Source organism: Bombina bombina, chromosome 1 (genome assembly GCF_027579735.1).
Source record: "Bombina bombina isolate aBomBom1 chromosome 1, aBomBom1.pri, whole genome shotgun sequence".
Taxonomy (NCBI): domain Eukaryota; kingdom Metazoa; phylum Chordata; class Amphibia; order Anura; family Bombinatoridae; genus Bombina; species Bombina bombina.
In genome coordinates, this window is record NC_069499.1 from 23165449 (window position 1) to 23237537 (window position 72089).

Sequence of the window (72089 nt, forward strand, 5' to 3'; positions counted from 1 at the left end):
TTTTACAGAGTAATTCCAGTGAAGTACCATCCCCAGAATACTGAAGTGTAGAGTATACATACATGTCATTATAACGGTATGGCAGGATTTTCTCATCAATTCCATTCAGAAAATAAAAACTGCTACATACCTCAATGCAGATTCATCTGCCCGCTGTCCCCTGATCTGAAGCTTTTACCTCCCTCAGATGGCCGAGAAACAGCAATATGATCTTAACTACTCCGGTTAAAATCATAGTAAAAACTCTGGTAGATTCTTCTTCAAACTCTGCCAGAGAGGCAATAACACGCTCCGGTGCTATTGTAAAATAACAAACTTTTGATTGAAGTTATAAAAACTAAGTATAATCACCATAGTCCTCTCACACATCCTATCTAGTCGTTGGGTGCAAGAGAATGACTGGGAGTGACGTAGAGGGGAGGAGCTATATGCAGCTCTGCTGGGTGAATCCTCTTGCATTTCCTGTTGGGGAGGAGTTATATCCCAGAAGTAATGATGACCCGTGGACTGATCACACATAACAGAAGAAACAGTTATTAGTAGAGGTAATGGTAAATTGAGACCCCCATTAGAGAAATCATCGTATTCAATAGGTGATACTCCCTTCACGTCCCTCTGACATTCGCTGTACTCTGAGAGGAATTGGGCTTCAACAATGCTGAGAAGCGCATATCAACGTAGAAATCTTAGCACAAACTTACTTCACCACCTCCATAGGAGGCAAAGTTTGTAAAACTGAATTGTGGGTGTGGTGAGGGGTGTATTTATAGGCATTTTGAGGTTTGGGAAACTTTGCCCCTCCTGGTAGGATTGTATATCCCATATGTCACTAGCTCATGGACTCTTGCCAATTACATGAAAGAAATACAGATACAGTACAAATACAGAATCTCGTGTGTGATATTTGGGTAAAAGGTTTTTAGAGACTTTTCAACTTAATTTTACATTATTTAGATTTATATTACTGGAAAAAGCTGCAAAATGAATAATAAAAGTATATGAAGCAGCCTCCATTTATATGGTGCCCATTTGTGAAAGGGACAGATAGGTCAATTGTATACAGGTCAATTTCAATTTAGAATAGCATTTTTGTAATATGTTTCTTGTAAAAGTTATTAGTGTTTTCCAGCGACATACGCACATATGCTGTAAGGGCCTGTGCTCCAGCACAGTTTATATACTTCTAAAAGAAATATTGTCATAATTTCTCATCATTCATTCACAGTTGTTAAGTGCAAGTGCTTAATCCAGTGACATTATGCCGTGTATCATATTTCAAATTTTACCTTTATGCCTCTTAAAAGGGAACATTCTAATGAAAGCCGTTCAAGCGCTTATTCATCACAGCAATTATCATAAGTGACCCTAGCTTACGGGTCAAAGGGATTAAGTCCCACTTACGAGCCACAAGCCTTGTAGCCTCTATACAGAGCACAGAAACTGGCACTATGTGACCACCGCTCCTGATGATCTGACCAGCCCTGCCCTGCTAAGGCCCTGTAAAGCTTGTGGCTTCTGAGTGGGACTTTACCTATGTGTTAAACATATAGTTGTAAGGGCTCCCTAACAAAAATAGTTTTAACAATTCAGCACATCATTGTAATATTAGAACATTCCCTTACAGAAGAGCAATTAATACTCAAGTGAAGCCACCTCTGGTTGTACAAGCATAGAACATTCCCTTACAGAAGAGCAATTAATACTCAAGTGAAGCCACCACTGGTTGTACAAGCATAGAACATTCCCTTACAGAATAGAGTTAATACGCTAGTGAAGCCACCTCTGGTTGTACAAGCATAGAACATTCTCTTACAGAAGAGAGTTAATACGCAAGTGAAGCCACCGCTGATTACAGAAGAGAGTTAATACGTAAGTGAAGCCACCTATGGTTGTACAAGCAAAGAACATTCCCTTACAAAAACATAATTTATGCTTACCTGATAAATTCCTTTCTTCTGTAGTGTGATCAGTCCACGGGTCATCATTACTTCTGGGATATTACTCCTCCCCAACAGGAAGTGCAAGAGGATTCACCCAGCAGAGCTGCATATAGCTCCTCCCCTCTACGTCACTCCCAGTCATTCGACCAAGGACCAACGAGAAAGGAAAAGCCAAGGGTGAAGTGGTGACTGGAGTATAAATTAAAAATTTTTTACCTGCCTTAAAAACAGGGCGGGCCGTGGACTGATCACACTACAGAAGAAAGGAATTTATCAGGTAAGCATAAATTATGTTTTCTTCTGTTAAGTGTGATCAGTCCACGGGTCATCATTACTTCTGGGATACCAATACCAAAGCAAAAGTACACGGATGACGGGAGGGATAGGCAGGCTCTTTATACAGAAGGAACCACTGCCTGAAGAACCTTTCTCCCAAAAATAGCCTCCGATGAAGCAAAAGTGTCAAATTTGTAAAATTTGGAAAAAGTATGAAGCGAAGACCAAGTTGCAGCCTTGCAAATCTGTTCAACAGAGGCCTCATTCTTGAAGGCCCAAGTGGAGGCCACAGCTCTAGTAGAATGAGCTGTAATTCTTTCAGGAGGCTGCTGTCCAGCAGTCTCATAAGCTAAACGAATTATGCTACGAAGCCAAAAAGAAAGAGAGGTAGCGGAAGCTTTTTGACCTCTCCTCTGCCCAGAGTAAATGACAAACAGAGAAGACGTTTGTCGAAATTCCTTAGTTGCCTGTAAGTAAAATTTTAGAGCACGGACTACATCCAGGTTGTGCAGTAGACGTTCCTTCTTTGAAGAAGGATTTGGGCATAAAGAAGGAACAACAATCTCTTGATTGATATTCCTGTTAGTAACTACCTTAGGTAAGAACCCAGGTTTAGTACGCAGGACTACCTTATCCGAATGAAAAATCAAATAAGGAGAATCACAATGTAAGGCTGATAATTCAGAGACTCTTCGAGCAGAGGAAATAGCCATTAAAAATAGAACTTTCCAAGATAACAACTTTATATCAATGGAATGAAGGGGTTCAAACGGAACGCCCTGTAAAACATTAAGAACAAGGTTTAAACTCCATGGTGGAGCAACAGTTTTAAACACAGGCTTAATCCTGGTCAAAGCCTGACAAAAAGCCTGGACGTCAGGAACTTCTGACAGACGTTTGTGTAACAGAATGGACAGAGCTGAGATCTGTCCCTTTAATGAACTAGCAGATAAACCCTTTTCTAAACCTTCTTGTAGAAAAGACAATATCCTAGGAATCCTAACCTTACTCCAAGAGTAACCTTTGGATTCACACCAATATAGGTATTTACGCCATATCTTATGGTAAATCTTTCTGGTAACAGGTTTCCTAGCCTGTATTAAGGTATCAATAACTGACTCAGAAAACCCACGTCTTGATAAAATCAAGCGTTCAATTTCCAAGCAGTCAGCTTCAGAGAAGTTAGATTTTGATGTTTGAAGGGACCCTGTATCAGAAGGTCCTGCTTCAGAGGTAGAGACCAAGGTGGACAGGATGACATGTCCACCAGGTCTGCATACCAAGTCCTGCGTGGCCACGCAGGTGCTATTAGAATCACTGATGCTCTCTCTTGTTTGATTCTGGCAATCAATCGAGGAAGCAACGGGAAGGGTGGAAACACGTAAGCCATCCTGAAGTCCCAAGGTGCTGTCAGAGCATCTATCAGGACTGCTCCTGGATCCCTGGATCTGGACCCGTAACGAGGAAGCTTGGCGTTCTGTCGAGACGCCATGAGATCTATCTCTGGTTTGCCCCAACGTCGCAGTATTTGGGCAAAGACCTCCGGATGAAGTTCCCACTCCCCCGGATGAAAAGTCTGACGACTTAAGAAATCCGCCTCCCAGTTCTCCACTCCCGGGATGTGGATTGCTGACAGGTGGCAAGAGTGAGACTCTGCCCAGAGAATTATCTTTGATACTTCCATCATAGCTAGGGAGCTTCTTGTCCCTCCCTGATGGTTGATGTAAGCAACAGTCGTGATGTTGTCCGACTGAAACCTGATGAACCCCCGAGTTGTCAACTGGGGCCAAGCCAGGAGGGCATTGAGAACTGCTCTCAATTCCAGAATGTTTATTGGCAGGAGACTCTCCTCCTGACTCCATTGTCCCTGAGCCTTCAGAGAATTCCAGACGGCACCCCAACCTAGAAGGCTGGCGTCTGTTGTTACAATTGTCCAGTCTGGTCTGCTGAACGGCATCCCCCTGGACAGATGTGGCCGAGAAAGCCACCATAGAAGAGAATTTCTGGTCTCTTGATCCAGATTCAGAGAAGGGGATAAGTCTGAGTAATCCCCATTCCACTGACTTAGCATGCACAGTTGCAGTGGTCTGAGGTGTAAGCGTGCAAAGGGTACTATGTCCATTGCCGCTACCATTAAGCCGATTACCTCCATGCATTGAGCCACTGACGGGTGTTGAATGGAATGTAGGGTGCGGCAAGCACTTTGAAGTCTTGTTAGCCTGTCCTCTGTCAGGTAAATCTTCATTTCTACAGAATCTATAAGAGTCCCCAGGAAGGGAACTCTTGTGAGTGGAACGAGTGAACTCTTCTTTTCGTTCACCTTCCATCCATGTGACCTTAGAAATGCCAGCACTAACTCTGTATGAGACTTGGCAGTTTGAAAGCTTGAAGCTTGTATCAGAATGTCGTCTAGGTATGGAGCTACCGAGATTCCCCGCGGTCTTAGTACCGCCAGAAGAGCACCCAGAACCTTTGTGAAGATTCTTGGAGCTGTAGCCAATCCGAATGGAAGAGCCACAAACTGGTAATGCCTGTCTAGGAAGGCAAACCTTAGGTACCGATAATGATCTTTGTGAATCGGTATGTGAAGGTAAGCATCTTTTAAATCTACAGTGGTCATGTACTGACCCTCTTGGATCATAGGTAAAATTGTCCGAATAGTCTCCATCTTGAACGATGGAACTCTTAGGAATTTGTTTAGGATCTTTAAGTCCAGGATTGGTCTGAAAGTTCCCTCTTTTTTGGGAACCACAAACAGATTTGAGTAAAACCCCTGTCCCTGTTCCGATCGTGGAACTGGATGGATTACTCCCATTAACAAGAGCTCTTGTACGCAGCGTAGAAACGCCTCTTTCTTTGTCTGGATTGTTGACAATCTTGACAGATGAAATCTCTCTCTTGGAGGAGAGTATTTGAAGTCCAGAAGGTATCCCTGAGATATTATCTCTAGCGCCCAGGGATCCTGGACATCTCTTGCCCAAGCCTGGGCGAAGAGAGAAAGTCTGCCCCCCACTAGATCCGATCCCGGATCGGGGGCCCTCAATTCATGCTGTTTTAGGGGCAGCAGCAGGTTTCCTGGCCTGCTTGCCCTTGTTCCAGGACTGGTTAGGTTTCCAGCCTTGTCTGTAACGAGCAACAGCTCCTTCCTGTTTTGGTGCAGAGGAAGTTGATGCTGCTCCTGCTTTGAAATTACGAAAGGAACGAAAATTAGACTGTCTAGCCTTAACTTTGGCTTTGTCCTGAGGCAGGGCATGGCCTTTACCTCCTGTAATGTCAACGATAATCTCTTTCAACCCGGGCCCGAATAAGGTCTGCCCTTTGAAAGGTATATTAAGCAATTTAGACTTAGAAGTAACATCAGCTGACCAGGATTTTAGCCACAGCGCCCTGCGTGCCTGAATGGCGAATCCTGAATTCTTCGCCGTAAGTTTAGTAAGATGTACTACGGCCTCCGAAATGAATGAATTAGCTAGTTTAAGGACTCTAAGCCTGTCCGTAATGTCGTCCAGAGTAGCTGAACCAATGTTCTCTTCCAGAGACTCAATCCAGAATGCAGCTGCAGCCGTGATCGGCGCAATGCATGCAAGGGGTTGCAATATAAAACCTTGTTGAACAAACATTTTCTTAAGGTAACCCTCTAACTTTTTATCCATTGGATCTGAAAAAGCACAGCTATCCTCCACCGGGATAGTGGTACGCTTAGCTAAGGTAGAAACTGCTCCCTCCACCTTAGGGACCGTTTGCCATAAGTCCCTTGTGGTGGCGTCTATTGGAAACATTTTTCTAAATATCGGAGGGGGTGAGAACGGCACACCGGGTCTATCCCACTCCTTAGTAACAATTTCAGTAAGTCTCTTAGGTATAGGAAAAACCTCAGTACTCGTCGGTACCGCAAAATATTTATCCAACCTACACATTTTCTCTGGTATTGCAACTGTGTTACAATCATTCAGAGCCGCTAACACCTCCCCTAGTAATACAGAGGTTTTACAGTTTAAATTTAAAATTTGAAATATCTGAATCCAGTCTGTTTGGATCAGAACCGTCACCCACAGAATGAAGTTCTCCGTCCTCATGTTCTGCCACCTGTGACGCAGTGTCTGACATGGCCCTAATATTATCAGCGCACTCTGTTCTCACCCCAGAGAGATCACGCTTACCTCTTAGTTCTGGTAATTTAGCCAAAACCTCAGTCATAACAGTAGCCATATCCTGTAATGTGATTTGTAATGGCCGCCCAGATGTACTCGGCGCTACAATATCACGCACCTCCCTCTGAGCGGGAGATGTAGGTACTGACACGTGAGGCGAGTTAGTCGGCATAACTCTCCCCTCGTTGTTTGGTGAAATTTGTTCAATTTGTACAGATTGACTTTTATTTAAAGTAGCATCAATACAGTTAGTACATAAATTTCTATTGGGCTCCACTTTGGCATTGCAACAAATGACACAGGTATCATCCTCTGAATCAGACATGTTTAACACACTAGCAAATAAACTTGCAACTTGGAAATACAATTCAATTAGAATAATATTAAAACGTACTGTGCCTTTAAGAAGCACAGAAGATCTATGACAATTGAAAATTAATAAATTGAAACAGTTATAGCCTCAATCCTTGTAAACAACACAACTTTAGCAAAGGTTTAATCCCATTAGCAAAGATAACAAATTCTGAAAGCAGGAAACAAATTACAGAATAAACGTTTTTTATCTCAGTCAAACTACAATTCTCACAGCTCTGCTGAGAGAAATTACCTCCCTCAAAATAAGTTTTGAAGACCCCTGAGCTCTGTAGAGATGAACCGGATCATGCAGGGAATACAATGAGTTGCTGACTGAAATATTTGATGCGTAGTAAAAGCGCCAAAAAAAAAAACGGCCCCTCCCCCTCACACACAGCAGTGAGGGAGAACAGAAACTGTCAGAAAACAGATTAAGCAACTGCCAAGTGGAAAAATAGTGCCCAAACATTTATTCACTCAGTACCTCAGTAAATGAAAACGATTTTACATTCCAGCAAAAATGTTAAAAATAATCTCTAGTTATTAAACAGCTTTATGTATTTCTTACAGTGTAATTCTAGTGAAGTACCATTCCCTAGAATACTGAAGTGTAAAGTATACATACATGACATTATATCGGTATGGCAGGATTTTCTCATCAATTCCATTGTCAGAAAATAAAAGCTGCTACATACCTCTATGCAGATTCATCTGCCCGCTGTCCCCTGATCTGAAGTTTACCTCTCCTCAGATGGCCGAGAAACAGCAATATGATCTTAACTACTCCGGCTAAAATCATAGCAAAAACTCTGGTAGATTCTTCTTCAAACTCTGCCAGAGAGGTAATAACACACTCTGGTGCTATTTTAAAATAACAAACTTTTGATTGAAGATATAAAGCTAAGTATAATCACCATAGTCCTCTCACACATCCTATCTAGTCGTTGGGTGCAAGAGAATGACTGGGAGTGACGTAGAGGGGAGGAGCTATATGCAGCTCTGCTGGGTGAATCCTCTTGCACTTCCTGTTGGGGAGGAGTAATATCCCAGAAGTAATGCTGACCCGTGGACTGATCACACTTAACAGAAGAAAGAGAGTTAATACGCAAGTGAAGCCACCTCTGGTTGTACAAGCATAGAACATTCCCTTACAGAAGAGAGTTAATACGTAAGTGAAGCCACCACTGGTTGTACAAGCATAAAACATTCCCTTACAGAAGAGAGTAAATACCCAAGTGAAGCCACCTCTGGTTGTACAAGCATAGAACATTCCCTCACAGAAGAAAGTTAATACGCAAGTGAAGCCACCTCTGGTTGTATGAACATAGAACATTCCCTTACAGAAGAGAGTTAATACGCAAGTGAAGCCACCTCTGGTTGTATGAACATAGAACATTCTCTTACAGAAGAGAGTTAATAAGCAAGTGAAGCCACCGCTGATTACAGAAGAGAGTTAATACGTAAGTGAAGCCACCTCTGGTTGTACAAGCAAAGAACATTCCCTTACAAAAGAGAGTTAATACGCAAGTGAAGCCACCTCTGGTTGTACAAGCATAAAACATTCCCTTACAGAAGAGAGATAATATGCAAATGAAGCCACCTCTGGTTGTACAAGCATAGAACATTCCCTTACAGAAGAGAGTTAATACGCAAGTGAAGCCACCTCTGGTTGTATGAACATAGAACATTCCCTTACAGAAGAGAGTTATTATGCAAGTGAAGCCACCTCTGGTTGTATGAACATAGAACATTCCCTTACAGAAGAGAGATAATACGCAAGTGAAGCCACCTCTGGTTGTATGAACATAGAACATTCCCTTACAGAAGAGAGTTAAAATGCAAATGAAGCCACCTCTGGTTGTACAAGCATAGAACATTCCCTTACAGAAGAGAGTTAATATGCAAGTGAAGCCACCTCTGGTTGTACAAGCATAGAATTACTGCTCTAGTAGAATGAGCAGTAATTCTTTCAGGAGGCTGCTGGCCAGCAGTCTCATAAGCCAAACGGATGATGCTTTTCAGCCAAAAGGAAAGAGAGGTAGCCGTAGCCTTTTGACCTCTCCGTTTACCAGAATAAACAACAAGCAGAAGAGAGTTAATACGTAAGTGAAGCCACCACTGGTTGTACAAGCATAGAACATTCCCTTACAGAAGAGAGTTAATACGTAAGTGAAGCCACCACTGGTTGTACAAGCATAGAACATTCCCTTACAGAAGAGAGTAAATACCCAAGTGAAGCCACCTCTGGTTGTACAAGCATAGAACATTCCCTCACAGAAGAAAGTTAATACGCAAGTGAAGCCACCTCTGGTTGTATGAACATAGAACATTCCCTTACAGAAGAGAGTTAATACGCAAGTGAAGCCACCTCTGGTTGTATGAACATAGAACATTCCCTTACAGAAGAGAGTTAATATGCTAGTGAAGCCACCTCTGGTTGTACAAGCATAGAACATTCTCTTACAGAAGAGAGTTAATAAGCAAGTGAAGCCACCGCTGATTACAGAAGAGAGTTAATACGTAAGTGAAGCCACCTCTGGTTGTACAAGCAAAGAACATTCCCTTACAAAAGAGAGTTAATACGCAAGTGAAGCCACCTCTGGTTGCACAAGCATAGAACATTCCCTTACAGAAGAGAGTTAATACGTAAGTGAAGCCACCACTGGTTGTACAAGCATAGAACATTCCCTCACAGAAGAAAGTTAATACGCAAGTGAAGCCACCTCTGGTTGTATGAACATAGAACATTCCCTTACAGAAGAGAGTTAATATGCAAGTGAAGCCACCTCTGGTTGTATGAACATAGAACATTCCCCTCACAGAAGAGAGTTAATATGCTAGTGAAGCCACCTCTGGTTGTACAAGCATAGAACATTCTCTTACAGAAGAGAGTTAATACGCAAGTGAAGCCACCGCTGATTACAGAAGAGAGTTAATACGTAAGTGAAGCCACCTCTGGTTGTACAAGCAAAGAACATTCCCTTACAAAAGAGAGTTAATACGCAAGTGAAGCCACCTCTGGTTGCACAAGCATAGAACATTCCCTTACAGAAGAGAGTTAATACGTAAGTGAAGCCACCACTGGTTGTACAAGCATAGAACATTCCCTTACAGAAGAGAGTAAATACCCAAGTGAAGCCACCTCTGGTTGTACAAGCATAGAACATTCCCTCACAGAAGAAAGTTAATACGCAAGTGAAGCCACCTCTGGTTGTATGAACATAGAACATTCCCTTACAGAAGAGAGTTAATACGCAAGTGAAGCCACCTCTGGTTGTATGAACATAGAACATTCCCTTACAGAAGAGAGTTAATACGCAAGTGAAGCCACCTCTGGTTGTATGAACATAGAACATTCCCTTACAGAAGAGAGTTAATATGCAAGTGAAGCCACCTCTGGTTGTACAAGCATAAAACATTCCCTTACAGAAGAGAGATAATATGCAAATGAAGCCACCTCTGGTTGTACAAGCATAGAACATTCCCTTACAGAAGAGAGTTAATACGCAAGTGAAGCCACCTCTGGTTGTATGAACATAGAACATTCCCTTACAGAAGAGAGTTAAAATGCAAATGAAGCCACCTCTGGTTGTACAAGCATAGAACATTCCCTTACAGAAGAGAGTTAATATGCAAGTGAAGCCACCTCTGGTTGTACAAGCATAGAATTACTGCTCTAGTAGAATGAGCAGTAATTCTTTCAGGAGGCTGCTGGCCAGCAGTCTCATAAGCCAAACGGATGATGCTTTTCAGCCAAAAGGAAAGAGAGGTAGCCGTAGCCTTTTGACCTCTTCGTTTACCAGAATAAACAACAAGCAGAAGAGAGTTAATACGTAAGTGAAGCCACCACTGGTTGTACAAGCATAGAACATTCCCTTACAGAAGAGAGTTAATACGTAAGTGAAGCCACCACTGGTTGTACAAGCATAGAACATTCCCTTACAGAAGAGAGTAAATACCCAAGTGAAGCCACCTCTGGTTGTACAAGCATAGAACATTCCCTCACAGAAGAAAGTTAATACGCAAGTGAAGCCACCTCTGGTTGTATGAACATAGAACATTCCCTTACAGAAGAGAGTTAATACGCAAGTGAAGCCACCTCTGGTTGTATGAACATAGAACATTCCCTTACAGAAGAGAGTTAATATGCTAGTGAAGCCACCTCTGGTTGTACAAGCATAGAACATTCTCTTACAGAAGAGAGTTAATAAGCAAGTGAAGCCACCGCTGATTACAGAAGAGAGTTAATACGTAAGTGAAGCCACCTCTGGTTGTACAAGCAAAGAACATTCCCTTACAAAAGAGAGTTAATACGCAAGTGAAGCCACCTCTGGTTGCACAAGCATAGAACATTCCCTTACAGAAGAGAGTTAATACGTAAGTGAAGCCACCACTGGTTGTACAAGCATAGAACATTCCCTTACAGAAGAGAGTAAATACCCAAGTGAAGCCACCTCTGGTTGTACAAGCATAGAACATTCCCTCACAGAAGAAAGTTAATACGCAAGTGAAGCCACCTCTGGTTGTATGAACATAGAACATTCCCTTACAGAAGAGAGTTAATACGCAAGTGAAGCCACCTCTGGTTGTATGAACATAGAACATTCCCTTACAGAAGAGAGTTAATATGCTAGTGAAGCCACCTCTGGTTGTACAAGCATAAAACATTCCCTTACAGAAGAGAGATAATATGCAAATGAAGCCACCTCTGGTTGTACAAGCATAGAACATTTCCTTACAGAAGAGAGTTAATACGCAAGTGAAGCCACCTCTGGTTGTATGAACATAGAACATTCCCTTACAGAAGAGAGTTATTATGCAAGTGAAGCCACCTCTGGTTGTATGAACATAGAACATTCCCTTACAGAAGAGAGTTAAAATGCAAATGAAGCCACCTCTGGTTGTACAAGCATAGAACATTCCCTTACAGAAGAGAGTTAATATGCAAGTGAAGCCACCTCTGGTTGTACAAGCATAGAACATTCCCTTACAGAAGATAGATAATAAGCAAGTGAAGCCACCTCTGGTTGTACAAGCATAGAACATTCCCTAACAGAAGAGAGATAATACGCAAGTGAAGCCACCTCTGGTTGTACAAGCATAGAACATTCCCTTACAGTAGAGAGATAATACGCAAACGAAGCCACCTCTGGTTGTACAAGCATAGAACATTCCCTTACAGAAGAGAGATAATACGCAAGTGAAGCCACCTCTGGTTGTATGAACATAGAACATTCCCTTACAGAAGAGCAATTAATACTCAAGTGAAGCCACCACTGGTTGTACAAGCATAGAACATTCCCTTACAGAAGAGAGTTAATACGCAAGTGAAGTCACCTCTGGTGATAAAGGACGATTCAGGAGGCAGGACAACATTCTTCATAAAAAAAACATAATTTATGCTTACCTGATAAATGTATTTCTCTTGTGATGTATCGAGTCCACGGATTCATCCATACTTGTGGGATATTCTCCTTCCTTACAGGAAGTGGCAAAGAGAGCACCCACAGCAGAGCTGTCTATATAGCTCCTCCCCCCCAGTCATTCGACCAAAGGCTAGGAAGAAAAAGGAGAAACTATAGGGTGCAGTGGTGACTGAAGTTTTTTAAATAAAAATATACTGCCTGTCTTAAATAAACAGGGCGGGCCGTGGACTCGATACATCACAAGAGAAATAAATTTATCAGGTAAGCATAAATTATGTTTTCTCTTGTAAGATGTATCGAGTCCACGGATTCATCCATACTTGTGGGATACCAATACCAAAGCTTTAGGACACGGATGAAGGGAGGGACAAGACAGGTACCTTAAACGGAAGGCACTACTGCTTGTAGAACCTTTCTCCCAAAAATAGCCTCCGAAGAAGCAAAAGTATCGAATTTGTAAAATTTGGAAAAAGTATGAAGTGAAGACCAAGTCGCCGCCTTACAAATCCGTTCAAAAGAAGCCTCATTTTTAAAAGCCCATGTGGAAGCCACTGCTCTAGTAGAATGAGCAGTAATTCTTTCAGGAGGCTGCTGGCCAGCAGTCTCATAAGCCAAACGGATGATGCTTTTCAGCCAAAAGGAAAGAGAGGTAGCCGTAGCCTTTTGACCTCTCCGTTTACCAGAATAAACAACAAGCAATGAAGATGTTTGACGGAAATTTTTAGTTGCTTGTAAGTAGAACTTTAAAGCACGAACCACATCAAGATTGTGCAACAGACGTTCCTTCTTTGATGAAGGATTAGGACACAGTGAAGGAACAACAATTTCCTGATTGATATTCCTATTAGAAACAACCTTAGGAAGAAACCCAGGTTTGGTACGCAAAACCACCTTATCTGCATGGAAAACAAGGTAAGGTGAATCACACTGTAAAGCAGATAACTCAGAAACTCTTCGAGCCGAAGAGATAGCTACTAAAAACAAAACTTTCCAAGATAGAAGCTTAATATCTATGGAATGCATAGGTTCAAACGGAACCCCTTGAAGAACTTTAAGAACTAAGTTTAGGCTCCATGGCGGAGCAACAGGTTTAAATACAGGCTTGATCCTTACCCAGGCCTGACTAAACGTTTGAACGTCTGGGACATCTGCCAGACGTTTGTGTAAAAGAATAGACAAAGCAGATATTTGTCCTTTTAAGGAACTAGCTGATAATCCTTTATCCAATCCTTCTTGGAGAAAGGACAATATTCTAGGAATCCTAAACTTACTCCATGAGTAACCCTTGGATTCACACCAATAAAAATATTTGCGCCAAATCTTATGATAGATCTTCCTGGTGACATGCTTTCTAGCTTGAATCAGGGTATCAATGACCGACTGAGAGAAACCACGATTTGATAGAATCAGGCGTTAAATCTCCAAGCAGTCAGACGCAGAGAAATTAGATTTGGATGCGTGAATGGACCTTGGATTAGAAGGTCCTGCCTCATTGGCAGAGTCCACGGTGGAATCGATGACATGTCCACTATGTCTACCAAGTCCTGCGTGGCCACGCAGGTGCTATCAGAATCACCGAAGCTCTCTCCTGCTTGATTCTGGCAACAGACTTGGGAGGAGAGGAAATGGTGGAAATACATAGGCCAGATTGAAGGACCAGGGCACTGCTAGAGCATCTATCAGTACCGCCTGGGGATCCCGGGACCTGGAACCGTAACAAGGAAGTTTGGCATTCTGACGGGACGCCATCAGATCCAATTCTGGTGTGCCCCATAGCTGAGTTAGCTGGGCAAATACCTCCGGATGGAGCTCCCCCGCCCCCGGATGAAAAGTCTGACGACTTAGGAAATCCGCCTCCCAGTTCTCTACCCCTGGGATATGGATTGCTGAGAGATGGCAGATGGTTCCTCCTTGATGATTGATATAAGCTAGTCGTGATGTTGTCCAACTGAAATCTGATTAATTTGGCCGCAGCTAGCTGAGGCCACGCCTGAAGCGCATTGAATATCGCTCTCAGTAGAGTTTCCTCCCGAGACCATAAGCCCTGTGCTTTCAGGGAGTTCCAGACAGCACCCCAGCCTAGCAGGCTGGCATCTGTCATTACTATGAGCCACACTGGCCTGCAGAAACACATTCCCTGAGCCAGGTGGTCCTGAGACAACCACCAGAGAAGAGAATCTCTGGTCTCCTGGTCCAGATGCAGTTGAGGAGATAAATCTGCATAATCCCCATTCCACTGTTTGAGCATGCATAGTTGCAGTGGTCTGAGGTGTAGGCGGGCAAAAGGAACTATGTCCATTGTCACTACCATGAGTCCGATTACCTCCATACACTGAGCCACTGATGGCCGAGGAATGGAATGAAGAGCTCGGCAAGTGGTTAAGAGTTTTGATTTTCTGACCTCCGTCAGAAATATTTACATTTCTACCGAGTCTATCAGAGTCCCTAGGAAGGAAACTCTTGTGAGAGGGAAGAGAGAACTCTTTTTTTATGTTCACCTTCCACCCGTGAGATCTCAGAAAAACCAACACGATGTCCGTGTGAGACTGGGCTAGCTGGAAAGTCGACGCCTGAATCAAGATGTCGTCTAGATAAGGCGCCACTGCTATGCCCCACGGTCTTAGAACCGCCAAAAGGGACCCTAGCACCTTGGTGAAAATTCTGGGAGACGTGGCCAACCCGAAGGGAAGAGCCACAAACTGGTAATGCCTGTCCAGAAAGGCAAACCTGAGGAATTGATGTTGATCTCTGTGAATAGGGATGTGTAGATACGCATCCTTTAAGTCCACAGTAGTCATATATTGACTCTCCTGGATCAACGGTAGAATAGTCCGAATAGTCTCCATCTTGAATGATGATACTCTGAGGAATTTGTTTAGAATTATGAGATCCAAGAGTGGTCTGAAAGTTCCCTCTTTTTTGGGAACCACAAACAGGTTTGAGTAAAACCCTAGCCCTTGTTCCGCTTTTGGAACTGGGTGTATTACTCCCATGGTATGTAGGTCTTCTACACAGCGTAAGAACGCCTCTCTCTTTGTCTGGTTTGCAGACAATTGAGAAATGTGAAATCTCCCCCTTGGGGGAGAATCTTTGAAGTCCAGAAGATATCCCTGGGACACAATTTCTAAGGCCCAGGAATCGTGAACATCTCTTGCCCAAGCCTGAGTGAAGAGAGAGAGTCTGCCCCCTACTAGATCCAGTCCCGGATCGGGGGCTACCCCTTCATGCTGTCTTAGAGGCAGCTGCAGGCTTCTTGGCCTGTTTACCCTTGTTCCAAGTCTGGTTAGGTCTCCAGACTGACTTGGATTGGGCAAAATTCCCCACTTGCTTAGCAGCAGGGGAAGCTGAAGCGCGACCACCCTTGAAGTTCCGAAATGAACGAAAATTATTTTGTTTGGTCCTCATTTTATTTGTTCTATCCTGAGGGAGGGCATGGCCTTTCCCTCCAGTGATGTCTGAAATAATCTCTTTCAGTTCAGGCCCGAATAGGGTCTTTCCTTTGAAAGGGATGTTCAAAAGTTTAGATTTTGATGACACATCAGCAGACCAGGACTTAAGCCATAAAGCCCTGCGTGCTAAAATGGCAAAACCTGAATTCTTTGCCGCAAATTTAGCCAGTTGAAAAGCGGCATCTGTAATAAAAGAATTAGCCAACTTAAAGGGACAGTATACACTCATTTTCATATAACTGCATGTAATAGGCACTACTATAAAGAATAAGATGCACAGATACTGATATAAAAATCCAGTATAAAACTGTTTAAAAACTTACTTATAAGCTGTCACTTTGGCTCTGTTGAAAAGGTAGCTGGAAAGCCCACTGCAAGTGGGAAATAAGACACTCCCCCCCCTCCCCCTTCTTTTGCATATGAAAAGACCCTTTACACAAACAGGAGCAAGCTGGAGTAGGTAGTCGAGCGTATTCACATAAAACTTTGGGGCTTGGTTAGGAGTCTGAAAATCAGAGCAATGTTATTTAAAAATAAGCAAAACTATACATTAATTAAAAAAAAAAAACTTATGGGCTATATAAATAGATTATCTACAAAACATTTATTCAAAGAAAAAATGAGTGTATAATGTCCCTTTAAGGGTCTTAATTCTGTCCATAATATCCTATAATAGAGTCTCCATTTGAAGAGCCTCTTCTAGAGCCTCAAACCAGAAAGCAGCTGCAGTAGTTACAGGAACAATGCACGCAATAGGTTGGAGAAGAAAACCTTGATGAACAAAAATTTTCTTCAGGAGACCCTCTCATTTTTTATCCATAGGATCTTTGAAAGCACAACTGTCTTCGATAGATATAGTTGTACGCTTAGCCAGAGTAGAAATAGCTCCCTCCACCTTAGGAACTGTCTGCCACGAGTCCCGCATGGTGTCAGATATGGGAAACATTTTCTTAAAAACAGCAGGGGGAACGAACGGAATACCTGGTCTATCCCACTCCTTAGTAACAATATTCACAATCCTCTTAGGGACTGGAAAAACATCAGTGTAAACAGGAACCTCTAAGTATTTGTCCATTTTACACAATTTCTCTGTGGCCACTATAGGGTCACAATCATCTAGAGTCGCTAATACCTCCCTGAGCAATAAGCGGAGGTGTTCAAACTTAAATTTAAAGGCCGTCATATCAGAATCTGTCTGAGGGAGCATCTTTCCTGAATCAGAAATTTCTCCCTCAGATAAAAAATCCCTTACCCCGACTTCAGAACATTGTGAGGGTATATCGGATACAGCTACTAAAGCGTCAGACGGCTCAGCATTTGTTCTTAACCCAGAGCTGTCACGCTTTCCTTGTAAACCAGGCAGTTTGGATAAAACCTCAGTGAGGGTTGTATTCATAACTGTGGCCATGTCTTGTAAAGTAAATGAATTTGACGCATTAGAGGTACTAGGCGTCACTTGTGCGGGCGTTATTGGTTGTGACACTTGGGGAGAACTAGATGTTAAACCCTCATTTCCTTCGGTCTGAGAATCATCTATTGAAATATTTTTAAGTGCTAAAATATGCTCTTTATAATTTATAGACATATCAGTGCAATTGGGACACATTCTAAGAGGGGGTTCCGCAATGGCTTCTAAACACATTGAACAAGGATTTTTCTTGGTGTCAGACATGTTAAACAGGCTAGTAATGTAACAAGCAAGCATGGAAAACACTTTAATCAAAGCAAATAACACTTAGAAAAAAACGGTATTGTGCCTTTAAGAGAAAAAAAATGCACAAACTCTGCAAAACAGTGTAAAAAATCAGTAAACTCAACTAAATTTTTACAGTAGCATCATAAAGCCTTAGTAACTTTGCACAACTATGCAAATAAACAATTAACCCCTTAATGTAAAAACCGGATTGACAAAACCGGTAAAAAACGTTCAGCACCTTGCCACAGCTCTGCTGTGGCGGCTACCTGCCCTTTTAGGAACGATTTGTGGAGAAATAAACCTCTTTACAGCTTTCAACACACAGTATGAACCTCTGGAGAAGCAGCTTGATGTCTCTGAGGAAAAGAAACTGTGCAACTGAGGCGCGAAAATAGGCCCCGCCCACCTCACTCGATGTTATGGGGCCTAAAAGAAACACAAAAGAGTGTTTCTTAAACTAGCCATGTGGGTTAATAACCCTTAAACAAGCCACAATGACCCCTTAAAGTCCCTCAAAAAACGTTATATTTGCAATAAAACAAAAACGTTTTTTCCTATCAGTGTCACCAGTAACTAATGAGCCCTTTCTGCAAGCTGGGATTCCTACTAAGTGTCTGAATACAGCTTACCCTTCCCTCATGGAGATATTGCCAGCCTTTTCTAGAAATAACACAGTCTGTCTAGAAAAAAACTAGACTGAACATACCTCAATGCAGTTTAGCCTGCAAACCGTTCCCCCAACTGAAGTTTTCCTGTACTCTTCAGCCCTTGTGAGAACATCAGTGGATCTTAGTTACAAAGTGCTAAGATCATCATCCTCCTTGCAGAAATCTTCATCCCTTTTCTGCCAGAGAGTAAATAGTACACACCGGTACCATTTAAAATAAACTTTTGCTTGAGAAAATAAAAACTAAAAAATTTTTTCTCCACACTCACTTTACCCTTCCTAGTACTTTAGAGTAGGCAAAGAGAATGACTGGGGGATGGAGCTAGGGGAGGAGCTATATAGACAGCTCTGCTGTGGGTGCTCTCTTTGCCACTTCCTGTAAGGAAGAAGAATATCCCACAAGTATGGATGAATCCGTAGACTCGATACATCTTACAAGAGAAAATTATGTTTTATTTAAACAACTTGACATCAGAAGCAAATAAATTGAACTTACCTCTAGATCATTAATACCCAGTACATTCACAGTCAAACACAGCACCTTGTCATACAAACTACCACCGGCTCCCTGAGAAGATACTGTATTTAAATGTGGATGCAGTGTGTACAAGAAACATATGTAAATATGCCACTAAAGAATAATAACTTTGATAAGTATTTATGCCAACACAATTTTCTTGCAAAAATGCTTCTATTTAAAACTCACTCATGCACATTCCAATTTTTACTATCATGTCCTTTTGATGAGAACTTGTCAACTGACATGAAAGATCTCTCCAGTTCTGAGAGTAGCCCTCAAATATAGCAATGGACACCACTTATTTCTACATTAGTATTCACTGCCTTAAGGAACGCTAAACACCAAATGAGATGCTCCCTGCTGTAGGCTGCAGGTTCCTCACCATCTTATAGATCTGCTGACTACAGCCAAAAGCTGTAAAGATCACCAGACCCAAACTAATGAGATTTGTGCATCTGAGGCAAAGTACTTAAGAAATGGTTTTGTGTTTAAAATATTTTGATAACTCATAATCTTATTCACATAACCAAATTAAACAGAATTTTAGCAAATATAATTTGCTGCATTTAAGGATAAGTGCAGACATAAAGCTTGTATGTCACTATACCACTCGACTCAACTGTGCTAAGGGTCACAGATCAAGCAAGAATATAGACCGCAGCATGTCCAGGAAGTACCAGAGATCTATGCAAATAGATTTCTGCTTACCATATTAACATACACGGATTCAACACATTTGTTATATACACAGCTATGTATGTAGATATAGAAACCTCAATAAAAAGCTGTTTAAGTTATTTGCATGGGAATTCTGATGGAACAGAATGGGATCTAAACAAACAGGACAATTTAATTACAGCACAATAAAATGTTCCCTAATAGAGCACAGCAAATGGTGACTTATGAATAGCTAGATAACAAGTAAATAATAAACCCCAGAGTGGTGAATGATCCAGTTTCACTGGTAAACAATTATATATTAATACATTAGTTATGCCATAAAGACAGAGCAGTTAATACAAGTCGCTCCATACGCTGCTGCCAGATTACCTGGTGTCTCTGCAGCCATTTATGATATGTTGTAAGCTTCCTACAGACCAATGACCCTGACAGCACAAGACAGAAAAGTCAACCAGAGTTAGAAGGATCAGGGTCTACACTCTGCCTGACCTTCCTTGTCTTGTCTTTACCCTCTGTCTAGCACTGTGCAATATGTTGTAAGCTTCTTACAAAGCAGAAACCCTGATCCTCCTCTCTTTATCCGACTTTCCTTGACTTGTCTTTATTTTCTGTACCCTCTGCCTAGTACTGTGCAATATGTAGTAAGCTCCTTATACAGCAGTAAACCCTGATCCTCTCTTTATCTGACTTTCCCTGACTTGTCTTTATTTTCTGTACCCTCTGTCTAGTGCTGTGCAACATGTAGTAAGCTCCTTGTAGAGCAGAAACCCTGATCCTCCTCTCTTTATCTGACTTTCCCTGACTTGTTTATTTTCTTTACCCTCTGTCTAGCACTGTGCAATATGTTGTAAGCTCCTTACACAGCAGTAAACCCTGATCCTCTCTTTATCTGACTTTCCCTGACTTGTCTTTATTTTCTGTACCCTCTGTCTAGCACTGTGCAATATGTTGTAAGCTCCTTACACAGTAGAACGCCTGATCCTCTCTCTGACTTTCCTGACTTGTCTTTATTTTCTGTACCCTCTGCCTAGTGCTGTGCAACATGTAGTAAGCTCCTTATACAGCAGTAAACCCTGATCCTCTCTTTATCTGACTTTCCCTGACTTGTCTTTATTTTCTTTACCCTCTGTCTAGCACTGTGAAATATGTTGTAAGCTCCTTACAAAGCAGAAACCCTGATCCTCCTCTCTTTATCTGACTTTCCCTGACTTGTCTTTATTTTCTGTACCCTCTGCCTAGTGCTGTGCAACATGTAGTAAGCTCCTTGTAGAGCAGAAACCCTGATCCTCCTCTCTTTATCTGACTTTCCCTGACTTGTCTATTTTCTTTACCCTCTGTCTAGCACTGTGCAATATGTTGTAAGCTCCTTAAACAGCAGAAATCTTGATCCTCTCTTTATCTGACTTTCCTGTCTTGTCTTTATTTTCTGTACCCTCTGTCTAGCACTGTGCAATATGTTGTAAGCTCCTTACACAGCAGTAAACCCTGATCCTCTCTCTGACTTTCCTGACTTGTCTTTATTTTCTGTACCCTCTGTCTAGCACTGTGCAATATGTTGTAAGCTCCTTACACAGCAGTAAACCCTGATCCTCTCTCTGACTTTCCTGACTTGTCTTTATTTTCTGTACCCTCTGCCTAGTGCTGTGCAATATGTTGTAAGCTCCTTACACCGTCACCATTTATAACATTATGTTATTAATTCTTTCAGAAACATTGCATGCTCCTGTCTGAGGCTGGCTCTCTTTTTGCAAGCTATTATATATATTCAGCAGTAGAAAAATATATTTGCTTACTATTCAGGCTAATTAGAAAAAGTTACTAAATGACTGATTTCTTACTAGTCTGGGACAAGTGGAGATTTCCAGCCCTGTGTGTATAAAATGCACATAATTACATTTACTTTCGCATATACAAACACATATTTAAACTGTCTAGATACTCAGGGTTACAAAATAACTTTCCACAATCCAAACCCACAGACACCTGGCATAAGAAATAACAAAGAAAACCGTAGAACAATGAGAGCGGCTCTGAGATTTGTGTCAACAGGAAAGCTGATGATGGGTGGAGAACTCAGAACAATGTTTAAGCTCTGCGGAGTGTGCGCACGAGAGAGGAAATAAGCATGTCCTGAGGCTAAATGTGCGAGCTAAACAAACCAGATGATCAACAACACTCAACTTTTTGTTTGCCAGGCTCTTTTAGTGGCCTTATAAAAGATTCAGCAATCCCAAAACAGTGAGCTGTATCCCCCCCACAGATTGGCACCGAGTCCTTATATATGGATCTGATTACACACACATGGTCCTGCCGCTCTGCAGCTCGTTAGATCAGCCATGCCAGCTTTACAGCTGAGCCAAAAGCGCCTAACAATGGGTTTAAGGTGGGCTAGGCTAGAACAGCACAGAAGCTGCTGCGTTTGGTCTGCTAAATCATGGGGTTTGTCAGTCAAGTTACACAAGATATGGGCTAACGTGTGGGTTTTAATTAGATTTTTATGGTGCAAGAATTAATAATATGTTTCACTTTCAGCAGCAGAAATACACTTCTTAATCCTCCTCCTGTACCATAAAGTGAAGCCGTTGTATAAAATCCTTTGTACGGTTCACATGGTCCTGGCTCCCCCATCCTGTAATGGGCACTCAGCCCCTGCTGTGAGCTTCTGCCAGACCACCATGTACAAGTTAGATAAAGGGGTCAGCAGTGTCACCGCAACCACTACCGTCTAAAAAACTTTCAGGGGCAGCTGCTGTGCTAGGAGAGGCCAAAGCTGTGTTCTTGGAGAAAGTGCTAATTACAGTGTTAATTGTTATACAAACATTTCAATAAAAACACTTTATGCAATATTTTGAGACAAGTTCTTAATCAGGTATAAGAATTATGTAAAAGCTTGTCTCAAAAACGATTCATACAGTGTGATGTCTGTGGATCAATAGTAAAGAGGAATGTTATTTAATCGTCTGTGCTGTAGACTGTATATCGTATCATATAGAGATGGTGAGAGTACGAGCAGACACCTCGTCTACATCAGCACTTTTTGGATAACCAAATGTGCCCAGCTAGCTCCCAGTGTTAACTATGTTTAACCAATGTGCAAACAAAAGTACAAAGCTCCAACACATCCTTTTAATTTCCCTACATCATCTTTATCTCTATGTTCATGCACATATTGCTAGAGAAATAATAATGTGCAATAATGATTACTAAAGAAATCTAGTCCCTTTTAAATCAGAGATTCTTGTTTGTTGTTCTGCAGCACAGTCACTAACCACAAAGACAACTGTTATAGCGTGAGGTGTCCTACAACCTGTGAGCAATCTGTCCCCTAGGGATGATCAGTACGCACTCACTCCCTGATAGATAAAAAAAATCTGTTTAAATGGTTTTAAATGACCTTTTATGGAGTAAAATATTTGTGTTTAATGTCCCCATAGGTAACAAGCAGTGTATGCTGGGTATCTGCTTCCTGATACAGTGATTGGGAATGTGTCAGCACTCACACTGTGATCGCATCTGCTGTTATGTCACACAAACAACACAGGATGTTTATAAACATGTTCTGCTTGTAAAGAACAGAAACTTCTGTCTCACATAACAGATCAGCGCGTTTTTATCTCTCGCAGATAAACTGTAAGTCTCCTCATTCAGCCCAGTGTAAATCATTAAAGATCCGATTTAGCAGGACACAATAAAAAACACTACAAGTGGGGAGCACATGAGAGAGGCAGGCGGTTGTGTGATGGTACAATGAAGCATTTCAGTACAAATCTACACAACACATCTGCAACACACAGTAGGACCCCACCTATATGACTGAGGTTAGGTGTTTGCCCATCATGTATGTTCCTGGCATATTCCTGCCCTCCCAAGAGAACATCACTGTGTAAGGGTCTGTGTGTATGTGCTTATAAGAGGTCTGTATAAGTGCATAAACATCCCATTATTTTGTCTTTAATACATCTGATTACTATAATAAAGGAACACACAGTGAAGGTGTAATGAGGTTTCTGTTGCATCACACAGTTACTACACTGCACATTAATTACAGATTATTTTTGAGCTGTCACATGGGTAGTTGCATCTCTTGCTCAGTGGTCTTTAAATGACTTTGTAGCATGTACGGTATTGCTTCAGACATTTCCAGCTGCCTAGAACAAATATGCACTTGTCACTTCAAATACTGCTGAATTTGGCCGCCGTACTGCTAGAGGGATTAAGACAAGTGCAAAAGGCTCAAACTCACTGGCAAGCTGCAGCCTCCTGCACTGCACAACAATGTTTCTTTACGTTTAGTTTTTTTAATGACCTTCATCCTATTCAGACATAAAATAGCTGGGTGAGTTATCAGTTCTGAAGGACCGACAACAATCTTACTTGTACATATCTGCTGCTATATGAAGTTCTCCCCAGGTCCTGTTTAATGGGCACACCACCCGGCTGGCTTTAATGACCACCCGGCTAAAACTGAAGCCAATACTAAGCTAAAATTAGAAAATAATATTTTTTGTAATGTTTATTGCAATGGGTTGCACTGATCCAGCACTACAGCATCTGAAATAAAGCCTTGAACGTTTAACCAGTAAATATAAAAGGCTACACTTGCTTGAATACAATCTGTAAGACACTCACAAGTTTAGTGAAAAGGCACGTTTAAGTCGTTTTTCATTGTTGCATCTAAGAGTATTTTAAAATGAACTGCAGTTTTTGTAAAACTGTAATTTTTCAGGGCCAGGGGTCTGAGAGCTGAGACCTGATGTTGGTATAGGGCTGACCAAAGGACAGCAGTGCCAGGGTCTGAGACCTGATGTGGGTATAGGGCTGACCAAAGGACAGCAGTGCCAGGGTCTGAGACCTGATGTGGGTATAGGGCTGACCAAGGGGCAGCAGTGCCAGGGTCTGAGACCTGATGTGGGTATAGGGCTGACCAAGGGGCAGCAGTGCCAGGGTCTGAGACCTGATGTTGGTATAGGGCTGACCAATTGACAGCAGTGCCAGGGTCTGAGACCTGATGTTGGTATAGGGCTGACCAATTGACAGCAGTGCCAGGGTCTGAGACCTGATGTTGGTATAGGGCTGACCAAGGGGCAGCAGTGCCAGGGTCTGAGACCTGATGTTGGTATAGGGCTGACCAATTGACAGCAGTGCCAGGGTCTGAGACCTGATGTTGGTATAGGGCTGACCAATTGACAGCAGTGCCAGGGTCTGAGACCTGATGTTGGTATAGGGCTGACCAAGGGGCAGCAGTGCCAGGGTCTGAGACCTGATGTTGGTATAGGGCTGACCAAGGGACAGCAGTGCCAGGGTCTGAGACCTGATGTTGGTATAGGGCTGACCAAGGGACAGCAGTGCCAGGGTCTGAGACCCGATGTTGGTATAGGGCTGACCAAGGGACAGCAGTGCCAGGGTCTGAGACCTGATGTTGGTATAGGGCTGACCAAGGGACAGCAGTGCCAGGGTCTGAGACCTGATGTTGGTATAGGGCTGACCAAGGGGCAGCAGTGCCAGGGTCTGAGACCTGATATGGGGATGGGGCTGACCAAGGGACAGCAGTGCCAGGGTCTAAGGCCTGATGTGGGTATGGGGCTAACCAAGGGGCCGCAGTGCCAGGGGTCTGAGGCCTGATGTGGGTATGGGGCTGACCAAGGGGCCGCAGTGCCAGGGGTCTGAGGCCTGATGTGGGTATGGGGCTGACCAAGGGGCAGCAGTGCCAGGGGTCTGAGGCCTGATGTGGGTATAGGGCTGACCAAGGGGCAGCAGTGCCCGGGTCTGAGGCCTGATGTGGGTATGGGGCTGACCAAGGGGCCGCAGTGCCAGGGGTCTGAGGCCTGATGTGGGTATGGGGCTGACCAAGGGGCCGCAGTGCCAGGGGTCTGAGGCCTGATGTGGGTATGGGGCTGACCAAGGGGCTGCAGTGCCAGGGGTCTGAGGCCTGATGTGGGTATGGGGCTGACCAAGGGGCAGCAGTGTCAGGGGTCTGAGGCCTGATGTGGGTATAGGGCTGACCAAGGAGCAGCAGTGCCAGGGGTCTGAGGCCTGATGTGGGGATGGGGCTGACCAAGGGGCAGCAGTGCCAGGGGTCTGAGGTCTGATGTGGGGATGGGGCTGACCAAGGGGCAGCAGTGCCAGGGGTCTGAGACCTGATGTGGGTATAGGGCTGACCAAGGGGCAGCAGTGCCAGGGGTCTGAGACCTGATGTGGGTATAAGGCTGACCAAGGGGCAGCAGTGCCAGGGGTCTGAGACCTGATGTGGGGATGGGGCTGACCAAGGGGCAGCAGTGCCAGGGGTCAGAGACCTAATGTGGGTATGGGGCTGCAGGGCCAGGGGTCGGAGACCTAATGTGGGTATGGGGCTGCAGGGCCAGGGGTCGGAGACCTAATGTGGGTATGGGGCTGCAGGGCCAGGGGTCGGAGACCTAATGTGGGTATGGGGCTGCAGGGCCAGGGGTCGGAGACCTAATGTGGGTATGGGGCTGCAGGGCCAGGGGTCGGAGACCTAATGTGGGTATGGGGCTGCAGGGCCAGGGGTCGGAGACCTAATGTGGGTATGGGGCTGCAGGGCCAGGGGTCGGAGACCTAATGTGGGTATGGGGCTGCAGGGCCAGGGGTCGGAGACCTAATGTGGGTATGGGGCTGCAGGGCCAGGGGTCGGAGACCTAATGTGGGTATGGGGCTGCAGGGCCAGGGGTCGGAGACCTAATGTGGGTATGGGGCTGCAGGGCCAGGGGTCGGAGACCTAATGTGGGTATGGGGCTGCAGGGCCAGGGGTCGGAGACCTAATGTGGGTATGGGGCTGCAGGGCCAGGGGTCGGAGACCTAATGTGGGTATGGGGCTGCAGGGCCAGGGGTCGGAGACCTAATGTGGGTATGGGGCTGCAGGGCCAGGGGTCGGAGACCTAATGTGGGTATGGGGCTGCAGGGCCAGGGGTGGGAGACCTAATGTGGGTATGGGGCTGCAGGGCCAGGGGTCGGAGACCTAATGTGGGTATGGGGCTGCAGGGCCAGGGGTTGGAGACCTAATGTGGGTATGGGGCTGCAGGGCCAGTGGTCGGAAGCCTAATGTAGGTATGGGGCTGCAGGGCCAGTGGTCGGAGGCCTAATGTGAGTATAAGGCTGATTCAGGGGCTGCAGGGCCAGAGACCTGAAGTGGGAATGGGGCTGAGCCAGGTTTCGGTGGCCTGATGCGAGTATAAAGCTGACTCAGGGGCTGCAGGGCCAGAGACCTGAAGTGGGTATGGTGCTGAGCCAAGGGTCTGAGGCCAGATGTGGGTATGGGGCTGACTAAGGGGCTGCAGGGCAAGTCTTATCTAAAGTTTATTATTACTATAAATATTTATGATTATTTAAAGGCTGACTAATGTTAAATTAATTGCTTTAAAATCACTGCAGAAAAACATAATTTATGTAAGAACTTACTTGATAAATTAATTTCTTTCATATTAGCAAGAGTCCATGAGCTAGTGACGTATGGATATACAATCCTACCAGGAGGGGCAAAGTTTCCCAAACCTCAAAATGCCTATAAATACACCCCTCACCACACCCACAAATCAGTTTAACGAATAGCCAAGAAGTGGGGTGATAAGAAAAAGTGCGAAAGCATAAAAAATAAGGAATTGGAATAATTGTGCTTTATACAAAAAAATCATAACCACCACAAAAAAGGGCGGGCCTCATGGACTCTTGCTAATATGAAAGAAATGAATTTATCAGGTAAGTTCTTACATAAATTATGTTTTCTTTCATGTAATTAGCAAGAGTCCATGAGCTAGTGACGTATGGGATAATGACTACCCAAGATGTGGATCTTCCACGCAAGAGTCACTAGAGAGGGAGGGATAAAATAAAGACAGCCAATTCCGCTGAAAATAATCCACACCCAAAATAAAGTATAATTTTAAAAATATAAGCAGAAGATTCAAACTGAAACAGCTGCCTGAAGTACTTTTCTACCAAAAACAGCTTCAGAAGAAGAAAACACATCAAAATGGTAGAATTTAGTAAAAGTATGCAAAGAAGACCAAGTTGCAGCTTTGCAAATCTGATCAACCGAAGCTTCATTCTTAAATGCCCAGGAAGTAGAGACTGACCTAGTAGAATGAGCTGTGATCCTTTGAGGCAGAGTTTTGCCCGACTCAACATAAGCATGATGAATCAAAGATTTCAACCAAGATGCCAAAGAAATGGCAGAAGCTTTCTGGCCTTTTCTAGAACCGGAAAAGATGACAAATAAACTAGAAGTCTTTCGGAAAGTCTTAGTAGCTTCAACATAATATTTCAAAGCTCTAACAACATCCAAAGAATGCAATGATTTCTCCTTAGAATTCTTAGGATTAGGGCATAATGAAGGAACCACAATTTCTCTACTAATGTTGTTGGAATTCACAACCTTAGGTAAAAATTCAAAAGAAGTTCGCAACACCGCCTTATCCTGATGAAAAATCAGAAAAGGAGACTCACAAGAAAGAGCAGACAATTCAGAGACTCTTCTGGCAGAAGAGATGGCCAAAAGGAACAAAACTTTCCAAGAAAGTAATTTAATGTCCAATGAATGCATAGGTTCAAACGGAGGAGCTTGAAGAGCCCCCAGAACCAAATTCAAACTCCAAGGAGGAGAAATTGACTTAATGACAGGTTTTATACGAACCAAGGCTTGTACAAAACAATGAATATCAGGAAGATTAGCAATCTTTCTGTGAAAAAGAACAGAAAGAGCAGAGATTTGACCTTTCAAGGAACTTGCGGACAAACCTTTATCTAAACCATCCTGAAGAAACTGTAAAATTCTCGGAATTCTAAAAGAATGCCAGGAAAAATGATGAGAAAGACACCAAGAAATATAAGTCTTCCAGACTCTATAATATATCTCTCTAGATACAGATTTACGAGCCTGTAACATAGTATTAATCACAGAGTCAGAGAAACCTCTTTGACCAAGAATCAAGCGTTCAATCTCCATACCTTTAAATTTAAGCATTTGAGATCCTGATGGAAAAAAGGACCTTGCGACAGAAGGTCTGGTCTTAACGGAAGAGTCCACGGTTGGCAAGAGGCCATCCGGACAAGATCCGCATACCAAAACCTGTGAGGCCATGCTGGAGCTACCAGCAGAACAAACGAGCATTCCTTCAGAATCTTGGAGATTACTCTTGGAAGAAGAACTAGAGGCGGAAAGATATAGGCAGGATGATACTTCCAAGGAAGTGATAATGCATCCACTGCCTCCGCCTGAGGATCCCGGGATCTGGACAGATACCTGGGAAGTTTCTTGTTTAGATGAGAAGCCATCAGATCTATTTCTGGAAGTTCCCACATTTGAACAATCTGAAGAAATACCTCTGGGTGAAGAGACCATTCGCCCGGATGCAACGTTTGGCGACTGAGATAATCCGCTTCCCAATTGTCTATACCTGGGATATGAACCGCAGAGATTAGACAGGAGCTAGATTCCGCCCAAACCAGAATTTGAGATACTTCTTTCATAGCCAGAGGACTGTGAGTCCCTCCTTGATGAATGATGTATGCCACAGTTGTGACATTGTCTGTCTGAAAACAAATGAACGATTCTCTCTTCAGAAGAGGCCAAGACTGAAGAGCTCTGAAAATTGCATGGAGTTCCAAAATATTGATCGGTAATCTCACCTCCTGAGATTCCCAAACCCCTTGTGCCGTCAGAGACCCCCACACAGCTCCCCAACCTGTAAGACTTGCATCTGTTGAAATTACAGTCCAGGTCGGAAGAACAAAAGAAGCCCCCTGAACTAAACGATGGTGATCTGTCCACCACGTCAGAGAGTGTCGTACAATCGGTTTTAAAGATATTAATTGAGATATCTTTGTGTAATCCCTGCACCATTGGCTCAGCATACAGAGCTGAAGAGGTCGCATGTGAAAACGAGCAAAGGGGGTCGCGTCCGATGCAGCAGTCATAAGACCTAGAATTTCCATGCATAAGGCTACTGAAGGGAATGATTGTGACCGAAGGTTTCGACAAGCTGAAATCAATTTTAGACGTCTCTTGTCTGTCAAAGACAGAGTCATGGACACTGAATCTATCTGGAAACCCAAAAAGGTTACCCTCGTCTAAGGAATCAATGAACTTTTTAGTGAATTGATCCTCCAACCATGATCTTGAAGAAACAACAAAAGTCGATTCGTATGAAATTCTGCTAAATGCGAAGACTGAGCAAGTACCAAGATATCGTCCAAATAAGGAAATACCACAATATCCTGTTCTCTGATTACAGACAGAAGGGCACCGAGAACCTTTGTAAAAATTCTTGGAGCTGTTGCTAGGCCGAACGGCAGAGCCACAAACTGGTAATGCTTGTCCAGGAAAGAGAATCTCAGAAACTGATAGTGAGCTGGATGAATCGGAATATGCAGATATGCATCCTGTAAATCTATTGTAGACATATAATGCCCTTGCTGAACAAAAGGCAAGATAGTCCTTACAGTTACCATTTTGAATGTTGGTATCCTTACATAACGATTCAATATTTTTAGATCCAGAACTGGTCTGAAGGAATTCTACTTCTTTGGTACAATGAAGAGATTCGAATAAAACCCCAGCCCCTGTTCCAGAACTGGAACTGGCATAATTACTCCAGCCAACTCTAGATCTGAAACACATTTCAGAAATGCTTGAGCTTTCGCTGGGTTTACTGGGAAAGAAAAAATCTCTTTGCAGGAGGTCTTATCTTGAAACCAATTCTGTACCCTTCTGAAATAATGTTCTGAATCCAAAGATTGTGAACAGAATTGACACAAATTTCTTTGAAAAAACGTAATCTGCCCCCTACCAGCTGAGCTGGAATGAGGGCCGCACCTTCATGTGGACTTAGAAGCTGGCTTTGCTTTTCTAGAAGGCTTGGATTTATTCCAGACTGGAGATGGTTTCCAAACTAAAACTGCTCCTGAGGATGAAGGATCAGGCTTTTGTTCTTTGTTGAAACGAAAGGAACGAAAACGATTATTAGCCCTGTTTTTACCCTTAGATTTTTTATCCTGTGGTAAAAAAGTTCCTTTCCCACCAGTAACAGTTGAGATAATAGAATCCAACTGAGAACCAAATAATTTATTACCCTGGAAAGAAAGGGAAAGAGTCGATTTAGAAGACATATCAGCATTCCAGGTTTTAAGCCATAAAGCTCTTCTAGCTAAAATAGCTAGAGACATAAACCTGACATCAACTCTGATAATATCAAAAATGGCATCACAGATAAAATTATTAGCATGTTGAAGAAGAATAATAATGTTATGAGAATCATGATCTGTTACTTGTTGCGCTAAAGTTTCCAACCAAAAAGTTGAAGCTGCAGCAACATCCGCCAAAGATATAGCAGGTCTAAGAAGATTACCTGAACACAAATAAGCTTTTCTTAGAAAGGATTCAATGTTCCTATCTAAAGGATCCTTAAAGGAAGTACCATCTGCCGTAGGAATAGTAGAACGTTTAGCAAGGGTAGAGATAGCCCCATCAACTTTAGGGATTTTGTCCCAAAACTCTAATCTGTCAGATGGCACAGGATATAATTGCTTAAAACGTTTAGAAGGAGTAAATGAATTACCCAAATTATTCCATTCCCTGGAAATTACTTCAGAAATAGCACCAGGAACAGGAAAAACTTCTGGAATAACTACAGGAGATTTAAAGACCTTGTCTAAACGTTTAGATTTAGTATCAAGAGGACCAGAATCCTCAATTTCTAATGCAATTAGGACTTCTTTAAGTAAAGAATGAATAAATTCCATTTTAAATAAAAATGAAGATTTATCAGCATCAACCTCTGAAACAGAATCCTCTGAACCAGAAGAATCATTAGAATCAGAATGATGATGTTCATTTAAAAATTCATCTGGATAAAGAGAAGTTTTAAAAGACTTTTTATGTTTACTAGAAGGAGGAATAACAGACATAGCCTTCTTAATGGATTCAGAAACAAAATCTCTTATGTTATCAGGAACACTCTGAACATTAGATGTTGATGGAACTGCAACAGGTAATGGTATTTTACTAATGGAAATATTTTCTGCATTAACAAGTTTGTCATGACATTTAATACAAACAACAGCTGGAGGAACAGCTACCAAAAGTTTACAGCAGATACACTTAGCTTTGGTAGTTCCAGCACCAGACAGCGATTTTCCTGAAGTATCTTCTGACTCAGATGCAACATGAGACATCTTGCAATATGTAAGAGAAAAAACAACATATAAAGCAAAATTGATCAAATTCCTTAAATGACAGTTTCAGGAATGGGAAAAAATGCCAAAGAACAAGCTTCTAGCAACCAGAAGCAATGAAAAATGAGACAAATAATGTGGAGACAAAAGCGACGCCCATATTTTTTTAGCGCCAAATAAGACGCCCACATTATTTGGCGCCTAAATGCTTTTGGCGCCAAAAATGACGCCACATCCGGAACGCCGACATTTTTGGCACAAAAGAACGTAAAAAAATTACGCAACTTCCGGCGAAACGTATGACGCCGGAAACAGAAAATATTTTTTGCGCCAAAAAAAGTCTGCGCCAAGAATGACGCAATAAAATGAAGCATTTTCAGCCCCCGCGAGCCTAACAGCCCACAGGGAAAAAGTCAAATTTTTTAAGGTAAGAAAAAATGATTGATTCAAATGCATTATCCCAAATATGAAACTGACTGTCTGAAAAGAAGGAATGTTGAACATCCTGAGTCAAGGCAAATAAATGTTTGAATACATATATTTAGAACTTTATAAAAAAGCGCCCAACCATAGCTTAGAGTGCCACAGAAAATAAGACTTACTTACCCCAGGACACTCGTCTACATGTTGTAGAAAGCCAAACCAGTACTGAAACGAAAATCAGCAGAGGTAATGGAATATATATATATATAAGAGTATATCGTCGATCTGAAAAGGGAGGTAAGAGATGAATCTCTACGACCGATAACAGAGAACCTATGAAATAGACCCCGTAGAAGGAGATCATTGCATTCAAATAGGCAATACTCTCCTCACATCCCTCTGACATTCACTGCACGCTGAGAGGAAAACCGGGCTCCAACTTGCTGCGGAGCGCATATCAACGTAGAATTTAGCACAAACTTACTTCACCACCTCCATAGGAGGCAAAGTTTGTAAAACTGATTTGTGGGTGTGGTGAGGGGTGTATTTATAGGCATTTTGAGGTTTGGGAAACTTTGCCCCTCCTGGTAGGAATGTATATCCCATACGTCACTAGCTCATGGACTCTTGCTAATTACATGAAAGAAATTATACCCCCAAAAAGGGCTGAACAAGCTGCTAAAGGGTTTATCTGCCGGGCGCTCTTTACTACCCTTTCACAACAGCCCCCTACAGCAAGCCTTTTTTTTGAAAGTGACAAATAGCACATCCAATCAGCTGCTGCCTGAATACAGTCTTAAAATAATCATTTATAAAGAAGATATTTAATAATATAAATAAAATGAGGCTGGCAGCCTAATCACTTTATTTTGCTACTTTACCATACGTAAACGGTTGGCAGCCCATGAACTACACATTAACTACAGAGAAGGGACGGTTCCTTGTCCTTCAGAAAACTGTAAACCAATTTCAAGTAAATATTGGCAATAATGTATTAAACAGTGCAGACTTATCCCACACAATGGCATGTAGTATTTTAGCTTTGTTTCACTTATTCTGCTCCTTAACAAATGATGTTTATTTCCCCAGAGTCTAGAGAACAAGTTCAGCTGTGTGAGCCGCAAGCAACGCTCAATCGAATTTCAATCGCAGAGCCAGTATCTGCACAACTGCATTGAAATGGCTTTTATTAGACCTGCGTTAGACGAAATGGATAATGAAAAACAAGTAGAATCTCTAAAATTGCTCTACAAATCTAAGCTGCATTTTCCCTGACATCCTGTATTTATAGTCAGCCGGCCTGAAACTCCAGAAGATACGTATACGAAGTGCTGTGGCTTTTATAGTCACATTATCCATTCATACCATCTCATTTACTTTACATTCATAAAACTGACACAAAAATACGTTCAGATTTGGGTTCTGTAATCAGAGATTCTTTAAATAAAAACATAAAATGCAGAAACCTAACAGATCGATGAAATGTGCTCAGTCTCATCCGATTCACACAAAGAACATACAAACAGCATGCAGCTTGTATGCTACAATACATAAAGTGAGATCTGGGCTCAGGAGTGTGAATATATCTTGTGCACTATGTGCGCTAGCAGTTTATATAATATATAGTGCTCAAGTCACATGCAGGTTCCTGAGCGTACCAAGGTATGCTCTCATGAAAACTTCAATTATGCTTACCTGAGCATTTTCTTTTCTTCTGTGCGGGGAGAGTTCACAGCTGCATTCATTACTTTTGGAAAATACAGAACCTGGCCACCAGGAGGAGGCAGAGACACCCCAGCCAAAGGCTTAAAGTAAAGGTTAAGTTACCCGTTTGTCGATCGTGAATTCAATTCTCTGTCCCAAATGAACTTTCATTCATCATCTTGTGTAAAATCATTGTTAACTGTAGTTATCGCCCTAATAAATCTATATTTTTAGCTTATCAAATTCAACCCGTTTTTTTATTTATTTATTTATTGAATGATCACGTTCTCATTACATCCAATTGAAATTCTGGCTGTTAGGCGGCCGTCGATCTACATCTCCCGCCTCCTTTTTAAAATGCGCATGCGCTAATGTCTCATTCTTCATATTGTACTCCACGTGCACTCCCGTATTCGATTGAAGTAGGACTAGTCACATACGTCACACTGTTTGTTACGGACGTCTCAGAAACTGAGAAGACCATTGCTGTACTTCGGATAAATACTATTAGTAGTAAGTATCCATGTGCATCACCAACATTATACTTATATACACACTTAGTTACCGATTTCATCGCATGCGCAGTAGCGGTAGAAATCGGCGATTTGCGCATGCGCAATAGTTATGCTCGTCGTACTCGCTCTTTGGAGATGCGTATAGAGCGGGTGGGACTCTATATGTCACAGCATAGAAAGTGTGGAAGTAGAGATGGGGAGGAGTTTTCATGTAAACGGTAGGCAGATATCTATTTATAAAAATAGCGAAATTGATAAAAAAAATATTAAAATAAACTTAGCGAACAGCTTATTCTATTAATAATGTATGAATTTATGTCTTCAATTCAAGAAAACTTTACCTTCACCTTAAATACCTCCCCCACTTCCCTCATACCCCAGTCATTCTGCCAAGGGAACAGTAGGAGAAATATCAGGGTAAAAAATAGGTGCCAGAAGAACGAATAAAAAAAGAATTTAGGGCCGTTTCGTGACTGTGTGTCACTTAATCATGCTATCACAAACGAAACGTTGCTGTTTTTATGTCTGAATAAAGCATATTGAAAATTTACAGTGCTGTGGACATTTCACATTCTAAGGAATACTTGTGGGGTTTGGCAGTTTTACCCCAGTCTACACGTGCACTTATTACAGGAGTGCTGGCCCTTACTTTGATACACAGAAAAAAATGGGCAGGGAGCTGTGGACTCTCCCCGTACAGAAGAAAAGAAAATTTTCAGGTAAGCATAATTTAAGTTTTTCTTCTTAAAAACGGGGAGAGTCCACAGCTGCATTCATTACTTTTGGGAAATCAATATCCAAGCTTATAGAGGACACTGAATGCAAACGGGCGGGAACAAAAAGGCGGCCCGTTGTGATGGCACCACAGCCTGACACAACCCGGATTCCAAATAAAAAACTACTTCAACAGAAGCAGGAAGAACAAAATTATGGAAAGAGGACAAGGTAACTGCCCATCAAATAGAACCATAACGATCCCAATTAGAGATCAATCTAAATTCTGGACTCCATGGAGCACAAAAGCCTCTGAGGAGACAAAAGTCCCACTCTCTAGAAGCACACAAATAAAAACCTCCCCATGAACAATGGCAAAGGAAACAAACAAACTCGCACACCACATTCTCCCTAACTGAAAGAAGGGAAGAATCTGATAAGAAGGTCCAAAAGAACCTCCAGAAACCATCCCCCGAAGATTCAAAACAGAGAGAAGCCCCTAGCATAACTCAAAAAAAAAGCGGCTACCAGGCTGCAAGAGGACAAAGTCCCGTAGAAAATACTCTACCGACGGAGGATAACAAAGAAAGGAAAAATTCCAGATCACCTCCTACATGGATCCAAAAGGAACCAATGTAAAGCCTTGACCGGAACCGAAGTCCCAAAAGGACAAAAGGTAGAACAAGACTACCTTACCATAGGCAGCTAACTAGCACAGAAAAACTGAAAACCTGTAGGTCATAAAAAAAACCCGGGAGCAGAACAGAAACGGAATAGTAACATCTGTTAACGCCACAAACGAAAGCCGCAGGCTTCCATCGGATAGGCAGTTAGACTAAACGTCAAAACATAGTAACTAGCCGACTGAATAGCTAGCAAACTTGCACCAGGACATTCTTGGAAAGGAACAAGAGGAAAAAAAACTCAGAAAGCAGGGCGGACCAACTCCTCCCCTACTAGAAAAAGGGGTAAGGGAGGACAACACCCTGACCAATAAGGAAGAACTAATTCTCAGCTAAGGGAAGGTTCCTGAACCAACTTGCAAGGCCTCCCAACCTAAGTAAGGATCCAACAGGAGACAAGATACGTGGTCGATGCCCAAGCAGAGCAGTCAAAATTCCTGACCCTTACTCCTATCACAGAAGCGACTGTCAATGTCTAACTCGGGATCCAGGATACCTATCTTCATTACATCTCAGAAACCCGAAAGGAGGGTAACACTGCAGACAAGAGAAACCCTCGACCCACTGAACTCCTAGAGTCAGATGAGCAAAACTACCTCAGGAGGAGCGAACTGGATAGGCGCAGTAGACCAGATCCTTCCAAATAAAAGGAAAACGAAGAAACCCAGGAATATTCCAGTAAAGAATTCCCAGGAAAAACTTCCTCCATCTCTCCATAAGAGATAAAAGAACCGCCCCAGAAGGAACAAAGAGATTTCCCCAGGATCGGGAAAAACAACTGAACGCCGGACAGATCCAAGACTATCAAAATCTTGAAAACAGAGTAACCAAAATGCCAAGTCAAAGACAAGGACTAGGTTAAAAAACCGGACCCCCCCCCCCCCAAAACCAGGTGTCGGATCAAGACCAAAAACCTTGCGGAACAACCACAAAGTTACCTGGAAATGAAAATTGCACCAAAGTTGATGCATGCCATACTCCCATGGGGTCTTGTACTCTGATCTATCATGATGCAGCCCAGTGGCTGTCCACTTAGCCCCAAAAGGCCTCTAAGATAACACCCACAAAGTCAGAAGACAAAGGAAGGACCCAAAAGAGATCAGAACTCCATGATTGAGAGAATATGACAGTCTCTAAAGATCCAGTCTGGATCAACCCTCAGAAAACCTACAGCTCAAGGAATTAACAAATGAACGAGCATCCTAAAACTCCTATCGGTTGACGGCAAGAGAGAGACTGCATAACAATCCCCCAGATCCCCAAATATATAGGATCAAAAAGGGGAGACTGCAAGGACAAAAACAGTCCCTAAGAACCTAGTCTTCGCAACCAGATGACCGAAAGTCCTACCCCAAAAATGCAAGGGGAAGCGAAAGCATAACAATCCTCAAAAAAGAGGAGAGAAACACTGGCAAGATAAATCTGAAAATCGGAGAATCCAATCCACAAGGAGTACCAATAGGGGGGAATAATCGCCCCTACACCAGGTACTGGAGATCTCCATACAGTCATCCGATCCCCCCCCCCCCCATTCGGGAGGACTCTAGCTCCTATCCAAAGGACCTCAGGAACTATAAACATAATGCCATAGCAGAATTCAGAATCCCAGGAAACCATGCAAGCTATGCAGGGACAAAACGCTAGTATCAAATACTGAGATGTCAGGTAAGGTCATGTAAGAAAAGCATCGGATGCCCCACTAAGATGAAATAAAGTAGGGCCAGCCGGATATCTAGGATAGAAGGGCCTCCTATAATTTGTAGAAACAAGAAAGGACAACCTTGTAACAAGAGGTAAGTCAACTTAGTACCCAAACAGGTACAGCCTGTTGTCAAGGATACAAAATGTCTGATATAACCTCAAAAGAACAGAGTGAACTAGTACCCAACCAGGACCAGCCTGCTAACCAGGGTACAACTGAATTGTTCAAGGGCTAACTGAAAGTTCTAAACCTATCAGGGCTAGACTAAACAAAAGCATACAAATGAAAGACAAATGAGCTCTGAGGCTTAAATTTTGTCTCTTAATATATTTTTTTTTTTTGTGAGACTTCCGCCGGCAGTAACAACCATCGCGACCCTGTCGGCTGTCCCCCTGAAGCCTCAGAGGGAACAGCTCCCCCAGAGGAAAGACCCGCCAGGTAAAGAGGACACGTATAAGCTCTTCGCTGGCCCTCAAGAAGCTGTAAATGCGCCAACGTCACTAATATGGCCATTGTTACGGTTGCCTCCAGGCTGGCTGGAAGTTGGACCGTAGAAAAGGATGCTCCTAGCGCTCCCCAAAGGAGCAGCAGCACCGTAGACACTCTAACTACTGCGTAGCCACCATCAGTAATGCAGACTATATGAACCACCGCTGCTGGGCTGGTATCTCGCCGTCTGCTCTGCGCCCTGGACCTACGACTAGGCTCCAGTAGGCGAACCTCTTCCTTCTGTAGCAATCCCTGTAGCTAAGGGAGTATGAAGAGCATAGCAATCCCTGTAGTGATTATAAGCTGTATCCTACAAACATGAGTCAAAGCTTCAAGTTAGAGGGTCAACATAGGTCTGAAGTGCTGGAGCACACAGCCTGCTTTTTATTGAGGTTACATGCAAACAGGACACTCTCAGGGGGAGGCATAAAATCCCCCATCACACATTTGATATTAGATAGAGAGACACTCCCTTTGACAGGCCACAACATTACTTTAGCAGATAACATTTTACACACAATAAAACAATGCAGTCCACCTTATCACTACTAGAAGTCTGATTAGACAATGGGAATGTTTTATCACTAAACTTAATTAGAGCTGATCCCAGCAAACTTGTATTTAGAATGCTTCTTGAAGCTGAACAAAGTTATCTCTGTAGTTCTGACCGAAGGGTCTGTCACATAGCACTTAATGGCACACAATGAAACTGAACCAAGTGGGAGAAAGCCAGGGACAAGTCATTTCACAGGTCTGGGGACATAGTCTTAAAGGGGCATTGTTTACCAAAGTCACAATATGTCCCCAGACGGTTCTTAAAGGGCCATACACACCCAATAAAAGTTAATATGTTTTCAGGGGCACAATCTTCCAGGGGCCATAGTCATGTGGAAGGAGGCTGGCAAATAGGCTTCTCCAAAATCCAGGGAAGCAGGGCAATTTTCCATTTAAAGGGCCAGTTACAAATAGCAGTTTGTAACATATCTCCCCTTTTGGAGGGAGACTAACCAGGCACCTGACCTTCTGCCGGTCAGTGCCTAAGTTAGTCTCGCAACCCACCCACAAATAATCGTTAGCAGCAAAGTAGCCCCCCCACAATACGTAGTACTGGCCTGTAAGTTCCAGGTTGTAGGATGAAAGTGTAGCATCCTCGGCCTTCCTGGCGCAGCTGGGCAAATAGCTGATGGTACTTGGGGGGCAGAGGCCAGCGGCACTCTGCCCTGGTGCCAGCGCTTCTGCTGGGGGAATTGGGGCATAGTCCTGCCCGGTGGCAAAGGGAACGTGGGGGTCAGTGGGGGTTAACATCTTCACTGTTAACCCTGGGCCCAAGTTAGGAGTTAGCTGGGGAGGGGGAGATTGGCTTACCTCCTCCTCCTGATACTCCGGCGGCCGTTGGGAAGGGAGGTCGATGCTCTCCGCTTCCTTTGGAACATGCTGCGGCTGGGGAGAGAGACTGGTTGTCTCCTCTCCCTGGAAGGCACACTCCGGCTGGGGAGGGAGGTCGATGCTCTCCCCTCCCTGTAGCTGGGTCTGTCGCTGGGGATCTGGGCCGCCTGCCCAGCATCCCTGTTGGGCCGGTAGAGAGACTGCGGTCCCATCTCCACCTGCCTGCTGGGGGTCCTCCCAGGACCAGTCTATGAGGCCTGCTGCCTCTGGTATCTCTGGTTGGGGTTGGGGAAGGAGACCGGTTGTCTCTTCCCTCTGCACAGTATACTGCCGCTGGGGAGGGAGGTCGCTGCTCTCCTCTCCCTGTGGAACATGCTGCGGCTGGGGAGAGAGACCAGGTGTCCATACCCTCAAACTCCACAGTTGGCGCTCAAAGGCTCGTGCCGCTTCGTTCTCAGTAGCCAATTCCCGGATGAGGCGACTGACTACCTCCTGTGCAGGGTCTGCACCATATCGGACTAGCCGCCTCTTTACCTCTGGAACGAAATCAGCGCCCTCATAGCGACGGATCAGGTTGAGGTGCTCTTCACAGGGTTCTGACCAGTGTCTTGTCAGCTCCATGCTGCTGTAGGTAGGGACGCTGCGCAGTGGCTAGCGTTGCCCTCAATTACTCTCCTACGATACCAGTGCTGTTGTGGTGCTGCTCCTTGCGCTAGGACGCGATCCCACCGCTGCCACCAAATGTTACGGTTGCCTCCAGGCTGGCTGGAAGTTGGACCGTAGAAAAGGATGCTCCTAGCGCTCCCCAAAGGAGCAGCAGCACCGTAGACACTCTAACTACTGCGTAGCCACCATCAGTAATGCAGACTATATGAACCACCACTGCTGGGCTGATATCTCGCCGTCTGCTCTGCGCCCTGGACCTACGACTAGGCTCCAGTAGGCGAACCTCTTCCTTCTGTAGCAATCCCTGTAGCTAAGGGAGTATGAAGAGCATAGCAATCCCTGTAGTGATTATAAGCTGTATCCTACAAACATGAGTCAAAGCTTCAAGTTAGAGGGTCAACATAGGTCTGAAGTGCTGGAGCACACAGCCTGCTTTTTATTGAGGTTACATGCAAACAGGACACTCTCAGGGGGAGGCATAAAATCCCCCATCACACATTTGATATTAGATAGAGAGACACTCCCTTTGACAGGCCACAACATTACTTTAGCAGATAACATTTTACACACAATAAAACAATGCAGTCCACCTTATCACTACTAGAAGTCTGATTAGACAATGGGAATGTTTTATCACTAAACTTAATTAGAGCTGATCCCAGCAAACTTGTATTTAGAATGCTTCTTGAAGCTGAACAAAGTTATCTCTGTAGTTCTGACCGAAGGGTCTGTCACATAGCACTTAATGGCACACAATGAAACTGAACCAAGTGGGAGAAAGCCAGGGACAAGTCATTTCACAGGTCTGGGGACATAGTCTTAAAGGGGCATTGTTCACCAAAGTCACAATATGTCCCCAGACGGTTCTTAAAGGGCCATACACACCCAATAAAAGTTAATATGTTTTCAGGGGCACAATCTTCCAGGGGCCATAGTCATGTGGAAGGAGGCTGGCAAATAGGCTTCTCCAAAATCCAGGGAAGCAGGGCAATTTTCCATTTAAAGGGCCAGTTACAAATAGCAGTTTGTAACAGCCATGCGCAACCGAGCAGCAACCTCTGGTGGAAAGAAACCTCCTTCCGGAGAAGGGGCAACAGAATTTGGGACAAAATTCCAGGGAATGCGCCTCACGGGACACAGAATTCTCAGAGGTGGAAGGCTCAGCAGTCTCTAATCTCTCCCCAGAGGGAGAAAAAAGAGCAATCTATTACGGCATACGGAACATAAATGATTAGGATGGATTACCCGGGCCTCCATACAATCTTGACAGGAAACAGAGAAATCAGAGAAATCCTCCTCAGAAAAATCATAATACTCCATAACTTGACCAGACAAATTTGGACAAAAATAACTGGCACCTCACACCCCCAATGGCTGGGGCACTCACCACCTCCTGTGACCCAGACAAGTAGAGAAACAGGTCCTCTCCACCGCCACTCGGTCACGATACAGAAATGGAGAATGAAACCACGCCCGGTCACGAGGTGCGACATGTAGGCCAAAGAAAAGTGTGGAGCTGTTAATATGAGTCGGGATGGTTTCGCAGAAAGACTCTCCCTGCATCTCCGGACTTTAACTTTCATCCACGCTCTCACTGAGAGGCACTGAGAGGACTACTTAAAACTCCCGTCCCATCTCGAAGAGTACTACCCTCCATAAGATACTACTCCGTAATCTTCCGACACTTCTCTGCCAACCTCCTGTGACGAAAGGCAAAGAATGACTGGGGGATGAGGGAAGTGGGGGAGGTATTTAAGCCTTTTGCTGGGGTGTCTTTGCCTTCTCCTGGTGGTTAGGTTCTGTATTTCCCAAAAGTAATGAATGCAGCTGTGGACTCGTTTTAAGAAGAAAAACAAGACAAGCTGAAACAAAGGAGACCTAGCAAAAGAGGGCCATTTTATAACCAAAATAAAAAGAAGTTGAATGCTTTATCTGAATAATGAAAGCTTCATTCTGACAACCACTTCACTTTAACATAACTTTGCAGAATGTAGCAAAAACACTCAACGACATCTAAAAAGACATATAAAAGTACTAAATGAAAATGCTGTTGTGTGTTAGAATATTAGTGCACTGTGCTGCATATTACTCAGACCCCTGGCCTTACCACCTCTGAGTCAGTCCGATACACACATCAGGTCTCAGCATCCTCACCGTACCTAGGTATGCTTTTCAACAAAAGATATCAAAAGAATTAGGTACATTTATTAACATAAGTGAACTGGAAAGTCTCCTAAAATTGCTCTGATCCGCAACAAAGTTTAATTTTAACTTTCATGTATAATAAAGACTGGATTAAGAATTTAAAATGCTTTACTGTTGATTGTACACATTTGCTCTGAACAAAGAACACCAAGATAATTGGATTATAGATATTGACTTTAATTTCCCTTTATTCCATGTCAATCTATACACTACATATTATTTTACAACCATAGCCCCTACACATCTCTATTCTGGCTGCATGGGCTGCCAGCAACCTTCAGTATAAGATGCAATCACATGCCTTTGCCTTTACATTCTAAAGAGAGGAAAATGTCACAGCAATGTCACAGCAATACAAATTTACAAACAAACCCAGACACATTGCTAAAAGCCAATTCACTTGTGACCTTTGGTGTAAATTAGATTGATTAGCTGATTCTAGTGTGAGGCTTTTCAGGTACAATTATGCCACGATTCAGACAGAGCATATCATTTTACTTCTATCATCACATTTACTTTGTTCTTTTGGAATCTCTTGCTGAAAAGCAGGGATTTAAGCTCCGGAGTGTGCACGTGGCTGGAGCACTATAAGGCAGCACCATTTCCTGCCATGTAGTGTTCCTGAAACCTACCTAGGTATCTCATCAATAAATAATACAATGGAATGAAGCAGATTTGATCATAGAAGCAAATTAGAAACCTTATGCTGGTTGTGAATCCCATAAGAACATTTGAGGGATTCCTATCCCTTTAAGTAGGTAAAGGCCAGCTGCAGTGACGTTCTGTTGGCAGACTGCGCCACTCTTCTTGCCAACCCTGTGTATTCAGTGCCACGTGTCAGCTGGGTTTTAGCTTTCCCTAGTAACTCAGCTGCTTAGGATTTGAGATATTCCGGGGCCAATACAAGCAGATTTAAATACATACATTTTTACTGCAGACTTCAGAGGGAAATAAACTTCATCTCAGTTAAAACGCTCTAAAACAACACAAGGAAAAGTAACAGGTGTTGTTGATAGAAGGATTAAACGGCGTTACGGACAGGTTGAACCACATAAAGCACAGTCTGAAGCTGAAAAATATTTTTAGCAAAGGCTACAAATATCAGGTTGTTTTGTAACTTTAGAAAAGGCAACTAGACATACCAGATAGAGCACAGTCGGCATTGTTACATGAAAGGATACGAGGCGTTCCCTCTGTCCGGCACACCAAGTACAGACAGGCAGCTATGACATGGCTCATCTTCCGACCACGAGTCAGGTGCTTGCTGACCGCCATTTTGAAGAAGTTAAATGCCGTGTCCAGGCAATGCTTGTTCAGTTGCAACTGGACCCCCAAATTATGAATCTGACGTTTCCCTAAAAAAATATAGATACAATAATCAGACCTTGATTCACTCTGTTTTTCTTTTAGCACAAATATGACTCGAGTCGACAAACTTCAAATGAGGGAGACAGCATGAAGGAGGCCAAACAAGGGTGTTTGCATATTGATATACGGATAATAATCACAAGAAATACAATTCTAGAAGTCCCAGTTTGCTGGCTCCTGGCTATGACATCTCTGCAGACTCAACAGCAATAAATATTGTTCCATTTTTTACTGAATTCATTTCTACCCAAGTTTTATGGAACTGTTATTGGTGCACTTCCAAGACTATATACTTGTTATTGCAGGGAAATAATATATATATATATATATATATATATATATATATATATATATATATATATATATATATATATATATATATATATATATATATATATATATATATATATATATATATATATATGAAAAATAACTCCAAGAAAACATAACTTTTTTTAAATTTATTTTTTATTGAGTTTTCAGAGAAAAAAGAACAAACGTCCATAGAGCCGTAGAAGGCGAAATTCCACTAATTGTATAAACATAGCAAGATACAGTAATTAACACATGATTTTCCAAACAAAAAAGTGTAAGAAAACATAAATAAAAAGTATGTATGTCCTGTTTGACAGTCACGATTAACCATTTTTTGAGAAATTGATATCTAATTTAGAAGACAATCACACATATTTAGAAGACAATCGCACATATTTAGAAGACAATCGCACATATTTAGAAGACAATCGCACATATTTAGAAGACAATCGCACATATTTAGAAGACAATCGCACATATTTAGAAGACAATCGCACATATTTAGAAGACAATCGCACGTATTTAGAAGACAATCGCACGTATTTAGAAGACAATCGCACGTATTTAGAAGACAATCGCACATATTTAGAAGACAATCACACATATTTAGAAGACAATCACACATATTTAGAAGACAATCACACATATTTAGAAGACAATCACACATATTTAGAAGACAATCACACATATTTAGAAGACAATCACACATATTTAGAAGACAATCACACATATTTAGAAGACAATCACACATATTTAGAAGACAATCACACATATTTAGAAGACAATCGCACATATTTAGAAGACAATCGCACATATTTAGAAGACAATCACACGTATTTAGAAGACAAGCACACGTATTTAGAAGACAATCACACGTATTTAGAAGACAATCACACGTATTTAGAAGACAATCACACGTATTTAGAAGACAATCACACGTATTTAGAAGACAATCACACGTATTAAGAAGACAATCACACATATTTAGAAGACAATCACACATATTTAGAAGACAATCACACATATTTAGAAGACAATCGCACATATTTAGAAGACAATCACACGTATTTAGAAGACAATCACACATATTTAGAAGACAATCGCACATATTTAGAAGACATATGCTATATGAAGAATACAGTAATGTGAAAACTAGTAGCTAGGGGTAAACCTCTAGGTACAATGGCAGTCTGGATCCCGGACTTATTACACCCTGGTCTATATATCCTGCTCCATGTGAGATGCTAAAACTGACACAGGATACTGATCATTATTTGTGGATACGGTGATCTGGTATAAAGTCACAAGGCATTGCCATTTGACCTGTTTTATTTATCTTTATTTTCCTACAAAAGAGAAGCCCATTTTGTATTTATATTTACTCATTGTAGGTCAGGGGCACTAATACTCTCACTGGTACTAAACATAATGCCTCAAATTCTGATCAATTCTAATCCTATTTTTAGTATAAAATTACACAGGAGATGAGTTACTATTACAAGGATATGAAACCCAAAATTAGTATTTCATGATTCAGATACAGTATGAAGTTAAACAACTTTCTAATTTACCTCTTATTTTTGTTCATTCTCTTGGTAACTCTTCAACAAAGAAAAACATGAGAATGAAGCAAATTTTTATAATAGATGTCATTTGGAAACTTTTTAAAACTGTATGTTCTGTATAATTCACAAAATACATTTCTTGGGTTTCATATCCCTTTCATTCATTTAGGAATATAGGAAAAATAAAAAGAAATCGAGACCAATGACATTATTTGCTAGGTGTAAAATAAATTATTCCAAACCTTTAGATTTCCTAGAAAAGGGTTGAAGGTTTGATTGTAAACAATTACACTAAAACCCAGCATCAAACATGCGAACAGTCACATTTAAAGATGATGTAAAGAAGAACAAACAGATGGTACTACAGTTTACTAAACCCATTCAATCTTAAAGGGACAGTCTAGTAAAAATTAATTGTTCATGATTCAGATAGGGCATGTCATTTGAAACAAACTTTCCAACTGACTTTTATCATCAGTTTTGCTTTGTTCTCTTGGTATTCTTAGTTGAAAGCTAAACCTAGGTAGGCTCATATGCTAATTTCTTAGCCCTTGAAAGCCGCCTCATATCTGAATTCAATTTGACAGTTTTTCACAACTAGAGGGCGTAAGTTCATCTGTGCCATATAGATAACATTGTGCTCACACACATGGAGTTACCTAGGAGTCAGCACTGATTGGCTAAAATGCAAGTGTCAAAAGAACTGAGATAAGGGGCAGTCTGCAGAGGCTTAGATACAAGGTAATGGCAGAGGTAAAGTATATTAATATAACTGAGATAAGGGACAGTCTGCAGAGGCTTAGATACAAGGTAATCACAGAGGTAAAAAGTATATTAATATAACTGAGATAAGCGGCAGTCTGCAGAGGCATAGATACAGGGTAATCACAGAGGTAAAAAGTATATTAATATAACTGAGATAAGGGGCAGTCTGCAGAGGGTTAGATACAAGGTAATCACAGAGGTAAAAAGTATATTAATATAACTGAGATAAGGAGCAGTCTGCAGAGACTTAGCTATAGGGTAATCACAGAGGTAAAAAGTATATTAATATAACTGAGATAAGGAGCAGTCTGCAGAGACTTAGATATAGGGTAATCACAGAGGTAAAAAGTATATTAATATAACTGAGATAAGGAGCAGTCTGCAGAGGGTTAGATACAAGGTAATCACAGAGGTAAAAAGTATATTAATATAACTGAGATAAGGGGCTGTCTGCAGAGGCTTAGATACAGGGTAATCACAGAGGTAAAAAGTATATTAATATAACTGAAATAAGGGGCAGTCTGCAGAGGCTTAGATACAAGATAATCTCAGAGGTAAAAAGTATATTAATATAACTGTGTTGGTTATGCAGAACTGGGGAATGGGTAATAAAGGAATTATCTATCTTTTTAAACAATACAAATTCTGGTGTAGACTGTGCCTTTAACTATAGGATAAAGCCTCACTATTATGCTTTGTGTATTAACCTAATCATTCTTTCCCAAGACGGTTAGGGCTCTTTGAAAACATAAAGCCGTTGCATATTATTTATTTATTTATTTTTAATCCTTTGGCAGCAGTTTAATACACATGCATACGCGCATATACACAAACCGCTTATAAAAATAAGGTGCCTGGATAAATGGTAGGAGACAAATAGAAATAATTGAACTAACATACAAGAGTAAGTCCATTCAGCAAATTGTCAGGAAGTTGTGCCCTAAGGACAAGTGTCAAAGGTTAAAGTGTTCATAGAAAATGTGACACAAGCTATTTGCCATCTCTGGCAGATAACCTCGCAGGGTCTAGGGCTGTCTGTCAGGATATCCCTTTTTATATCACTTCAAACATTGAACTTGTCTAAATGAGCTACCTCTCTCACCATTAAGAGAGTCACGCATGCATGAATTCTTCTTCGCAACAGAAATCTGCAGAGTAACCCCAGGACAGGAAAAAATACTGTTCTTGTTTCCCAAACAGATCTCCTTTGTACAAGGTCATCTCGTGTAACAATCATCAGTCGGCTCAATAAAACTCTCAGGGTTAACTTGCAACAATCTGCTTACAAAGAATCTGAGCAGCTGCGGCACATTCAGAAGCAATCCGTAAGCGCGGCAATAACTGCATGTTTGTCGTGTTTTTAATATGTTTCCTAAAATAGTAATAGGTTTAAATAGTATTATGTGGGGAAAAACATTAAACGTACATAATGTGATGTAGCCATTTATGAATCCAGCAGATGAAATCTCACTGTACGCAGTGCAAATGCTCGTCATCTCTAGAAGCATCGATCTCCTGGTTAAAAGATGTAAATTAAGGCTACCTAAACTAAGCCGCTAGGACCACAATTGGCCCTCCAAAAGTTTTTTCTGCTCAGTGTTGGACATTCATCAGTTTAACCTCGGCAAATCAATGCACTTCAGCTCCAGAGCTAAACATGGCTGCTGATTGGTGGCTAAAGTGATATGACATTCATCATTGGCTCAGCTATAGACCAGTAGCTCATTGCTGCTCTTGACCTGACTAAAACTGCTTATATGCAAATTATAGTATTTTCTTATGTGCCTTGTCTATATGTACCAAAACGAGTCCTTTTTAAAGTGATTGTCAAGTTGCGCCATATTCAAAGTGGTTTTTGGTACATTATGTGAAATAAACGAGTTTTAATCAGCGTTTAATTTTATTTAAAAAAAAAAAATTTAATATAAAGTTAGTAATACTTCAAACTTTCAATCCAAGTGTCCCGTATTCCACCCAGCTCCGTGTAATTTTTTCTTTGGCATCCAGTTGAAATCCTGGCCATTAGGCCCTTCTATTTACAGCGCATGCTCAAGCTACTTAAAGGGACACTGAACCCAAATTTTTTCTTTTGTGATTCAGATAGAGCATGAATACAATTTTCTAAATTTACTCCTATTATAAAATTTTCTTAATTCTCTTGGTATCATTATTTCAATTGCAAGAATGGAAGTTTAGATGCCGGACCATTTTTGGTAACCAACCTGGGTTGTTCTTGCTGTTTTCAAATAAAGATAGCAAGAGAACGAATAAAAACTGATCATAGGAGTAAATTAGAAAGTTGCTTAAAATTGCATGCTCTATCTGAATCACTAAAGAAAAAATTTGGGTTCACTGTCCCTTTAACAGAGTCGACAAGTAAAAGCACACTCCCGTGTGACCCATGTGTGCTCATCACTAAAGGGAATCCTATCCGATGTCATTCAAAGCTAGTAATCGATCCAGACAAGAGCATTCTTGTAAATTTCCAGCGGGTATTTTGTAGTAAGTTCTTAATCGTATTCTGCAACATCTAATTTTATGTTATTAAAGGGACAGTATACACCAATTTTCATATAACTGCATGTAATAAACACTACTATAAAGAATAATATGCACAGATACCGATATAAAAATCCAGTATAAAACCGTTTAAAAACTTACTTAGAAGTTTCCAGTTTAGCTCTGTTTAAAAGGTTACTGGAACACCCACCGCAAGTGGGAAATAGCAGACACTCTCCCTTTCTTTGCATATGAAAAACAAAATGTATGCTTACCTGATAAATGTATTTCTTCAAGATGTGGCGAGTCCACGGGTTCATCTTAATTACTGTTGGGAATACCACTCCTCGCCAGCAGGAGGAGGCAAAGAGCACCACAGTAAAACTGTTAAGTATCACTTCCCTACCCATAAACCCCAGTCATTCAACCGAAAGTAAATGGAGAAAGGAAAGCAACACAAAGTGTGGAGGTGTCTGAGGTTTAGTCAAAAACATGAAAAATACACAAAAGGGTGAGTCTGTGGACTCACCATATCTTGAAGAAATAAATTTATCAGGTAAGCATGAATTTTGTTTTCTTCTTTTTTTTTTTTTTTTTTTTTTTTTTTTAATTTTTTTATTGAGATTCATCGTATTATACAATAAACTTGATTCAGAAAATATATAACTTTGTTTATACACACATGTACATTGACAAAACATATCTTATGTCCTAATTATCTTAGATTCCTCCCGTGCCGGGAGTGACTATATATACAAAAACATGAGATAAGACAGTTTTTCTGACTTCACCTTTTCCATACTTGAAATAATCCTTCCAAAGGGAAAGGCAAAAAATCTACTTTGCGTACACTTGATTTTGACAAAGATTAAAAAAGAGAAACAAAAGAACAAAAAGAAAACCAACAATCTATGTACCTCGACTGCCAGAAAATGCAGTGCTGCGGGGGAAGGGGAGAAGGGCGGCAGGGAAAGAGGGGGGAAAGAGAGAGGAGAAAAACAAAAAAAAAAAAAAAAAAAAAAAGTTTCTGATCAATGCACCCCCTGCTTACATTACCCTGAATCAGCAGACCCTCTCTGTTAGCCATGACCTAGGCAATATGCCGGATACCGTCAGATTTAAAAATGGTACTGCGTTCTGAAAAGGCTTTAGAAAATAACCCTGCTGCTCTGGTGACCATGAGCTGATCAGGCTTCCCCATTTTTTAAAATAATTCTTAAACTGTTTTTCTGAATCAGCCTTGAGGTTCTGCCTCTCTACCAGCATCTGTGTTTTAATGATGTTGGTAACTTCCCTCAAACAGGGAGTTTCTCTTTGTCTCCATTTTTTGAAAAGTAAACTACGTGCTATCAGTATAACTAAATTGACCAACTGTCTGTCCCCCGTGATGGCCGATTTTTTTAGAAAAAATATATGTACTGCCTGTAGCTCTATTTTACCCTGAAGATGACAGTTTAACCAATACTGAGCTTTGGCCCAGTATTGCCTTACTTTTGGGCAACTCCAGATGCAGTGTAAAAGGTCTGCCCCTGCCTTTGTGCATTTAAAACAGCTCCCTGTCTTTGGCTCCGTCCATTTTGCTATTCTAGCTGGAGTCAAGTAAAAATTGTTTATGATTTTGCACTGTGACTCTCTCCAACTGATACTTGAAGTCGCCTCGGCCGCAAGTTTAATACTTTCTAATATATCTTCTCCTTGTAGCCTTTCAAAATATTTAATAAATTTTTCTTTGGCCAGGTTGATATGTTCCAAACCCTTATTTGTCAGAACTTTTTGATACCACCAGGCAATCGACCGTTTCCCTGCATGGTAGAGTTTTAGGCCCGGAGCTATTTGAGACCATCCCCAATCAGTTGCCACTTCTCTGTTGGCTCTTTCAATATAATGGCGTACCTGTAGGTATGCATAAAAATTATTGCTTGGGAGGTGATATTGTTCTACGAGGCTCTGAAAGGTACAAGTCTGGCCGTCCCTATCATTTTTTAACTGCGCAAAATAGCTTAGGCCTTTCTCCCTCCAGTCAAAAAATACTTTTTGGTTGAGACCTGATGGGAAATCCACACAACCGATGATCGGTTAATATGGAGACACCCGATATTCCTGTCCCACTAGAGAGCAGTATTGCTGCCATCCTCTAATAATATTAACAAATGTTAACATTCCGTCCACATTCTGGGGCAGCTTCCTGTATGGGCAATGTAGCATGGCTAGCGGGCTGAAAGGTCTGATCAGCTCCACGTCTAGATTGTAGTATGTAACATATTCTGATCTCGTCAGCCAATCTAATCCAAATTTGGCCAGGGCAATTAAATTGTAATGTCTGATATTTGGGATGGCGAACCCTGCATATATTTTGGAGTTGCTCATTTTATCCATAGAAATTCTTGGTCTCTTTTTCCCCCAAATAAAGGAGGAGCAAGCTTTATTGTATCTAGATATATCTTTCCTTGTAACAAGGAGGGGTAGGTTTTGCAGTAAAAATAGGATTTTAGGGAAAATAATTGTTTTGATAATCATACATCTGGCCGATATAGACAGAAAGAATAGGTTCCACTTATTAAAGTTAATTTGAATATTATCAAAGAATTCCTTGAAATTTAGTTGGTACCATTCCCTAGGGTTCCTTGTAATCTTAATTCCTAGGTAGTTAATGGCCTTCACTTCTCTAAAGATATGGTTACAGCTTTGCCTTGTTTTGTTAACCCATAATAGCTCTGATTTTTTAGGGTTAATTTTATACCCCGAGAAGGTACTATACTCTGTGATAATTTCCAGGACACATGGAATAGAGTTAACTGTATCTTGCAGGAATAAAAGTATGTCGTCCGCATATAGAGAAATGAGTAACGTCTCCCTGCCAATCTTGACTGGTTGTATAGCTTGCCGCAAATATACTGCCAAGGGTTCTAAAGCGAGATCAAATAAAAGAGGAGATAATGGGTAGCCCTGCCGAGTTCCTTTCTCTAAAGTAATGTGTTGTGTTAATTCCCCGTTCACTAGCAGCTGTGACCTTGGTTTACTGTAAACCATTCTCACTAGATCGACCAGCCGGCCCGAGAACCCAAAGTTTTCAAGAGAGGTTATGAGATGATTCCATTCAATGGAATCAAAGGCTTTTTCAGCATCAATGGTAATTAACGCAAAATCTTTATTAAGAATATTATGAGACTCCCTATTGCACTGCTGGCCGATCTGGTGAAAATGGTCCACCACTGTCAATACTCTTCTCATGTTCCGAACCGAGTTCCTATGCGGGATGAAACCTGCCTGGTCTGTATGTATCAGTTTACCTATAACATTCTTCAATCTGTCAGCAATAATTGCCATCAATATTTTATAGTCCTGATTTAACAGGGAGATTGGACGGTAGGCTGATAACTCCTCTGGGTTTTTACCCTTCTTATATATCAGGGTGACGATTGAGTCTGAGAAATATGGGGATTTTAAAGCTTGTGATAGGAAATAATCATTATATAAATTCTTTAAAGTGGTGCCAATATTGGCTGCTAGAGTTTTGTAGAATTCGATCGGGAGACCATCAGGGCCTGCTGCTTTTCCTGCTTTTGTCCTTTGTATTACTTTATCTATTTCTAGCTCTGTTATGGCCGCATTAATATGTTCTAGATCTACTGATGTTATTTTGGGTAGTTCGATTTTTTCCCAAAATTTTGCCTTAGCGCTTTCATCTATTCCGCTACTAGAGTATATGTTGTGAAAATACTTATAAAATGCGTCCCTGATCTCTGCGGGCTGCGTTATTACCTTATTGCCATCTTTTATTGTTACTATGGTGTTTTTCTTTTGTCTAAACTTGACTATTTTAACCAAATGTTTAGCTGAAACCCCCTGGTATCCTTGAAATTTGGACCTCGACTTAAGATCTTCCCCAGCCCATTTCTCTCTGAAAAAAATCCTCTCTTTCATTTTTAGCGGTAATATATCTGCTCCATCTATCTTGATTCGATGATTGGAGGTATCTGTTGTATGCATTCCTAAGCTGGTTGGCCAGTTGTAACTCTCTTGCTTTCAATTTGCGTGTTAACTTAACCATGTATCCCTTAATTTCTCCGCGCATGACCGCTTTCCCTGCCTCCCAAAAGGTTTCAGTTTTGTTAATAAATTCTTTATTCAGATCACAGTAATCTGACCATTTTAATTTTAACCAGTTAGTGAACTGAATATTATGACACATATAGGCAGGAAAATGAAACGAATTCCCCGGTCTTCTAACCCTCTTGTCTGGCCAGACCCGCATACTTATAATGGCATGATCGGATAACAATATCTCTGCTATTTGGGTTTCAACTTCAAGCTTAGCTATTTGCTGACTTATCAAAAATAGATCGATACGAGAAAAGCTCCTGTGTGCTTTAGATTCGCATGTATATACCCGCTCATCCGGGTGCTGCTGTCGCCAGATATCATTCAGCTTTAATGTCTTGATGTAATTCCTAAAAAATTTGGCCTCTCTATTATTTGCTTGACGGCTGCTAATTCTGGACCTGTCCATCTCAGGGAACAACGTGAGATTCATATCTCCCGCTATTATCAAATTCTGCTCTAAGTGTGGTGTCATTTTCTGTTGGATCCTTTGCCAAAAGTTTTTCTCCAGTTTATTTGGAGCATAGATGTTGCAAAAGGTCCAACAGACGTCCTCTATCCGCATCTGGAGTATCAAGTACCTACCCTGCTGGTCGCACTCTTGTTTAAGTATTTTATAGTTAACCTTTTTGTTTATGATAATGGCCACCCCACACTTGCGCTTGTTACATGAGGTAGCTATAATATCTGCCACCCAATTGGCTTTTAATTTTACTATTTCATGATCCTTCAGATGCAGTTCCTGCAAAAAAATAATGTCCGCCTTCTCCCCCTTTAGCATTCTTAAAACATTTTTCCTTTTAATGGGGGAGGTTATGCCCCCCACATTCCATGACACTATCTTTAGCGGTTCTACCATTTTAGTCTAAAATAAGAGCAAAAACGGAGAGAAAGAGAGAGAGAGAGGGAAAAAAAAAAAAAAAAAAAAGAAGAGAGGGGCCGCCCATTCTCCCTCCCCTTCCACAGTCTATTATAAGATTGCATATTTTATAATTCTGGTTCGTACTTCTTGCTTTTAATAACCTTACAACATACAACTTCCTTCTAGACCATTTGGGATTCAAATACATTCTTATTGCTTTATATGACCTTGTAGAATGAGAATACCCATTCAGACTTCAATGTTATTCTCTTGACAAAAGTCTTGTGCTTCTTTTACTGAGTCTAACACAGTTCTCCCTTCCATTGTTAACACTGTTATTTTGGCTGGATAAATCAGTGCGGCTTTGAGCCCCGCCCTGATCAACCCTGAGCAGAATGGAGCCATGACCCTCCTCTTTGCAGCTGTCTCGGCCGAAAAGTCCTGAAATAACAGGACTCTTTTCCCTTCAATTGTTAATGTTTGTAGTTTCCTATAGTGTTGCATAATACTAATTTTGTCCTGAAAATTCAAGTATCTAATTAAAACCATCCTGGGGCGTGTGTTTCCATCTGGGTGTGTCCTAGCACTTCCTACCCTATGCGCTCGTTCTACCTGGAATGTGTCCCTGTCTGCCTGGATCCCTAATAGCGTGGGTAGTGTGGTTGCTGCAAATTTCAGAAGGTCCTGGAACTCTCTACTCTCTGGGAGTCCTACTACCCTGACATTATTCCGGCGGGATCTGTCCTCCAGATCTTCCACCTTTAGCATAAGTACCTTAATTTTGTCTGTATTTTCCTTCATTTTTATGTCTTGGATATTTAGTTTATCTTCAGCTTCTGAGACCCTCGACTCTATTTCTACCATTCTAACTGAAAACTGTCTGATCTCTTGTGATAAATCTGCAATATCCTTTTTTACTAGATCAAATTGTGGGAGTAAAAGATCCGCTAGTTGGTTTATAGACATTTGTGTGTCTTGATTTGCAGCGGGACTTTCCAGGCTAACCTCAATGCCAGCTTCTTGACCTGTCCTCTGTTTCCTGTCTTTCCTTGGTGGCATGGCGGGGGACTTATTTTTTGAATTTGTCATGTATTTGTCCATCAGGACTGATAGGACCTATTCCTAAAGGTGACTTAGAGTATATAAACTTTTATCAGGGATAGAAATAATCTGACTTTGTTCCTCCTTCCCCCTTCCCCTTCACAGCTACTTGGCTCTGTGTCCGTTTTGTACAACACCTCTGTGTTTTAATGCTACTTTACACTTTTCTTTCACCTCTTTGAATGCGTGCCAACCCACATACGCTGTTTACGTTTTAACCTGTGTGGGTCCCCAAATTATTACCTAACAACTACCTTACACGTCATAAAATTCCAGTTAATGTGTCTGTGCTTGTCTTCTATACAGTACTAGTGCCTTATAGATTTTTAGAGAGAAACAGGAAAGAGTGAAAAGAGAAAAAAAAATGAAAAAGCACACAACAGAACAAAAAGGACAAAAAGAAAAAAAGAAAGCTAAAGAAGGCAAAGCAGAGACAGAATTAATATATCTGTTCTGCAATTTTTTGTGGGTGCCTATGTGTTTAAATTTGCCGGTGCGTTTATAGTGCGTACAGATATGTGATTGCCGTGTTACGCATTACTCTTCTTGCATTTAAGAGTTATATACATCAGAAAAAGGCAGAAAAGGAACCTACAAAGGCTGCAGGCAGAAAGCCAGGAGAAGAGAGAAAAAGGAAGAAAACAACGTGTTTCTGGAGTGCACCTCAAACTAGTGTACCCACCTTTCTGGCTTTCTATGCCTCTTTTATTTGTAGACTTGTGGGTTTGTGTACTTTAAAATATATGGACACAATAGGAAGAAGTCTAGAATTACTTCACCTGATTGGGAACCAACAATGTTTGTCTTATATTGACTGATGAACCTATAGACGTGTAAAAATTCTTGTGACCTCTATTGGTCTTTATACAATTTAACCAGTATTTGTCTTGTTGATTATTCAGCGTGCCCTTATATGAACCTTAATCCTTTACATGTACATCCAAAAAAACAAAAAACAAAATAACAGAAAACGGGAATAACAACGGGATGCAAAAAAAAAAAAGAAGAAGAAGAAGGGAGAGTAGTAAAATGAAAAAGTAGTAAGCAAAAAAAAAAAAAAAAAAAAAAAAAAAAAAAAATAATTTCAGATCATACACCAGTAGATAAACCAGTTCACAGGTTTTACACAAACCCTGCAGGGGTATCACGAACAGATAGTACTCAAAATCCTGATCCGGGCTATAAACCCCTTATCAAAACTTTCCCTTTTGCCATATATTAGAAATAGTTAGCATGGAAAGAAAAAGAGAAAAGTGTTCTCCAGAGCAGTAAAGTTAGCTGTTCAGTCCCAAGTCTGCACTCTGTTCTGCTAACAACTGGTAAGTTTACACTTATCTTGTAAGATCTGCTTGCAGACTAGTCACTGATCAAGAGTTCTGAACCCCGGGTTGGAGTGCACGTTTCTTAATAAACACAGTTCCAATAGGTCAGGGGGCTGCGTGTATTATCTACTTAATTCTATTTTTCAGGCGATGAGTCTGTGCCGCATATTTTAATTGAACTTTCCAGTGGCACCTTTGTTACCTTTTGAGTACACAGAGGGTCCCTTCAGTTTAGGGTGAAACAAAAAACCTTCAGCACTGGGTCAACAGAAATATTCATATCAGCGGTTTGTAACCATAAAGGAGTATTACTTACTTACCCCCCACTGTCTTCACGGCATCTGTGCTGTGCTTCTGTTCATTAGCGTATCTCACTCTCTCAGGAGGGCCTCAGCCTACGTGTATTCCTTGCGGCCACGGCGTTCCAAGGCGACCAGGCGACGACTCTCCACGAACTACCTGGCCCGCAAGTATGACGTCTGCTGTCTGTGCCGGCTTACGGAGGGGGGGTAAGAGGGTTCCGGACGCTGCTGATTCTGCAACACACGTTCCTTCCCTTTGAAGGTAAGATCTATGCCGCTTTCCTCCAAGGCTTTCTCCCGCTTACACTGTCCACTGTGCCGATGTACCAATGGCACCGGGTTCCCTGTCCCAGCTGGGACACCTCTCTCTCGGATCGGAGCACACCGCTAACAGCTTAAATTCTGTGATGGTCCCGTACTCGGCAGTAGTAGGTCACTTATCAGGTACCGTGTGATAGCCGGCGGGTCATGACTGAACGCGGTGAGTCCCAGAGTCTATAACACGTCAGCTCTGTGCTGCGGCTGAGTCCGGTCAGCCTAAAAAGGGAGTTAGTGTGCTTCCTGGTGCCACTTTCCTTCCCCCAAGCAGGGTATATCGTTTCCCCAACAATAGGGTTCAGTGGTTGGGAATCAGTTGGTTAGTTGCTCCGCAAACTGAGGAGCTGGAGCGCGCACTCCTACCTCGGCGCTCCTCCCACAGGAAGTCCGAATTTTGTTTTCTTCTAAAGATGTGGTGAGTCCACGGGTTCATCTTAAATACTGTTGGGAACCAATACCCAAGCTAGAGGACACAGATGAATAGGGGGGGGAATAAGTACAAGCATGCCTAAAACGGAAGGCACCACCACCTGCAGAACCTTTCTCCCAAAGGCCGCCTCAGCCGTGGTAAAAGTATCAAATCTGTCAAATTTGGCAAAAGTATGTAAGGAAGACCAAGTTGCAGCCTTGCAAATCTGCTCTATCGAAGCTTCATTTTTGAAAGCCCAAGAAGAGGCTACAGCCCTGGTGGAATGAGCCGTAATTCTCTCTGGAGGTTGCTTCCCAGTAGACTCATATGCCAGGCGAATCACACTTCGTAACCAAAAAGCAAGAGTAGAAGCGGTAGCCTTCTGACCTCTACGCTCCCAGAAAAACAGACAAAGAGCAGAAGACTTGCGAAAAACCTTAGTCGCCCAACTTAGTACGAAGAATGGCCTTATCTGCATGAAAGGTAAGGGGAATCAAACTGCAAGGCGGAGAGCTCAGAAACCCTCCGCGCAGAAGAAATAGCCACAAAAAAAAAGTTAATTTATGCTTACCTTGTAAACTAAATTTATTCTATGGTACGACGAGTCCACGGATTCATCCTTTACTTGTGGGATATTATCCTCCTGCTAACAGGAAGTGGCAAAGAGCACCACAGCAGAGCTGTCTATATAGCTCCTCCCTTAGCTCCACCCCCCAGTCAATCGACCGAAGGTACAGGAAGAAAAAAGAGAAACTAAAAGGTGCAGAGGTGACTGAAGTTTAAATCAAAAAAATATAATCTGTCTTAAAATGACAGGGCGGGCCGTGGACTCGTCGTACCATAGAAGAAATTAATTTATCAGGTAAGCATAAATTTACTTTTCTTCTATAATGTACGACGAGTCCACGGATTCATCCTTTACTTGTGGGATACAATACCAAAGCTATAGGACACGGATGAACGGGAGGGACAAGACAGATGCCTAAACAGAAGGCACCACTGCTTGAAGAACTTTTCTCCCAAAAATAGCCTCTGAAGAAGCAAAAGTATCAAATTTGTAAAATTTGGAAAAGGTATGAAGCGAAGACCAAGTCGCAGCCTTACAAATCTGTTCAACAGAAGCATCATTTTTAAAAGCCCATGTGGAAGCCACTGCTCTAGTAGAGTGAGCTGTAATTCTTTCAGGAGGCTGCTGTCCAGCAGTCTCGTATGCCAAACGGATGATGCTTTTCAGCCAAAAAGAAAGAGAGGTGGCCGTAGCTTTTTGACCTCTACGTTTTCCAGAATAGACAACAAACAAAGAAGATGTTTGACGGAAATCTTTGGTCGCTTGCAAGTAAAACTTCAAAGCACGAACCACGTCCAAGTTGTGCTACAGACGCTCCTTCTTAGAGGAAGGATTAGGACACAGGGAAGGAACAACAATTTCCTGATTAATATTCTTATTAGTAACAACCTTAGGAAGAAATCCAGGTTTGGTACGCAAAACCACCTTATCAGAATGAAACACAAGATAAGGCGAGTCGCATTGCAATGCAGATAGTTCAGAAACTCTTCAAGCCGAAGAGATAGCAACTAAAAACAGAACTTTCCAATATAGAAGCTTAATATCTATGGGATGCATAGGTTCAAACGGAACCCCTTGAAGAACTTTAAGAAGTAAATTCAAACTCCATGGCGGAGCAACAGGCTTGATTCTAACTAAAGCCTGACAAAACGACTGAACGTCTGGAATATCTGCCAGACGCTTGTGCAGAAAAATTGACAAAGCAGATATCTGTCGCTTTAGGGAACTAGCTGATAACCCCTTCTCCAATCCTTCTTGGAGAAAGGACAAAATCCTAGGAATCCTGATCTTACTCCATGAGTAGTCTTTGGATTCACACCAATAGATATTTACGCCATATCTCATGATAAATCTTCCTAGTGACAGGCTTTCAAGCCTGAATCAAGGTATCTATGACCGACTCAGAGAATCTCCGCTTGGATAAAATCAAGTGTTCAATCTCCAGGCAGTCAGCCTCAGAGAAACTAGATTTGGATGCTGGAACGGACCTTGAATGAGAAGGTCCCATCTCAGTGGTAGTGTCCATGGTGGTAGAGATAACATGTCCACCAGGTCTGCATACCAAGTCCTGCGTGGCCACGCAGGTGCTATCAAAATCACAGAAGCTCTCTCCTGTTTGATTCTGGCAATCAGACGAGGGAGGAGAGGAAATGGTGGAAACACATAAGCCAGGTTGAATGACCAAGGTACTGCTAGAGCATCTATCAGTACTGCCTGAGGATCCCTTGACCTGGACCCGTAACAAGGAAGTTTGGCGTTCTGACGAGACGCCATCCGATCCAATTCTGGTGTGCCCTATTGATGAATCAATTGTGCAAACACACAGTTCACACTCCCCCGGATGAAAAGTCTGATGACATATAAAATCCACTTCCCAGTTCACCACTCCTGGGATATAGATTGATGATAGATGGCAAGAGTGAGTCTCTGCCCATCAAATTATTTTGGTAACCTCTATCATGGCTAGAGAACTCTTTGTTCCCCCCTGATGATTGATATATGCTACAGTCGTGATATTGTCCGACTGTAATCTTATGAATTTGGCCGAAGCCAGCTGAGGCCACGCCTGAAGCGAGTTGAATATCGCTCTCAATTCTAGAATATTTATCGGGAGGAGAGCCTCTTCCTGAGTCCACACTCCCTGTGCTTTCAGGAAATTCCAGACTGCACCCCAGCCCAATAGGCTGGCGTCCGTCGTCACTATGACCCATGCTGGCCTGCGGAAACACACTCCCTGGGACAGATGATCCTGTGACAACCACCAAAGAAGAGAGTCTCTGGTCTCTTAATCCAGATTGATCCGAGGAGATAAATTTGCATAATCCCCATTCCACTGTTTGAGCATGCATAGTTGCAGTGGTCTGAGATGCAAGCGAGCAAACGGAACTATGTCCATTGCCGCTACCATTAGTCCGATTACATCCATACACTGAGCCATTGACGGCCGAGGAATGGAATGAAGAGCTCGGAAGGTGGTTAAAATCTTTGATTTCCTGACCTCCGTCAGAAACATTTTCATGTCTAACGAATCTATCAGAGTTCCCAGGAAAGGAACTCTTGTGAGAGGGGTAAGTGAACTCTTTTTTACGTTCACCTTCCACTCGTGAGATCTTAGAAAAGCCAACACAATGCCCGAGTGAGATTTGGCTAGTTGGTAAGTTGACGCCTGAATTAAGATATCGTCCAGATAAGGCGCCACTGCTATACCCCGCGGCCTTAGGAACGCCAGAAGGGACCCTAGCACCTTTGTGAAAATTCTGGGAGCTGTGGCCAACCCGAAGGGAAGAGCCACAAACTGGTAATGCTTGTCCAGAAAAGCAAACCTGAGAAACTGATGATGATCTTTGTGGATAGGGATGTGCATATACGCATCCTTTAAAATCCACGGTGGTCATATATTGACCCTCCTGGATCATTGGTAAAATAGTCAGAATAGTCTCCATCTTGAAGGATGGGACTCTGAGAAATTTGAGATCTAAAATTGGTCTGAAGGTTCCCTCTTTTTTGGGAACTACAAACAGATTGGAGTAAAACCCCTGCCCCTGTTCTGTTTTTGGAACTGGGCAGATTACTTCCATGGTATATAGGTCTTCTACACGCCTCTCTAAGAACGCCTCTCTTTTTGTCTGGTTTACAGATAGTCGAGAAAGATGGAATCTCCCCCTTGGAGGGGAATCTTTGAAGTCTAGAAGATACCCCTGGGTCACAATTTCTAAAGCCCAGGAGTCCTGAACATCTCTTGCCCAAGCCTGAGCAAAGAAAGAAAGTCTGTCTCCTACTAGATCCGGTCCCGGATCGGGGGCTGCCCCTTCATGCTGTCTTGGTGGCAGCAGCGGGCTTCTTGGCCTGTTTACCTTTGTTCCAAGTCTGGTTAGGTCTCCAAACTGACTTGGATTGAGCAAAATTCCCCTCTTGCTTTGCAGCAGGGGAGGAGGAAACGGGACCACCTCTGAAGTTTCGAAAGGAACGAAAATTATTTAGTTTGGTCCTCATCTTACTAGTCTTATCCTGAGGAAGGCCATGGCCTTTTCCTTCAGTGATGTCTGAAATGATCTCTTTCAGTTCAGGCCCGAACAGGGTCTTAACCTTGAAAGGAATGGTTAAAAGCTTAGATTTTGATGACACGTCAGCAGACCAGGACTAAAGCCATAACGCTCTACGCGCTAAAATGGCAAAACCTGAATTCTTTGCCGCTAATTTAGCCAGTTGAAAAGCGGAACAATGCACGCTATAGGTTGCAGAAGAAAACCCTGATGAATAAATATTTTCTTTAGGAGACCCTCAATAGGTATAGTTGTACGCTTAGCCAGGGTAGAAATAGCTCCCTCCACCTTAGGGACCGTCTGCCACGAATCCCGCATGGTGTCTGATATGGGAAACATTTTCTTAAAAGTAGGAGGGGGAGCGAACGGAATACCTGGTCTATCCCACTCCTTAGCAACAATGTCCGAAATCCTCTTAGGGACCGGAAAAACATTAGTGTAGGCAGGAACCTCAAGATATCTGTCCATTTTACACAATTTCTCTGGAACTACAATAGGGTCACAATCATCCAGAGTCACTAAAACATCCCTGAGTAACAAGCGGAGGTGTTCTAGTTTAAATTTAAAAGCCGTCATATCTGAGTCTGTCTGAGGGAACATCTTTCCTGAATCAGAAATCTCTCCCTCAGACAGCAAATCCCTCACCCCCAACTCAGAACATTGTGAGGGTACATCGGATATGGCTAATAAAGCATCAGAGGGCTCAGCATTTACTCTCACACAAGACCTACTGGACTTCCCCTGCAATCCAGGCAGCTTAGATAAAACCTCTGTGAGGGTAGTATTCCTAACTGCGGCCATATCTTGCAGGGTGAAAGAATTAGACGCACTAGAAGTACTTGGCGTCGCTTGTGCGGGCGTTAATGGTTGTGACAATTGGGGAGAATTAGATGGCATACCCTGATTCCCTTCTGACTGAGAATCATCCTGCGACATACTTTTATCAGCTAAAATATGTTCTTTGCAATTTATTGCCCTTTCAGTGCATGAGGGACACATTTTAAGTGGGGGTTCCACAATGGCTTCCAAACACATTAAACATTGGCTTTCCTCAATGTCAGACATGTTGAACAGGCTAGTAATGACCACAAACAAGCTTGAAAACACTTTATTTAGTGAAAAAATAACAATGTCAGACATGTTGAACAGGCTAGTAATGACCACAAACAAGCTTGAAAACACTTTATTTAGTGAAAAAATAACAATTTTAAAAAACGGTACTGCGCCTTTAAGAGAAAAAAAAAGCATACACGTTTTGCAAAACTGCTTTAAAATACACCAATCGTTTCAATTTTTTGATATAATATACAAAAAATGCAGCTGACATTGCCCCACAAAGAAAGGAACAGTTAACCCTTTACTGTGCAAAACCGGATAGTTAATAAGGCCTAAATCCGGACAAAACCCCCCCTGCCCTCAGGGATTGGAAAAATGGGGTTAAAGCTTCGATTTAGCCCAACACTTCCAAAAGGGCCCACCGGAGTTGGAGCTTGCTGCTTGCTTTGTAAATACAACTGCGCAACTGAGGCGCGAAAATAGGCCCCGCCTATGTCACTCAATGTTTTTTTCAGCCTAAATGAACCGCACCAGAATGGTTCCAAACTAGCCATGTGGGTTCTGAAACACAAAAGAGAAGCCAAGTGTACCCTCAATAAAGTCTCAAAAAACGTTATTGCCAAAAAACATAATTTATGCTTACCTGATAAATTTATTTCTCTTGTAGTGTATCCAGTCCACGGATCATCCATTACTTGTGGGATATTCTCCTTCCCAACAGGAAGTTGCAAGAGGATCACCCACAGCAGAGCTGCTATATAGCTCCTCCCCTCACTGCCATATCCAGTCATTCGACCGAAACAAGACGAGAAAGGAGAAACCATAGGGTGCAGTGGTGACTGTAGTTTAATTAAAATTTAGACCTGCCTTAAAAGGACAGGGCGGGCCGTGGACTGGATACACTACAAGAGAAATAAATTTATCAGGTAAGCATAAATTATGTTTTCTCTTGTTAAGTGTATCCAGTCCATGGATCATCCATTACTTGTGGGATACCAATACCAAAGCTAAAGTACACGGATGATGGGAGGGACAAGGCAGGAACTTAAACGGAAGGAACCACTGCCTGTAGAACCTTTCTCCCAAAACCAGCCTCCGAAGAAGCAAAAGTGTCAAATTTGTAAAATTTTGAAAAGGTGTGAAGCGAAGACCAAGTCGCAGCCTTGCAAATCTGTTCAACAGAGGCCTCATTTTTAAAGGACACAATGATGGAACAACAATCTCTTGATTGATATTCCTGTTAGAAACCACCTTAGGCAAAAACCCAGGTTTGGTACGCAGAACTACCTTGTCTGAATGAAAAATCAGATAAGGAGAATCACAATGTAAGGCAGATAACTCAGAGACTCTTCGAGCCGAGGAAATAGCCATCAAAAACAGAACTTTCCAAGATAAAAGTTTAATATCAATGGAATGAAGGGGTTCAAACGGAACTCCCTGAAGAACTTTAAGAACCAAGTTTAAGCTCCACGGGGGAGCAACAGTTTTAAACCTAACCAAAGCCTGACAAAATGCCTGGACGTCTGGAACTTCTGCCAGACGCTTGTGCAAAAGAATAGACAGAGCAGAGATCTGTCTTTTTAAAGAACTAGCTGATAAGCCTTTGTCCAAACCCTCTTGGAGAAATGACAATATCCTAGGAATCCTAACCTTACTCCATGAGTAACTCTTGGATTCACACCAATAAAGATATTTACGCCATATCTTATGGTAGATTTTCCTGGTGACAGGCTTCCGAGCCTGTATTAAGGTATCAATGACTGACTCGGAGAAGCCACGCCTTGATAGAATCAAGCGTTCAATCTCCATGCAGTCAGTCTCAGAGAGATTAGATTTGGATGATTGAAAGGACCTTGTATTAGAAGGTCCTGCCTCAGAGGCAGAGTCTATGGTGGAAGAGATGACATGTCCACTAGGTCTGCATACCAGGTCCTGCGTGGCCACTCAGGCGCTATCAGAATCACTGATGCGCTCTCCTGTTTGATTTTGGCAATCAGTCGAGGGAGCAGAGGAAACGGTGGAAACACATAGGCCAGGTTGAAGAACCAAGGAGCTGCTAGAGCATCTATCAGCGTTGCTCCCGGGTCCCTGGACCTGGATCCGTAACAAGGAAGCTTGGCGTTCTGGCGAGACGCCATGAGATCCAGTTCTGGTTTGCCCCAAAGATGGACCAGTTGAGCAAACACCTCCGGATGGAGTTCCCACTCCCCTGGATGAAAAGTCTGACGACTTAGAAAATCCGCCTCCCAGTTCTCTACGCCTGGGATGTGGATCGCTGACAGGTGGCAAGAGTGAGACTCTGCCCAGCGAATTATCTTTGAGACTTCTAACATCGCTAGGGAACTCCTGGTTCCCCCTTGATGGTTGATGTAAGCCACAGTCGTGATGTTGTCCGACTGAAATCTGATGAACCTCAGTGTTGATAACTGAGGCCAAGCTAGAAGAGCATTGAATATTGCTCTTAACTCCAGAATATTTATTGGGAGGAGTTTCTCCTCCTGAGTCCACGATCCCTGAGCCTTCAGGGAGTTCCAGACTGCGCCCCAACCTAGAAGGCTGGCATCTGTTGTTACAATCGTCCAATCTGGCCTGCGAAAGGTCATACCCTTGGACAGATGGACCCGAGAAAGCCACTAGAGAAGAGAATCTCTGGTCTTTTGATCCAGATTTAATAGAGGGGACAAATCTGAGTAATCCCCATTCCACTGACTTAGCATACATAATTGCAGCGGTCTGAGATGCAGGCGCGCAAATGGCACTATGTCCATTGCCGCTACCATTAAGCCGATTACTTCCATGCACTGAGCCACTGACGGGCGTGGAATGGAATGAAGGACACGGCAAGCATTTAGAAGTTTTGATAACCTGGACTCCGTCAGGTAAATTTTCATCTCTACAGAATCTATAAGAGTCCCTAGGAAGGAGACTCTTGTGAGTGGTGATAGAGAACTCTTTTCCACGTTCACTTTCTACCCATGCGACCTCAGAAAATGCCAGAACTATCTCTGTATGAGACTTGGCAATTTGAAAGCTTGACGCCTGTATCAGGATGTCGTCTAGATACGGAGCCACCGCTATGCCTCGCGATCTTAGAACCGCCAGAAGTGAGCCCAGAACCTTTGTAAAAATTCTCGGGGCAGTGGCCAACCCGAAGGGAAGAGCTACAAATTGGTAATGCCTGTCTAGAAAGGCAAACCTTAGGAACCGATGATGATCTTTGTGAATCGGTATGTGAAGGTAGGCATCCTTTAAGTCCACTGTGGTCATGTACTGACCCTCTTGGATCATGGGTAGGATGGTCCGAATAATTTTGAATGATGGAACTCTGAGGAATTTGTTTAAGATCTTTAGATCCAAGATTGGTCTGAAGGTTCCCTCTTTCTTGGGAACTACAAACAGATTTGAATAAAATCCCTGTCCCTGTTCCGTCCGCGGAACTGGATGGATCACTCCCATTACTAGGAGGTCTTGCACACAGCTTAGGAATGCCTCTTTCTTTATCTGGTTTGCTGATAACCTTGAAAGATGAAATCTCCCTTGTGGAGGAGAAGCTTTGAAGTCCAGAAGATATCCCTGAGATATGATCTCCAACGCCCAGGGATCCTGAACATCTCTTGCCCACGCCTGGGCGAAGAGAGAAAGTCTGCCCCCCAACTAGATCCGTTTCCGGATAGGGGGCCGTTCCTTCATGCTGTCTTGGGGGCAGCAGCAGGCTTTCTGGCCTGTTTGCCCTTGTTCCAGGACTGGTTAGGTTTCCAGGCCTGTCTGGAATGAGCAACAGTTCCCTCTTGTTTTGAAGCAGAGGAAGTTGATGCTGCTCCTGCCTTGGAATTTAGAAAGGCACGAAAATTAGACTGTTTGGCCTTTGATTTGGCCCTGTCCTGAGGAAGGGTATGACCCTTGCCTCCAGTAATGTCAGCAATAATTTCCTTCAAGCCAGGCCCGAATAAGGTCTGCCCCTTGAAAGGAATGTTGAGTAATTTAGACTTTGAAGTCACGTCAGCTGACCAGGATTTAAGCCATAGTGCCCTACGCGCCTGGATGGCGAATCCGGAATTCTTAGCTGTTAGGTTTTTGTTTTGTTTTTTTGGGGGTTTTTTTACAGTGTATGTAATAAGTTAGCAGAGCATTGCACCCACTTGCAAATGGATGATTAACCCCTTAATACCAAAAACGGAATAACAAATGACAAAAACGTTTTTTAAACAGTCACAACAACTGCCACAGCTCTACTGTGGCTTTTTACCTCCCTCAATACGACTTTTGAAGCCTTTTGAGCCCTTCAGAGAAGTCCTGGATCATGCAGGAAGAAGCTGGATGTCTGTGTCTGTAATTTTTGCTGTGCAAAAAAACGCTAATATAGGCCCCTCCCACTCATATTACAACAGTGGGAAGCCTCAGGGAACTGTTTCTAGGCAAAATTCAAGCCAGCCATGTGGAAAAAACTAGGCCCCAATAAATTTTATCACCAAACATATGTAAAAAACGATTAAACATGCCAGCAAACGTTTTAAAATACACTTTTATAAGAGTATGTATCTCTATTAATAAGCCTGATACCAGTCGCTATCACTGCATTTAAGACTTTACTTACATTACTTCGGTATCAGCAGCATTTTCTAGCAAATTCCATCCCTAGAAAAATATTTTAACTGCACATACCTTATTACAGGAAAACCTGCACGCTATTCCCCCTCTGAAGTTACCTCACTCCTCAGAATATGTGAGAACAGCAAAGGATCTTAGTTACTTCTGTTAAGATCATAGAAAACGCAGGCAGATTCTTCTTCTAAATACTGCCTGAGATAAACAGTACACTCCGGTACCATTTAAAAATAACAAACTTTTGATTGAAGAAATAAACTAAGTATAAAACACCACAGTCCTCTTACGACCTCCATCTTAGTTGAGAGTTGCAAGAGAATGACTGGATATGGCAGTGAGGGGAGGAGCTATATAGCAGCTCTGCTGTGGGTGATCCTCTTGCAACTTCCTGTTGGGAAGGAGAATATCCCACAAGTAATGGATGATCCGTGGACTGGATACACTTAACAAGAGAAAACGTTATCAGCACTCCCAGTTCAAAAAACATTTGCCCACAAACATTCAAACTCAGTGTCAACCATTTTTTATTAGCCCCTTATGCAAGCTTAGTAATACCCCTCTATATCTTTTAGGATTACTGCTTACCCTCTCCCTCATGGGGATACTGTCAGCCAATTCTGAAATACCACAGTCTCTCCAGAAAAAAAGGACTGAACATACCTCACTGCTTAAAGCATGAAAACGTTCCTCACACTGAAGTTTCTTGTACTCCTCAGCCATTCTGTGGGAACTGCTCTGGATCTTAGTGACAAATGCTAAGATCATCAGCCTCCAGGCAGAAGTCTTCATCCATCTGCTGCCTGAGAGTAAATAGTACACACCGGTACCATTTAAAATAAACTCTTGCTTGAAGAAATAAAAAACTAATATTTTATCACCTTTTTCACTTTACCCTTCCTAGTACTTAGAGAAGGCAAAGAGAATGACTGGGGGTGGAGCTAAGGGAGGAGCTATATAGACAGCTCTGCTGTGGTGCTCTTTGCCACTTCCTGTTAGCAGGAGGAGAATATCCCACAAGTAAACGATGCATCCGTGGACTCGTCGTACCTTATAGAAGAAAGAACTTTCCAGGACAACATTTTAATGTCTATAGAATGCATTGGCTCAAACGGCGTCCTCTGCAAAACTCTAAGAACCAGATTAAGACTCCATGGCGGAGCAACAGACTTAAACACAGACCTGATTCTAACTAAGGCCTGACAAAAGAATTGAACGTCTGGTACATCTGCCAAACGTTTATGTAAAAAAAAATAGATAAAGCTGAAATTTGACGCTTCAGGGTGCTAACTGATAACCCTTTCTCCAGACCCTCCTGAAGAAAGGACAAAATTCTCGGAATCCTACCCCTACTCCAAGAGTAGCCCTTGGATTTACACCAATAAAGATATTTCCTCCATATCTTATGATAAATCTTCCAAGTAACAGGCTTACGGGCCTGAATCATAGTCTCAATTATACTCAGAGAACCCACGTTTAGAGGGAATCAAGCGTTCAATCTCCAGTCAGCCAGCTTCAGAGAAACGAAATTTGGGTGGAGAAACCTACACGGAGGCAGAGACGACATCTCCACCAGATCCGCATACCAGATCCTTCGGGGCCAAGCCAGGGCAATTAGGATCTCTGATACCCTTTCCTGTTAATGCGGGCAATCACCCGAGGAAGAAGAGCAAAACGTAGGAAACAGATATGCCATGCTGAAGTTCCAAGTGACTGCCAATGCATCTATGAGGCAGGCCTGGGGATCCCTCGATCTGGAACCGTACTTGGGAAGCTTGGCATTCTGTCAAGACGCCATCAGATCCAATTCCAGAATCCCCCATTTGGAGACCCACTTGGAGAACACCTCCAGATGAAGTTTCCATTCTCCTGTATGGAACATCTGTCTGCTAAGGAAATCCGCTTCCCAGTTGTCCACTCCCGGGATGTGGATGGCAAAAAGACAACAACCGCAAGCCTCCGCCCACTGAATGATCTGAGTCACCTCCCTCATGGCTAGAGAACTCAGAGTTTCCCCCTGATGGTTGATGTAAGCCACTGAGGTTATGCTGTCCAACTGGAATCTGATGAACTGGCTCTGAGCCAATTGTGGCCAAGCCAACAGAGCGTTGTAGCACTGACTCCTCTTGAGACTAAAGAGACAGTTGTTCCAGAGACAGCCACTACAGAAGAGAATCCCTCGTCTTCTGATCTAGAGTTAATCTTGGAGATAGATCCACAAAATCCCCATTCCACTGTCTGAGCATGCACAACTGCAGAGCTCTCAGATGAAATCGAGAAAAGGGGACAATATCCATGGCGGCCACTTCAATGCATTGAGCAACTGAAGGGTGGGCTGTCTCCAGCAAGGTTCGACAATTGAATAGTAGTTTCGCTTTTCTGGCCTCTGTTAGAAAGATCTTCATCAGAACAGAATCTATGATAGTTCCTAGGAAAACTACCGCCGGGACCAGGGAACTATTTCCCAAGTTTATCTTCCAACCGTGGGATTGGAGGAAGGCCAGAAACTACTCCGTGTGAGATGCTGCTTGATGAAAGGTCGGCACCTGAACTAGAATGTCGTCCAGGTAGTGAGCCATTGCAATCCCCTTGGATCCAACCACCGCCAAGAGGGCTCACAGAACCTTTGAGAATATCCTGGGGGCTGTGGCAAGGCCAAACAGTAGGGCCACAAACTGGAAGTGTTGGTCTAGGAAGGCAAACTCCAGAAACTTGTGATGATCCCTGTAAATAGGAACATGTAAGTATGCGTCCTTTAGGTCTATGGTCGTCATAAATTGACCTTCTTGAATCAGAGGAATAATTGTACGAATGGTTTCCATCTTGAAGGATGGGACCCTGAGAAACTTGTTTAGACTTTTTAAGTCCAGAATGGGTCGAAAAGTCCCTTCCTTTTTGGGAACCACAAACAAGTTTGAGTAAAACCCCAGACCCTGTTCCTGCTTTGGAACAGGTACAATCACTTCCAGAGACGAGAGACCTTGAACGCAATTCAAGAACGCCTCTCTTTTTATTTGGTCTGCAGATAACCTGAAAAGAAGGAACCTGCCCCTGGGGAAGTAATTTCTGAACTCTAACTTGTAACCCTGAGAGACAATTTCTGGAACGTCTCTTAGCCAGATTTGAGAGAACTGAGACAGTCTGCCCCCAACCTGATCTAAGCCTGGATCGGGGGAAACCCCTTCATGCTGACTTGAGTCGGTAGTGGGTTTCTTAGACTGCTTCCCCTTGTTCCAAGACTGATTTGGCTTCCAGGAGAGCTTGGAATTGTCCTGTTTGGACAAGGAAGAGGATGGCTTTCCTCTAAAGTTCAGAAAGAAGCGAAAATTACTCTGACGACCCTTACGTCTGCTCTTTTTGTCCTGAGGCAGAAAAGACCCCTTTCCGCCTGTAATGTCAGAAATTATCTCAGCCAGACCCGGTCCAAACAAGGTCTTATCCTTGTAAGGAAGCGCCATAAGCTTGACAGATGAAACATCGGCTGGCCAGGATTTCAACCATAAAGCCCTTCAGGCTAACACTGCAAAGCTGGAAACCTTATCTCCCAGTCTAAGAACTTGAAGAACAGCATCTGCAATATAGGAATTGGCTAGCTTAAGAGCCTTAATCCTATCCAGAATCTCGTCTAAGGGTGTCTCTTCTTAAAGAGAATCAGACAAGGCATCAAACCAATAGGAGGCTGCACTAGTCACCGTGGCAATGCATACTACAGGTTGCAATTGGAGGCCTAAATGTACGTAAATCTTTTTCAAGTACACCTCCATCTTTTTATCCATTGGGTCCTTGAAAGAGCAACTATCCTCAATGGGAATAGTGGTTCTCTTAGCCATGGTAGAGATGGCCCCTTCCACCTTAGGAACCGTAGACCAAGACTCCTTGATAGAGGTCTCCACCTGAAACATCTTTCTAAACACTAGGGACGGAGTAAAAGGCACCCCATTTTTCCCATTCCTGAGTTATGATTTCCTTAGCAATATCTGGGCACAGGAAACACCTCCGAGGAGGAAGGAACATCAAAAAAACTATTCAGTTTACTAGACTTCTTAGGCGTAACTACCGTCTGGGTCTCTGAATCATCCAAAGTAGCTAAAACCTCCTTTAATAGTAACCTAAGGTGTTCAAGCTTAAACCTAAAGGAAACTCCTTCACTATCAGATGAAGGAATCATACTGTCCGAATGAGACCTCACCCTCAGAATGAGAGCCTTCCTCATCCTCATTCCTCAGATCTATGAGGAGTACGCCTTTAAAAACACTCCCTTAGGAGTTAGAGAGGAACAGCAGGACACAGTGTTAGATGCCAAGGAGGCTTGGGACGAAATAGGAGATGGCCCTGGTAACACCTGGACAACATCATCCTGAGAGACATTAGGCTCAACATTGAAAAAAAAATCTTTACCCTGTAATGTAAGCTTAACACAGGAAGAACAGAATTGCATGGAAGCTGAGATTTGAGCATCTAAACATAATAAACAAGGGTTAAATTGAGCAGTATCCTGATCCATGTCAGACATGCTTGTAACTATCCCCACGGCGTTAACCGCTATCTTAATAACGACCAGAATATAACAATAAACGATAAGGCAGGAAACCTGTAAATACTATATAGAAAAAAAGATAAAAGAAGGCGCCAACATAGTGCGGTTACCAATGGGATGGAACACGCTTAGTAAATAATACCAGGTACTCACAGGATGAAAGACACTTGAGAAGTGTCACAGGTGCCTCCTGGACTCTCAGAGTTGTCCAGCTAACTCCCACTCCACTGTGGTAGTAAGGTTCCGCTTGTCTCTACCGATTAGGATGGCTCCGCTAGTGGTTGTGGCTCCCAGCCAGTATTCCAATAGGACTCTCTTGCGGTTTCCCCAAATCCAGCTATCCAGTTAAAATCCGTGCTCTCCGGTGAGAGGTGATACAGCAAGGATAAAAGTGGTTTGTGACGGTGGTAACAAACCGATGGGCAATAGGAGTTTCTGGGTAATTATAGGTGCTGTGTGTATCACGGAACGTTGAATCGGCGGAGACCGACCTATAGCGGAGCCATCCTAATCGGTAGAGACAAGCGGAACCTTACTACCACAGTGGAGTGGGAGTTAGCTGGACAACTCTGAGAGTCCAGGAGGCACCTGTGACACTTCTCAAGTGTCTTTCATCCTGTGAGTACCTGGTATTATTTACTAAGCGTGTTCCATCCCATTGGTAACCGCACTATGTTGGCGCCTTCTTTTATCTTTTTTTCTATATAGTATCCACCCCTGGGTCACCAACAGGGATCTTTTGGAGAAGAGCCTGCCTACTGTGATTTGGACATTACGCCCATCATATATGTAACACTTTGAACTTTGATCATTGGGACTTTTTCACTATAATATTTTACAATTCTATCACATTGCTGTGTTTATTATTTACAGTGCCCTTGCAGTTTTATCACCTTATTATTTTGGGGTGTTTGCTGCAAAGACACCACTATATTATGTTATCACTTTTAATATCTAAGAAGAATTTATTTGTTTCTTAAGAATTCATTTGTATCCTAATATAATTTGATTGGGGTATTTTTCTATA